A 72,089-nucleotide genomic window follows, 5' to 3' on the forward strand; every position below is an offset into this window, starting at 1 on the left:
GACCTTGGCTCAAGGTCAAGGGCCAGTGACTCCCCAAGGCTCTGGGAAGAGGCAGCAGCAGAATCGAGGAGGCACAGAGTGTCCTCTCCCCAGGAGATCAAATGCTACCTCCTGTAAGCAACAAATTAGCCAGGAGCCATGCCCTGCTGGTCACAGCTCCTCACCCCTGGCCTCTACTGTAGGCTTTGAGACTTGTGATCTTGGAAACCTGTAATTTATGGGATATCTTTGAAGAGATCTCTTTGAATAATGCATACTCTGCCCATGTCTATCAAACAATTCTGTCCTTCCATGTGGGCATGACCAGGGGGACAGGAGGCTTTGGGCTCCTACTAGACTTGAAGAAGGGCTACTGTCTCTTCATAATTACCTGATGTCATTGGCAAGAGCTCTGTCCTGGACCCACAAAAGACTGTGTCTCCCCATGTCACCTTGCCTTAACCACATGCTACTAAGTTTAAAAAAAAAATTCTGTCTTTTAACACTGAGGGCAATTATATTCATTTCCACACAAAGAGTAATAGATTCTGCTGAGCGTGCTTATATCTCCAAGTTCACTAACTATGCAGGGACTACTCTAGTCTGCAGGTGGGTGGTGCCCTCAGCCAGATGAGCTGAGTGCAAGCAAATCAGCCACCTGTCCCCCGGGACTGACCTCCCTGTGGTCCCAGAGGCCATCTCATTGTTGCAAGTAAGGATCCCTCTGCCAGAACCTTGGCCTCTCACCCTTGTCCTAATTTATGGAGGTGAAGCTTGAAAGAGGAGCTATTTTTACCATTGGGCACAATGACAGTCAGCACCACACGGAGAAGGCGTGTGCAGGGCAGCACAGACCATGAAGGATATGAGTGTTTGCCTGTCTCTGCTCTTGTCCATAGCACGAGAGGGATGAGAGTGTGCATGTCCTTCCCTGTCCCCAGCTTTGCTTCCCATGTGCCTCCTGCTAAGGTGAGGTGCTCAGGCCTCAGGGTGTGCAGCTGTGTTTCAGAACATTGTTCTGAGCTTCCTGCTGTGATGGTGCCATGGCTGCTAAGGGAAAGGGCCACACTAGGCTCACCTCGAAGGCCTCACACTGTCTGCACAGGGAGAACATCATCATTTGGGGCATCAGAAATCACTGTGAAATGATGGTTCGGTGTCTTTGTTCGAATGGCCTCCAGTTTTAATGATGGGTGTCTGAAAGGGGGTATCTATGTATGCGTACCTTTGAAGGAGGAGGAGGAGGAAGGCAACAAAGAGAGTGGGAAGTTGTGGGGAGCCCTAGGATAGCACTGGTGTTCACAGAGGCCAAGTGGAGCTGAACACAGGGATCCTCCCATGTCTCCTCCAAGCCTGGTTGTCCCTGAGGCTTTAGAACATGCTTATAGGGTATGGTCAGCCTGCAATTAAAACTCACTGGCTTCAACCCCCCTGCAGGGTGACAGAAAAAAACAGCAAGAGTAAAATCAGGTGTCTTCACTGTGTGAGTATACACAGGAATGACTCAGAAGGAGGGGTTCCCTAGCTTATTAATAGTTGTCATTTTAAGAACTTCCTCACTAACTGTGCTGAGAGAGCTAACTTTCAAATGTTCGATTGATTGTCAATCCATAGGTCACTCTTCTCTCTTCTCCATACTGCTGCGGTATGATTGGGTCAGCTGTTTCAGTAGTCTAGTGCTTTGGCAACTGCAGACCAAGACACCAATTCCCAGACAGCTGACACCAATTAATATCTTCACTGTAGAGTTGCCTGTGACATTAACCAAAATGAAACATCATTATCCTACCATGTGGAGGACTTTATTTTCTTAAGTGGCAATGTATGCTTGAGGACAATCACTGGACAGCATCTAAAGTGGCAGACATGGAAAAATAAGCAAGATGTTCAGTTGCAACAGCTGTGGCACATGGTACAGTGAAGTTGCTAGAAATGTTCCAGAGTGTTCCATACCATGGAAAATGCTCAAATGTAAAAAGCAGTGGGTCTGGGGAAATACACGGTGGGTAAACAGAGCTCGCCACACGAATGTGAGGAGCCCAGCTTCAACCCCCACCCTGAAAGATTTAGAAAATGTTGAAAAGATATACACGTGGAGGCACGTACACTCAGCCCTCCCTCAGTTTGCTCCTATGCAACCACCATGGACAGCTTCAGCATGTTTCGAACCAGAAATCTGATGCAGTGTAGGCTTATTCAGACCTTCCTGAGCATATGCACTCTAATTTGTCTAAATGTGTCTTTTTAAAAGGTCTATGCAGTTCCACTAAAGGTGTAGTCTCATGCAAAAATCACCACAGCCAAGGTCATTGTACTGAACCCTTAGAGCTACACCGATGCCTCCTCACCAGCTCCTCCCAGCCACTAGCCTATGTATAGATGTGTGAGTGTGTGTGTGTGTGTGTGTGTGTGTGTGTGTGTGTGTGTGTGTGTGTGCGTGCTAGATTAAGGTGTAGGTGCCTTTCTTTCTGTAGGACATAGTAGAGAGAATCTGAAGCAAGTGTTAATTTTTGCAGCAGGATTTTAGGTGGAATATTTTCTCAGTTCCTCTTTCTCATTACTTTAACAAAATAGTTGAAAAGAAGAAACCAACCAGGAGAGCAGGGTTCTTTACAGCTTATTATTTGATGAGACAGTCCTTCTTTCCTGGATGCCACAACAGCAAGAGTGTGAACTGGCTGGTCATGTGGCCCCTACAATTAGAAAGTGCACTTGACTACCAAACCTCAAGGATTGCCAAGTCACTCACTCTGCCAGAAGACTGTGCCTCTTAAAGGTTCCACAACATTCCCAGACAGCAGGACTAGCTGGAAGCAAAGTGTTCAAACAAGCCTGTGCTGTGCCCTTCCCTGTCCCTCACATGGATTCTATCCCACATGCTACCCTGCTTCTACTCACTGATCCTTAAATTCTGGGCTCATCTCTTTATGCTAAGATTGAGATCTTGGTATATAATGTAGCTATAAAGAGATAGGTTTTTTTTGTATGCATGTACTGTATACGTGGTGTGTGCGTGTGTATGTGTGTGTGTGCTATGTGTAGTAGGTACATGTAGCTGGGTAAGCATGTACATGTATGCCTGTTAGCCTGTGAAATAAGTGGACAATCCTCAGAAATGCTTTACTTTCTTCCCAAACAATGCCGCTCACTGGACCAGGGCTCACTGGTTTAGTTAGGTCAGTGAGGCCCAGGGTTCTGCCTCTCTGCTGCCTCAGTGCTGGAATTATGGTGAGCCACCATGCCTGGCTCTTTAAGTGGGGACTGAGGATCAAAGTCAGGGCATTGTGTTTTATCTTCCCAGGCTCTAGGAGACAGTTTTCTTTGTGTTGTGTTTGGATGACACTGTGGTGATTTATTTATTTTTCATTAGGTAAGACCTGGTCAGAAGTATGAAAACTTGTCTTGATGGAGGATGTTTGCTTTACCCTATGGCTTGGAGCAGTATAACCCCTACTTCCATTGAGAGCTAGGTGTTCTCCAGCAATGGCAGGAAATAAAGGAGGAAGGGTTAATCAGGGCTCTGAACAGCATCTTTCTGCATGCTGCAGACTAGCATAGCTTGTTGTGTTTTTCAAGGCTAATGAGTGACCCTAACAACATGGGTAGCATGAACACTAGTGTATAGGGGATCAAGCTTCCACACCGGAGTTTTGGAGGAACACTTAGTATCCAAACCATGGCTATCTTCTTTACTTACTGCCACGTTCGCCCATGTGTCTAGAGTCTTCCATGTGTCTGGAGTAGCTGGTGCTGGTGAATGTAATTCTGAAGTGAGTGAGTGACTGCTCTGTGACACCCATCCCCATCCCAGTGAGGTCAGCTCATGCTCGGAGAATGGGAGTCAAAGAGGCGGTTTGATGCAATCTGATCTCTGATGCTGAGGTTGCCTTCCCAAACCACAGTGGTAGCTCTCTTGAAAGACTGGATTTAAAATCTGCAAAGAAAACCAGTGCTCTGCCCAAGTGCCACTGTGTTGACTTCAGCTGGAGCCTTGAACTCAATCACATCCTTTGTTTTTCTTTTCAAACGTGTTTTCTGGAGGAAATGTCAAAAGATCCAGCCAGGAAGAGGGCTGTGAAGATGGACCCTGGGTAGCAGGTGAAGTCTCAGGCCTTCTGAGCCATTGTTAGTGCCACTCATCACAACAAGGAGAGGCCGAATTGCTATGGACAAGTGAGCAGGGGAGTTGTTCATGACACCAGCTCATCCTGTGCATTCAGTGTCTGCCTTTCTTCTCTCTCTTTATTTATTTATTTTTGAACATTACTCTGAGATGACATGAGACAGGACTGTGGGGTGTGGACTGTGGGGTGTGGGAAGAGAAACTAATTACCAGATTTGAGAAGGGAGCTGTTTCCTCTCTTCCATCAAACTCATAGGCCTGCTTTCTGACCGGGTGCAAATAGCCAGGAATAGAGGATAAGTGACATGCAGTTAGGGCACACTGGATATTCCTGGCCCTGCTTCAGAGATACTAACTTAATGAAGGGCTATCAGATCTTTATGTGGCTTCATAAGAATGACAGATTAAATGCCATGGGTTTCCGGAAGAATCAGCTAGGTGTGGGTTGAGGACCTTTATCATCAGAGCAGGGAGACGTAGCAATGAACCTGTCAACTGTCCCACCTAAGCAGGTGCAGAGTGTCAGCCCAAGGAAAAGAAATGAGCCTTTCGTTCATGAGAGGCTGGGTGAGACCTGTCTCTCACTACAATATCCACAGGAGAAGCCATTGAGGAGGGAGAGGCTGAGCCCTGGAAAAAGGACATTAATATTGGAAGGTAACAGAATTAACTTTCCATCTTACTGTGTGTGGTTTGAAAGAAAATGGCCCCCAAACGGAGTGGTACCATTAGAGGATGGAGCCTTGCTGGAGGAAGTGTGTCACTGTGGAGGCGGCTTTTGAAGTCTCCTATATGCTCACTTCCTGCTGTCTGCAAGTCAACATACAGGAATCTCAGCTCTGTCTCCAGAACCATCTCTGCCTGCTACCACATTATGTAGCATAATGAAAATGGACTAAACCTCTGGAAATGTAAGCCACCCCAATTAAATGTTTTTCCCTTATAAGAGTTACTGTGGTCATGGTGTCTCTTCCCAGCAATAGTAACCCTGACTAAGACACTGTGAGTGTACATGTGTTTGAGGCATAGCTTTCCATACAATGTGTCTGAAGTAATAATGAGATTATGTAAGATTCCTTAAAGTCAAGGGATTTGTTTTTTTAAAAATGTATTCTATTAAGGGCATATAATTTGAACATTGGTTCTCTGATATTTATATTTCTAATGTCTATATTCTAAAATAAGTGTTTTCCCTAATAATAGAGTCTGGGTCTATATAAAATACTTTTAATGTCAGGTGTGGTAGTCTACATATTTAATTCCAGTTTTCAAGAGGTAGAGGCAAAGGCAGGCAGACCTCTTTTGGTCTATTGGCTCAACGCTAGTCTGGTCTACATCCTGAGTGCCAGGATAGCCAGAGCTAAATAGAATGTCAGGTCTCAAAAAAAAAAAAAAAAAAATGCTATCCCGTGTGAATTTATTCTTTTTTTTTTTTTTTTACTTTGACAAAACATGAATTATTTTTGTTTTATTATAAAAGTAAGCACATTAACTGTTTTGAAAGGAAACACTTTTTTAAAGAAAATTCTAGAAGTACACTACAGTGAGTTTGGTCACATGAAATATGGTGTGAGATTCTCACAATAAACTTCTGTGTTCTTGTCATTGATGGCACTGGGCACAGAAGGCTTTTATTCTCTTTTCTTGCTATGTCAGTATTACTTATTGTTCTTCTTGCAATGACAACATACCTGACAAGAAGCAGCTTGAGGGTTTATTTCTGCTATGGTAGAAGGAGTTACAGACCACTGTGGTGAGGAAGTTATATAGTGTCAGCAGCTTGAGGCATCTGGTCCTATTGAGAGGACAGTCAGTCAGGAAACAGAGAAAGATGGATACTCATCCCAGCTTTCTTTTTCTTCTTCTTCAGCCTAGGCCCCAACCAGACCAACAGATTGCTGCTGCCTCCATTCAGAGTGGGTCTTCCCACCTCAGCTAATCTAGAGGCAATCCTTCATAAAGAGACCCAGATGATAATACCATCTGATCCTTTCTCTCGGGTGTTTCCAGGGGCTTGCCTCCTAGGTGGCTCTGGACCATGTCTTACTGAAACAAAAGCATCACAGCACTCTTTTCCAAACCTGGTTTCTCAGAATTCTCGTGTTTTCTGTGTTGTTTTTTTTGGCATTGAGTCATCCTGCCACTCCACTTCCCAATCCTAGGAGATGGAGAATCAATATCAGCAAGTGATCTATGAAGCAAACAGTTGCTTCTGTTTTCAGTTTTTCACCATGTTTCTTACTTTCTTGTGACTTTGGACATATTTTCATGTTCTCTGGATGTGCCCTTAGGCTACTCGGTTGTCATCGATTATTGCATATTCGTCTGTTTCCCTGTTTATACTATGGACTAGATTTATAGCTGTTGTAAAAATGTGATGTGTTTATTAATAATAATGACAGGTGGTATTTATTAGTTAGTTAAGGCTATCATCTATTTCCTTGTCCTTATACTATATATTAGTGTAAAAATATGGAGTGGGCTGTCAGTTGACATTTACTTGTGACCCCACCATGGTCTCTGATGTATATACCTCATTTCAAATTTGGACCAGTTCTGGGACTTACTGCTAGCAGCAAGATGCCATGCCTGGATGCACACCCAAGAAAGTAAGGGACACCCTGTTAACTTTCTGATTGACTGCACTTTTCATAAGTGGAGAACTTTAACTTCTTTATTGGAGAAAAGGCCTTAGTTGGTAAAGAGGAAGTAGTAGGGAGGAGTCAAGATGGAGAGTCTGAAGAGAGCAGATCCGCTGTTCCTCTGCTCTCAGTAAGACCACGTGGAAATACATAGAAATGGGTTAATACTTAAGACAGAGCTAGCCAATAAGAAACTAGTACCTGGCCGACAGCATTATATCAAATACAGAGTCTCTGTGTGTTAATTGGGCAGGCACGACCGGCGGCAGGACAAGACCGGCAGCAGGAGGAAAAACCTTACTCCTTTACAGGTAGACCTGAAAATCTTCTGGTCATTGATCATGTTTTTGAAGAGTGGTTACCATAGAAACAAACAACTCTCCCCTCCCCCTCCCATGCTTCCCTTTTCAAAGATAGAGAGTCTCATGTAGCCTACTCTGGCCTAGAACTTATTCTTAGCCAGGGATGACCTTGAACTGCCTCCAATGTACCTCCAAATGCTAGGATTGCTAGTGTGCCCTGAGCATGTCTAGCTTTTCTGTTGTTCTGGTGATGGGACCAGGCATAATATATGCTAGGCAAGCTTTCTACAAACTGAGGCATATCCCCAGTCCCAAACAACTGATTTTCCAGAAAAGGTTCATTTAGAGAACCCAGTTTTTGATCTGAAGACTGCTTGCATACACTTATTTTATCTGGGAAATAAATATAAATACTTGGTAATTAAACAAAAATTATTAATTCCTAGGTGTGTTGATTGCTTGTAGATGGCTATTAGAAAAAAATATGCTCAGAGGTGGCAGCACATGCCTTTGATCCTAGCGCTCAGGAGGCAGAGGCAGAGGCAGACGGGTCTCTGTGTGTTTGAGGCCAGCCTGGTCTACAAGATGAATTCCAGGACAGCCAGGGCTACACAGAAAAACTCTTTTTCATAAAACTCAAAACAACAACAACAAAAATCCATTGCCTGCTAAGTAAAAATGAAAAACAGTAAGATTAATCACTATAATTACCTTTATTATTAAAATATATGGTACATTTTTTTCTGATAATCAGATTTATGCATCCGAAATCCCTGTACTTGAAAACACATGCCTCATATATTTTATGACTTTTTATTTCCTCAGAATGATGATTGGCTGCAATGGCTCCCATACAAACTTAAGTATCACATACTTGGGTAGCTAGAAACCCTATGTCCTACAGACAAAATGACTGCTGTAATAGACAAATGAAGGCCTGCTGAATGCTGTCTAGGGATTACTGTGTTTCTCCAAATCACAAGGAGATGGCAGCTGGACCTGGGTTCTACAATAATTGAGCACATATGCAGTGTGTGTGTGTGTGTGTGTGTGTGTGTGTGTGTGTGTGTGTGTGTGTGTATGCATATGTATGTCTATATGTATTGAGAATACACTGGTGTATATTTGTGCATAAACAAATAGAAGTCTGACATTAACCTCTGTTGTTTTTTATAAGTTATTGACTTCGTGTTTTAAGACAGAGTCTTTCACTAACTAGGGGCTTGTGCATTCAGTTAATCTGGCCAGCTTCCCCCTCCCTGCCAGGATCTTCCTGTATCTACCAAGCACAGCTTTTAAAATGTGGGTTCTGGGGATCAAATTCAGGACCTTTTGCTTGCAAGGCAAGCACTTCAGTGACTGAGCTACTTTTTTGACCCAAATGAAGTATTTTTAAAAGTATTCACATAAGGAAATGCTATATTTCCCTGTGACTGAACAAGTCACTAAACCATTTCAATGTATGTTAATCTGCCACAATTTTAAAATACTTAAAATATTTATGTTATGTTTCTATACTATTTCTGTTAGCAATTATCCCAGGTGGGGTGGGCGGGTAGGAAGTGTTTATATGAAGCTTGTAACCTCTGTCTTTCAGATGGAGTGTATTAGTGTGGCCAGGAATATGCATCATGGACATTTGAACACCATATAAAGACAATTGTTCTGAACCTCTTGAAGATCTTTGACCACCATAGGAAAAGTGACTTTGCCTGTGAAAATTTCTCCAAAGATGATTACATATTATGATATAGAGGAAAACTGAATTAGCATCCCATATTCTATCAAACCACAATTAATAATGCTGCATAGCAATATCAATAAATACTAAGAGGGTGCACAAAAATCATGATGGCTAAACAACACATGGGTTAGTGAAGAAATCAATAAGGAAAGAAAATAAATAGAAAACAAATCCTAGAACTGATTGAAAATGAAACTACAAAGTATCCCAATTAGCAGATGATATAATTCTATACAAGAGACCCTTCAGAGCTGTTAGAGCTGATAAGTGGGTATGTCCTTGTATGGTTCCAAGGACTTGCTTGACTGTGTGATGAGTGAATAAAGGCTTTGCTATTTCCCATGGGTCTAAGACTTTGGAGGTCTGTCTTAGTGAGGGTTTCTATTGCTGTGAAAAGACACCATGACCATGGAAATTCTTATAAGGGAAAGCATTTAATTGGGGTGGCTCAATTACAGTTCAGAAGTTCAGTCCATTATCATCATGGCAGGCAGCATACAGACAGACATGGTGCTGGCTACATCTAGATCAAAAGGCAACAGGAAGAAGACAGACACTGGGTTGTATCTTGAGCATAGGAAACCTCAAAGCCCACCTCCACGGTGACAAACTTCCTCCAACAAGGCCATACCTACTCTAACAAAGCCATGCCTCCTATGTACTTTTGGGGGCCCATTACATTCAAACTACCACAAGGTCCTTGACATGCCCATGCCCATGTCAATAACACACATATCCTGGGGACTTCATTCACTCAGGACTTCCTCTGCACCCTGAATTATCCTCTTTCTTATTTAGTAGATTCTCAGGGTGGATCATCATGGTTAGTCTATGGTCAATTCACTGAGGTGATCAACAGCAGGCTGTAAGGATGACAAGAAGAAAGATCATGACAGTGATTTTGCCCAACATAGAGAAGTGTTTAACAGATTTAAGGGATCAAAACCTCAAAGTCAATAAAGGATAATTTTTTTTGCAATGTTATCAGGAGAGAGCAATCTGATTATAAGCCTTTTACTTTTCTAGGATTAGGATATACTGTAGTAAGTGGGGCATATCCGTGTTATTATTGTTGTGGATCCAAATACCTAGGGGGTAGTTGCAATTAATTCTTAATTATCCTGTCTAAATCCCAGGGCTGTAGACCACCATGAACAGTTGAACAGAGCTCCAGGTGCTTAGAGAAATGACCTCCCCCAAAGGAGGGTCTCCTTATTATAAATAGGTATGGTAGACGTGACCAAGTGACTCCAGAAAAAGTATAGGCCTGGTAGGTATTTCCCCCACAAGTCTTAGACACATGGGATACAATGATCAGTCATCTTGAAAATTTAGCAACTGGGTTATGTCAGGCAGGTTGTTAAAAGGTCAGGCAGTATTTAGATGCATCATTACCCCTTCCCCTTGGTCTCATACCTCTTCCAATTGCATGTTCTTGCTCTGCTGCTCAGTCTCAGTGCCCTGCAGACCCTGTGGCACTGAGATTGCACACACCATCTGAGGGTCTAAGCCCTGGCCAGATGGGCACCTCTCTCTTATCAGTCAGCTGACCAGTCGGGCAGGCCTGCCACCTATCCAGAGCTCCACCACACCATCTCTGTCACCTGCACTCTGCTTACTTGTCACCAGATATAACACGGGAGCAGTTAAACTGAAAGCCAAAACAGAACATTTTTGGTTCTTCAGCACTGTATGAACCCCTCAAATTTTAAGCCAAATTCATTGACCCCTTCTCTCAAAACCATGGGCATGCTTCTCAAACATAGCTGAAGAACTGTGTGTCTCCATCCCGCTCCTGAGGGTTCCCCAGAACTCCTGCAAACACCAACATAGAAATACCCATTTACTTGGCCCCCAAATCTCTCTTAAGGTGCTAACCTATGACTGTCTGCCCTTAGATTCTACTTGTTAACATATAGTCACCTCTCCCTTGATCCTACTTATTAACATACAGTGGCTTGTCTCTAGATTCTACTTGTCCCAGTGTTTTATACTTGACTAATTGAAATGTGTTCACTCCTGCTATTCCTTCTTCTTCTTCTTTTTTTGTCCTTTATTCTTCTTTCTTTACTTTTGGATCTTCCTTTCCATTTATTTACTCCTTTATTTGTCTATGTTCACTTCTCTCAGGAACTTTCCCTCCTCTGACTGATGTTGGTTCCCTGTAGTCAGAATCCACATTCAAGTGGCAGAGGCAGGCAGATCTCAGTGAGTTCAAGGCCAGCCTGGTTTACAAATCAAGTTCCAGTAAAGCAAAGACTGTTACATGGAGAAACCCTGGATCAAATAACAAAACAAAAGAAAAAGGAAGAAGGAGGAGGAGGAGAAGAGGGGGGAAGAGGAGGAGGTGCAGAGAAGGTAGAAAGGCTGTAAGACTGTAAGAGATGGAGGGAACAGACATTTGTAATGGAACAGTATTTGCCCAACATGACAGGGGCTTTGCACAAAGGTACCCATAGCACCTCCACTTCATGCACAAAGGCTTCCAGGCTTGTATCTTCCTGTGTCCTGAGGAGGCTTCTTCTGTCCATTCTATTATCAGTTTAGGTGACACACGGTGAGTGCCTGGCTACTTACCCCAGGTGTTTTCATGCCTGTGCCACATCTCCATTTTCCAAGCTCCACAGAGCTCACCTGATGTGCTATCTGACCACATTCTATCAAGGCCAAGATACCACCCACTGCAATCTACACCTCCAGTGTAGAAAATCAGCTCTCTGCCCTTCTTTGCTCCTCCTGCCTTGATGTTCCCATCATTACACTCTCTGCCTGTCGCTGTTGCAGTATAAAAACATGTGCACATTGTTTACTTGTTTGTTTCATATATGATTAACACATTCCGGCACAGTGCACTTTCACCTAATATCAACTCCCTTCTTTTGTAAGCACATATTCCTTATTATTATCCATAAACTGTAAAAGAATCACTGGGTCACTGGGGCATCAAAAAAGGAGAATTTTAGAGAAGCTTGCTCATAGGATTTCTTTCTTCTTCATTTCCAAGAGTCAAATTGGTACATATTGCATCTTCAATCAGCGCACGCATTCTTCTTTCTGAGTCTGTTCTCCTAAGTGTGCAACAGATGTCATGCCTCAGCGGAAGGGGGTGAGCCATGAATCAGGTAAATGTGAGCACAGAAGGAAGTCACATGCTAGGGAGGAAAATTACAATCTCTCCAGTGTTCCCACTGAAGTATTCAGAGGCTAACTTGTGGGGGTCAGTTCTTCTCTACCTTGTGGATTTCGGGAATTAGACCCAAGTCATGAGGCTTGATGGCATGGACCTCTACCTGCTGAGTCATCTGGCTGGCCCAGAATTTGCAATAGATTTAAAACACAAAAGTCAGCTTTCCCGATGGCTGAGTATGGCTCTGATTTTTCCAGTATATCTCAAGAAAGGCTCCAGTGAAATAAAGATATTTGTATAAAACCTGAAGTCAGTGAATGGGTGGGAGCAGGAGATAGGTAAGATACTCTGGGAAGTCAGAAGTGTTGTGGCAGGATCCTACTCACAGGTGGGGGGGGGTGATAGGAGCACCTTTAAGGAGCACTGTTACCAAGGGGGAGCACTAAGAAATACAGTGAGAGGCTTAATTAGAGGAGTTGCATAGAGCCCACTCTGAGGTATAGCCAGAAAGCCCCACAGGCACCACCCCCAAACCAGACAAGGAGGTACATGCATGGCAGATGCCTATTGCTTTCCTCAAAGAGGTTTGGTTAAAAGTGGGGCTATAGCAGGAGGCTTTTGCATGCAAAAGGGCAGCACTCCAAGGACTAGCTCAGCCAGCAGGTGCCCCAGCTCAGCATATAGGGCTGTTGCCCAGGCACCAGATCTGTCAAGATGCCTCACTGAGCATCATGTGTTTATTTTCTTATATCTAGCCAAACTGTCCCAGCTATATTTATGAAACAAACAATGCTCATTGCACTAGATAAATCCCATAGGGATGGTAAGAGAAATTTTTGTCTTGTAAATCAGCCTGGCTTCCCGTATGGCAGCAAAGCAGGAAGCTGTTGTTAGTGACACTCTAAACGTGATGCTATGTAAGGAAAGCCTGTGAATAGCTCTATGTTAAAATTCTGGTGGGAAATCTTTCATTTTGCATTTTATCTGTTTTTATTATAATTGCTTAAATTTAGATATCTTTAAAATAATTTATTTTTACTTTATGTGCATTGGAATTTTGCCTACATGTATGTCTGTGTGAGGATGTCGGATCCCACAGAGCTGCAGCTACAACAGCTGTGAGCCACCATGTGGGTGCGGGGAACTGAATCTGGGGCCTATGGAAGAGTGGCCAGTGCCCTAAATGACTGAGCCATCTCTCTAGCACCTATAATTTAGATATTTCAAACTATTTCAGGAGCAGAAAATGCTGGTGTACATCTATCATCCAGTGCTGGAGCATCTGAAGCGGGAGGATCACAAGTTCAAGGCCCTCCTGTGCTATAGGATGAGTGAGTGCAAAAGGCAACTTGGGCAATCTACTGAGACTCTGCCTCAAATTGAGGTAAAAAGAGAGCTAGAGATGTATGTAGCTCAGTGGCAGAGAAATTACTTAGCATGTGCAAAGCTCTGGATTCACCCCCTAGTACCTCAATAGATAATTAGTGAACAAATAAATATTATAAAAAGTATTCCTGATGAAGATGACATAGAATTTTGTATTATTGATGTTAGTAGTCAATACAATAAAAATAACATCATCCAATTTTACATGTAGAGTAAGAAGAAATCTACCTTTATTTATTTATTGCATAGAGGTGTGGTGAGGCATGTACCACAGTGAAAATATGGGTGTCAAAGGGCAACATGTGGGAGTTGACTCTCCTCTTTCATTGTGTGGGTCCTATAGATTGAATGTAGGCTCTTAGATTTGGCAGTAGATACCCTAAGTAATCTCTCTGGTCTAGTAATCATTTTATTAAATTGTAAATTTAACCAAGCAGCAAAAGTTTAGATTTATGATTTTTTTTCTGTACCAAACAGTCACATGTTTAGTGTTTTTTGGGTTTTTTGTTTGTTTTTTGCCTAATGCTGTGCTGCTAAACTGACTGATGGAAATCCTTTAGGACATTCACAGATTGTGAGCATGAAAGAACATGTTTACAAACAGTGTACTGCTTTGCTATCCAGGGATTGCTGTGACAGTTTCAGTCCATATAGGCTCCTGCAGTCATGCTATGGAGAAAGTCAAGGCTGGGCTGGCTGGGGAACCGTGGGCTCTGGTGAAGCCTTCTACTTCAACTGAGCAGCCAGCATACAGCTAACAGTCTCATCTTGGATAGAGACCCAGATTAGCTTTGAAGGCAAGCCTCTAAAAGCAATACCCTGCAAAAACCCAAACAAAAACAAATAAAAATCAGCCCCTTGTATGAGCCACAAATCCCAGCATTCTGTGTGTCAGGATGTCATTATGTGACATGCTGTATGGTGGGATGCCCCCATGTGACATGCTGGGTGGTGTGATACATCCATATGACAAGTTGGGTAGCAAGGTGTTATGTACTCTGTCTTGCTATTGTGAAGGATACAGTAAACAAAAACAGCAGCTAGCATGCCATTGATCTTCACACCCACCTCTCCTATTTCCCATTGATAAGTATTACAAAGAAGTAACTTGAATTTGTTGCTTGAACCACAATTTGTCTTCCAAGGTTTGAGTCAAGTCCTGTCTCCTGACAGGGAACACTGTTTTCCATAGTTCTGGATATAAAAATGAATTTAACTCAGGTGTCCATGGAAACCATCCACTATATTTAAATAATATCTTTACTACTACTGGAAGCTAAAGGTTTCAGTAAGATGGAAAAAAGAAGGGGTAGGCTGTAGGTTAGTTGAAACTAAAGTTATATGAAAATACCTGATTAGTTCATAATGTCATTAAAAATCTAACAACAGCCAAAGAGGAGTTTAAAAAGAGGTATTGGAATGGGTGAGCAATGTTATTATTCTCTGAAGACATGGGTTATTAAACAAACAAACAAACAAGTGCTAGGCAAAGCAACCCCCACTGGTCAGGCAGAACCAAGAGGCACCCAAAACAATATAGGTTATTGCCACAGCTCTTTATTGACCACAAGAACTAGATGGTGCCACCCTGATGTTAAGAACACCACTCACTTCTGGATGTAGCACATAGAGAAATCAACCACTACTGACCAAGAAACTCTCTTTCTAGTGGCTAATTCCCATAGTTGTCAGAAGGTGCTAAGCAGAAAGGACACCAGTGGTTTTATCTAGCAGTGGAATCTCCATGGTGCAATAAGGAACAGCCAGGCAAGATGTGCTCAGGTCTGGCCACTGGTAAAATAGTGACCAGACCATTTATGGGATAACCTACTGCTCTCTTGATTGGATTTGAGACCTGCTTCAGAGGAAGGAATTCATGCTAGGTGATGTAAACATGGCCAAAAAGAATGACCTTATGCTAGAAGGTGATAAGCTCAAAATATGGGTATAGATACCTTTTGTTTTTGTTTCACTGAATTATTTTGTCATTTTGTCAAACTGCCTTCTCAATATTTTCATTCATCAATGTATGCTGTCAGTGGTCACAGAAGATTCTTACTGGTGGGGGTGGTGGCTAATACAGAGACTCGTGGCTGAGAATGAGTGACTGCTAGCCACCCTCCATAGGTGGAAGGAACATCTGTATCAATCCCTTGTCCCCATAAGGCTTGAGAAAACTGATTATGCAGAAAGATAAGACACTTGGATTGATCTCAGGTTGTCTGTAAAGCAGCCCCTTCCTGCTATCACCTTCTCTCAACCCTGTATAGTATATAGACAAAAGGCCATCTTAGATTTTCAACATGTTTCCATAGCTAAAATTGTCACCATCTGTTTTTTTTCTCTAGGGCCCAGGCACACATTTGAGGCACACATCAACCTTTTTATTAACCATCTTCAGGAGAGTTTGGGACACATTTATTTGGATTTGGGTCTTAAATGTCACCTGAAGGCACATGTGTTAGATGCTTGAGTGACCATCCCCAGTACCTGTGGGAGGCTGTGGCAATCTTGGAGGACAGAGCCTTAATGGAGGGAGTTAAGCTCCTGTAGGTATACCCTTGAAGCAGATAGCACTGTTCTGCCATCTTCTCTCACTGGCTGGGTGGGGTGAGGGAAGTAGAGGCAATGCTTCATTATCTCACTGTGGTCTGCTGCTTTCCCAACAACAGAGTCAGCCATGCAGACTTCTGCTACTCCAAGCCCAGGCAAACTTTACCTCTCACAAACTGATGTATTTGTGTCAGCCTTGTTTTACAGAGATGGGGAGCTAACTGTCACAGTGGGCTATGAGGGCAGTGGCTGTCTTTCAAAATATAAAGTGTGTTTCTAATAACATCTATGTCAAAGATGACAACAGAGAAGGATGGTGTGCTCCAGTGGTATTTATAATTTATCCACTTCCATCAAAATTTAATGTAACTGGATCTGGGCAGGTAGGTTAGTATATGGGGTGCTTTCCTATGTATGAGGCTCTGGGTTTGGTCACTAGCAGCGAATAAACCAGGTGTAATATGATACCCATAATCTTAGCACTTGGGAGGTGGAGGCCTGAGGATCAGTTCAAGGTCATCCTCAGCATCTTAGGGAATGTGCAACCAGCTAGGATACAGGAGCTTCAGTCTCCAAGAAAAAACAAAAAATGAATGCCATAAATATATCAGCCTCCAAAAGATAAATTACAGTCAACTCCTACTTAGAGGAGATGACCTCAGAGGAGCTGCACCTCATGACATCATCGAGGGAACTATGGAATTTGCCACCTAATTCTCTTTTGCTTCTTTGTGGGAGGATACAGAGAGAGGAACTAGTTTTAATCTGAGACCGCCTCTTTCTATGAGAGCTCAAGGTCAATGCTCCCGGAGAAGCTGATATATATGAAAGTGTTGGTTATACTAGAGGAAACCTTTAAAACAATGCGGAATAGGAAACGTACACCCGACAACCTGTCCCCTGCCTGGAAAGATGTGACAAAGATCTGCTAGAGAGACAGCCTTCACTAGGTTCTGATGTTAAACTCACTTTCTAGTGGGGCGGCAACAAATGCCAAGCACAGTGGGTATTCCCTGATTGGACAAAGCTGAGCAGAGCGCACATGGTCTCTCCTAAATGCCGGTTGAGACGAGTGGTCCAGCCCCGGGAAGCACTTAACAATGGAGAGGAAGAATGGTTTGATGTTCGGTTTTTCTGCCTAAAATGATCCCTGGAGAGAAGCCCTCCAAGTTCTGCTGTGCACTCAGCTTTGCTCTCAGAAATGCACTATCAAAATGCGCCTTCCCCCTACGTAGCGGGTCAGAATCTGTGAGACAATTAGTGTGCATCACAGTGCCTGGACACCAGAGGCAGAAGTGAGTGTATCAGATGTATAGCTTGTATATACGAATATGTGGGGTTGTTTTGGTTGGCTTGTTTTTTGTTTTATTTTGTTTTGTTTTTCTTTTGAGAATGTGTTTAATGTAGCCTAGACTGGCCTCAAATTTACTATGTAGCTAAATCTGGCTTTGAATTTCTTCTCCTTCTTCCTCTTCTTACAACGCCAACAACTGGGGTTATGTGGTCCTGGGGATAGAGCCAAGGTTTGGTGCTCACTAGACAAGTATTTTACCAACTGAGTATGGATCCAGACTAAGAATTTTGTAGCAGAAAACAAAAAAACAAACAGATTTTACTACTTCTTCAACTTGAGAACAATTCTATACCAATAGCTGTACACAAACTGAGAACAGGTAATTTTAAAAATAGGTCAAATTAAATCAAGTAGAAAGAAAATTGTTGTATTATTAAAATAACACATGTGTTATGAAGTTAAGTGAATGTATTTATTTATGTTTGAGACAGTCTCACTCTGAAGCCCAGGCTGGTCTCACACTTGAGATGCCTCAGCTCCTGATACCAGGGTGTAATGTGTGTTCCACTATTTCCTACTAAATAAGATAGTGAATACAATTAATGATGTATGCTTAGTGAAGAGCTGTAATTATAGAAAAATAGTTCATGGGAAAAATATGCTCTATAAGAAAATTTCCTTTGATGTATAAATTTCACTTAATCTATTTCCCCACAATTTCCCTCACCCATGCCATTTCTACAGTGATGAGAATATATGTCATACAGCAATGTTCTAAAGGAAGAGGGTACAGCTCAGGTGGCAGAGTGCTTGTCTGGGATTGAGGAGACCCTGGTTGATGAGGAGTTCAAGGTCACCCTGACTATATAACAAGTTCCAGACTAGCCTGAACTTTATGAGTCAACCTCCCCTCTACACACATATTATGACATGATAGTTTGTCTGAATTATCTCATAAGTTCAGATTTCACTAAAACCATATAAATGGGTGGAAATAATTGGAGAATAATGTATCTGAGAAACCTTTTATTATTTGAAGAATTTCAAATATGGTGAAGCAGCCACAAAAGCAAAGTCTCAGACATTATAATTATCCATTACCCTAGGATCCCACTTTGTTATTAAAAGGCCACATGCGGGCTTCCCAGGACTGCAGGGAAGATCCTGTGGCTCTGGCTAGCCGTCAAGGGTCCTGCAGGTAAATCTGCATTTCTTTCTTCCACAGGCACACCTTCACAGATATGGCTGGTGTAGCTCATTTCCCTTTATTCAACATTAGATCTCATTTTATGGTATTCTACCAGATGAGTTACTAGCTGTGAGTCCATCTCTTAAATTTATACACATGAATATGACACTATATGTTCACTTTAAAATACAGTTGGAGTTTCATCATGCTTTATACTATGGTAATTTTGGTCCATGAGTAGTCTATTATGGTTAAATACTTTTCTTCAAGGTGAGAAAAATTCTAGTTCTCTGGGAGTTGTAAACCATGAATATAGTTTACTGAGGTAATGTCCAAATCTAACATAGTAACACATGCTAAATGGAAACATTTGGAGACACTTTCTTCCCCAGGCCTCTCAAAACAGCCTGGCGGTTTCTGAGTACTTAGCATGACCCCTGTGAAGTCCTGTGTGAGTGTGAATCTCACTGTCATCTGAGGAATGACTGATTTTTGAGGATCAGAGGTGTGCTCTACCACAGCCGATTTACTGAGGTATGGGTGCCTGACTCCAAGGCTTCAGGAATACTAGGCAATCAAGCTCCACTGAGCATCAGTCCCCGTCCCACACATTCCTGTTGTATAAGATAAATGTGTAACCTACTCTGAGCCATGCACTGCTCTAGGACTTCAGAATGGTAATTGAAAAGCAGCAGCAAGATGCCTCGGTAGCGAGTTAGCCTGGCAAGCATAAGGCCCTGAGTTTGATTCCCACATAAAAAGATGCTGTATGGTGGTGTACCTGAAATCCCAGCACTGGTGGAAATAGGCTGATCCCTGGGACTCACGAATCAAGTATCCTGACCTACTTAGATGAGCTCCAGGCCAGTGAGATCTTGTCTCAAAGAGAAAATAAAAAGAAAGGAAAGGAGAGGAGAGGAAGCATCAGCTCATAATGCCTACCTACCTCTGGGAGAATTATATAGATCATTGTAAGATAAATCAAGCATATTAAATAAATGTTAAATATTACAAGTGATAAATATTCCTGAAAACAAAAAAAAAAATTGTACTGAGAATCAGCAGTGCTGACAATGGTGTATAAGTTAAATAGTTAATAGAGGGATTGGGCAGATATCAATGGAATCATGGCTTCTGCTCTGGCTCTCAAGGCCAGGCACTGGGCTCTGTAGAACAGGAGCAGCCATCAGGAGGCAAAGGCTGAAATAGGTCTGTAATTTTCCAAGAATAGCATGAGAAAGGTGGCTGAGGGAGTGATCAACAGTACAGAACCACTTGGGTCTTTAAGACTTTGGGTTTGGTTTCCAGAGATATCAGTTTGGGGCAAAGCAAACACCTGGTCAGGTTAATTGTAAAAGGACATACTCCTACAGTCAGGAATGATAGCTCTGAGGGAGGAGAGGAACCAGAGAAGGCAATGCTAGAGATGAGGAGTGATCAGAATCTAGATGCCTTTGAAGGTGTTCAAGCTCTATCACAAAGTCAAGGAGGATCTCCAGGATTAGACCTAAATTCCATTACTGAGGCAAGGAGTAGTGGTATGATGTAGTAGGTTGAGTACACGTGATACCTAAAATATCTGATTTAAGTACACTAAAATATACCCTGGCTTCTGGACATGGGCATTTTAAAGGAGACTGTCTAGGCAAAGACATGAGTGGGGACTTACCAAACACAGAGGGCAGATGACTCTGAGTGGATTAGAAACTGCTTTTGCAAAAAACAAACAAACAAACAAACAAAAAAAAAAAACACCAACTCCGTCTCTCTATCTCTATCTCAGTCTCCCTCTCTTTCACACACACACACACACACACACACACACACACACACCAACCAAGTGAGAGAGGGGGAGGGAGAGGGAGGGAGGGAAGGAGGGAGAGAGGGAGGGGTGGAGGAAGGAAGGGAGGGAGGAAGAAGAGAGAGAAGAGTTTTCATACATAAATAGTGGGTGGCTGGACTTCTCTTCAAGTAGAAACCATTTGGCATGCTCCATTGTGTTCCCAGGCAAGAGGTGGAGAGTTCTGTCTTTGTTTTGTTTTGGTTTTGGATTTTGGCCATTTTCTCTTAAACATCCTCTCATGCAGTCCATGCTGACCTCCAACTTGCTGTGTTGCACAGGGTGACCTTGAACTCCCAATTTTTCTGCTTCTGTCTCCTGTATGCTCCAGTAACAGGAACGGACCACACCTGGGTTAAAATATGTAATTAAATTACTACTTTAAGATTTCTTTCTCTGGAGGAACAGAGGATTATTCAATCACCAGTCAAAAGATCCAAGAAAATATTTATCATGGAAGTGGGTGCTTTCTTTCAGTTCTGGATGTTACGATGCTCTGAAAACTTCAAGAAGGTAAAGTCTCCAGAGTTCTTCCAATTGCAGCTGTGTAAATAGCTTGCTATAAAATACCATTAAAGGGATAACTAATGTGATGAGTCTTGGGCCTAACAGTGAGAGAAGACCAACAGCCATGTATGTGAATGCTAACTAAGCCTGGCTCAGTGTCCCCATACATGCAGATCCTCACTCAGTCAAACCTTACTTGGGGAAATTATTTATAATGGAATATTTTTTCCTATTATACTTTGCTGATATGGTTTATGTTGAGAGGGGACAGGGTCTATAGCCAGTTTTGCTACCTATTAATAAACAAACGTGGGGAAAAACAGTTAAGATATCTATTTAAAACAATACACTTGGCCATGGATACATGTCACTCCTCCAAATATAGTTATATAACAGCCTACCTCAGAGTTTTCTTGGGGCTTCCCTTGACATATGGTGTTAGCCATGTTGTGCTGGCACACAGATATCTCTATCAGCTCTATGTTGCCTAAACACAAACCGGTCCTTACAGCCTTTAGTTCCCCAGGAACCCTTTGGGCCTTCAGTGCCAGGTTGACACTGCTGAGACCTTCAGTCTCCTAGGATGAAGAGCTGTCAGGTTCTCAGCTCTCCTGTGTGGATGCAGCTTTTGTTGGAGTGCCCAAACTAAACCCTAGAAGTCAGCTAATAAACATGCTTTGAATATAGAGTCCTATCAGAGACCCTTAATTAATTGATATGTTATAGACAGGTGTGTCCTATGGCATCATCAAGGGAGGAGAGGCTGGAAGAGAGAGGCTCACAACATACCTTTACTTCCCTATTTTCACATCTTGTGTCGGGGAGTCCTTGGGTCTTTGTAACTATGGTGTGTAAGGTGTACGTGGGGCCGCCGCTGGTCTTGTCCCACCGCCACACCGCCAGCCCCAAATAATACACAGAGACTCTGTATTTGGTACAATACTGTTGGCCCTGTTACTTGTTTCTTATCGGCTAGCTCTGCCTTAATTATTAACCCATTTCTGCTGATCTATGTATTTCTCTTACCGGGGAGCAGGCGGCATACTGCTTTCTTCAGACTCTCCATCTTGACTCCTCCTTACTACTTCCTATTTCCTCCTTGTCTCCTAGTCCCTCCTATCTTCCTTTCCTATTGGCCAACAGTGCTTTATTATTAACCAGTATGAGAAACATATACAGAATGACATCTCCCATCAATGGTGGTTTAAGGCAAGTCTTCCTATAGGCTCCAGCTCTCTGTCAGAGGTTACTATTCGCATCAACTTGATGGGCTCTAGAGTCACAGAGGATATCAGTCTCTATCTGTGGAAGATGTTCTAATCTGTGTTGAGGGGTAAAGGCCAACTCTAAATGTGGTTGGCACCACTCCTTGGGCTATGTTTGCAGACTGAATGAAAGAAAGCTTGCTGGGTTGTATTGTCTCTCTCTGCTTCCTGAGTGGAGACACAGTGTGGCCAGCTCACTCACCAACCTGCCACCGTGCCTTCCCTACTCAAGTTACTTCTTCCTGTCAGATACTTAATCACAGCAACAGGGAGAGTAACTAAGATGACCATTCACCCACCACAGTCCCTGCTGCCTTCACAGTGGTAGTAGCTCCCACCAGTGAGCATACATTCAGAACTTTCCCATGAGTCACAGGAGTCCTCAATATTGCTGACACTTATGGAACTGTCTTACTATGAACACTCTTCAATGGAGTCCTTAGGTTGGTTCCCTTCCTATGATCCTATCTGACTGTAATGGAATTCTGAGGATAACCTATCTTCCTTGTAAGGGTGATGCCTCCAGAGAGATGCAAATCTCTTTGTGGTAAGGTATATACTATTCAATAATAGAGCCTTTTCTCTTTGACAGTTGTAACGCAATGGCTGGTAACCCCCTTATTTTGGCTGGAAATCAAATGAGAATTACAGAAGCTGTTATTCCAACACAGACACAAGAACAGTTGTGCTTCTTTTTTAATTAGGATTTTCTATTGCTATGAAGAGACACCATGACCATGATAACTCTTTTTTTTATTTAAATTGGAAAAAGTCTTATTTTATATATCAATCCCAGTTCTCCCTCTCTCCCATTCTCCCATGTTCCCCATTGACCTCCATCCCATCCCTCTTCTGCTCCATAGAAAAGGTGAAGCCTTCCATAGGGGAATCATCAAAGTCTGTCACATCATTTGAGGCAAGGCCTGGGCCCTCCCCCATGTGTCTAGGCTGAGAGAGTATCCCTCTATGGGGAATGGGCCCCCAAGGTCCATTTGTACGCTAGGTATAAATGCTATTCCATTACCAGAGGCCCCATAGACTGCCCAAGCATCCTAATTGACACCCAGGTGCAGGAGGCCTGGTTCAGTCCTATGCTGGTTTCCAAGCTGTCAGTCTGGGGTCCATGAGTTCCCCCTTGTTCATGTCAGCTGTTTCTGTGGGTTTCCATAGCATGGTCTTGACCCCTTTGCTCATCACTCCTCCCTCTCTACAACTGGATTCTAGGAATTTGGCTCAGTGCTTAGATATGGATCCCTCCTGTTTCTGTCAGCTATTGGATGAAGGCTCTATGATAGCATGTAAGGTAGCTATCAGTCTCATTATAGGTGAAGGGCATTTAAAATAGTCTCTCCCCTATTGCTTAGATTCTTAACTGGAGTCATCCTAGTATATCCCTGGACATTTCCCTAGTGCCAGATTTCTCTTTAAACTTATAATGGCTCCCTCTATTAAGGTATCTCTTTTCTTGCTCTCCTCTATTCTTCCCCCGATTCAATCTTCCTGGTCCCTCATGTCTCCCCCCCCCTTCTCTTTGTCCTAACTCCTTCTCCCCCCTCCCTTGTGCTCCTAACTTGCTCAGATCTTGTCACTTTCCCTTTCTCTAGGAACCATGCATGTTTCTCTAAGGGTCCTCTGTGTTTTTCTGGAGGTGTGGATTATAGGCTGGTAATGCTTTGCTCTATGTCTAATAGCCCTATGGCAACTCTTATAAAGAAAATGTTTAATTGGGGTGGCTTGCTTACAGTTTCAGAGGTTCATCCCATTATCATCCTAATGGGGAGCATGATAGCATTCAGGCAGGTGTGGTGCTGGAGTGAAGAGTGATACATCTTGTAGATAACAGGAAGTGGACTGACTCACTGGGCAGGGTCCTGAGCATAGGAAACCTCAAAAACAGATTATCGTTGTGTCAAGTCAGGTTGTCTCTTGGTCACCTCTTCTGCTATTACAACTGGTTCTTAGAAATCAGACTTTGCAAAGAGGAGAAAATCCTTTAGAATGACCCAGAGATTTTGCTTGCGATACTTGCTTCTGCTTCCTGATCACTCTGGATTCCTCTAAGTTCCTCCATGGAACCAAGTCTGCACACTTAATCTCTTTCTCTGTCTCTCTCTTGTGAATGTGTATTGTGTATCTATGTGTGGGTGTGGGTGTGGGTGTGCATGCACAAGTATTTGTTTTTGATACAAGGTTTCTCACTAGCCTGGAACTCACCAAATGGGCTAAGCTAACTGGCTGTTGAACCTTAGGGATCTATCTGTCTCCACCTCCCCAGCATTGGGATTATAAACGCCTGACACATTGGGATTTCTATGTGGGGTCTAGTGATTAAGCTCAAGTCCTCAAGCTGACAGGGCAAACACTTTACAATCTGAGCCGTCTCCCCAGACCCCTGGCCTCTTCTCTGTTATCTGATCACAGGAAACTTTGTTCTCTGGTTCCTGGATGGCAGCAACCTTTTTACTTGGGCCAATAGGAGACACTGGCTGGAGAAGAAAGAGAGACATCCAAGACAGTTCCTTACTCCCATGCTCACCTAGGGCAGTGTTTGTGTCCCTTAGGGACATGGTGGCCTTACCCTTTGAAATACTTTTTTTTGAAGGGCTATAATGGCACATTTGCCTTCTCACTCTCACAGCCATACTGGTGTAGACATTTCTCACTATTCAGTATCAGTCTGTCCCAATATCCTTTGCTGCTACCTTAGTATTTTCCACAACTTTCTACACAATCATTACCTCTTAGGAGATATCCTTGAGTGATTCCTTTCTACTTCCCTAGTTTATTTCTTAAATGTGGATTCTTTTTGTTGTATTAGTTCTCAAATAGTGGGAAAGGGATTTGATTGTCAAAATTCAGTCAGAGAAATGCTTCTAAAATCATTGTCAATAATGTTATTGGAGGTCTAAGGATGTGTCTTGGCTTATAGAGCCCTTGCTTAGCATTCATGAAACCCTGGATTCCCTTTTCAGTGCCACAGAAAGTGGGTATTTTGATCTACACCTGTAATCTCAGCAGTTAAATTGTAGAGGCAAGAGAGTCAGAAGTTCAAGGTCATCTTGGCTACATATCAAACTGAGGGCAACCTGGCCTGCATGTAACCCTGTCTTCACAATAATATAAACAAATTACCATCACTATCATAATGCATTGGAACAGAACCAAGTTTATTTGCTTTATACGTAAGATCAGGTTAGTAAGGAGAGTGGCTGTACATTTTTAAGTTGCTAGAAACAGACCAAACCTGCCTTTTCTGTAGCTCAGACCATGCTTAAGAGTTGGAAGGTGTTTGCACATGGCCAAGGCAGGGGAAGTGGGGTAAAGTCTACTTTGCAAGCAACGAGGCTGTACACAGAGTTTACAGGCTGAATCAAAATGAGCTCCCTCCTTGTTTAGAGAAAGACAATCAATGTGGACTGCTATTTACCTATTAGCCTTCCCCTTTGATTTAGTATTACCTTTTAATCAGGGTTTCTTTCATCCTCTTTCCTTTTCCTCTCCACCCTCCATCCCACCTCTCTTGTTCAGAAATGCTCTCCTGTATCCTAGCTTCAAACTCACTGTGCAATAGAAGATGACTTTACATATCTGATCCTCCTGCCTCTACCACCCAGTGCTGGGATTATAGGTGTGGGTTACCACACCCACTTCATGCAGTCCTGAGATACTCCTACATTCTAGAAAAGCACACTACCAACTTTGATACAGATACATCTCTGGCCTCAGGACTCCATTTTCAATGCCACAGAACTTTAAAACTATGCTCGTTACTGGGTAGAGTTACAGAGCAAGTACACATACATCTGCATGTTATTATTCAATAAATGAAAAACATTAGCATCTTATCTTGAAAAATAAATGGAAATCTGCAACAGAGAACACAAAGAAGTGAGAAAATACAACCAGAGCACTCTGTGGGTATGGGTGGGAAGGCTGAATTTCAGGAAGTGAGGATGAGTCTCCAGTTGGGAAAGAAAGAAGCCAGAGACCAGAGAGAACCAGGCTTTGGGTGAGACAGTTGGCTTGCTTTGTTTCCCCATGAAAGGTTGGTGGAAGTTAATGTGGTGAACTGCAGCTTAAAAACCTGATTTAATGGCTGGAAGTAAAGGAGAAGCTATGTGTTCTTGGGAGGTGGCAACAAAGGCTGCTGGGAGATCAAACACATCAATCGGCGGCATGGACGGGGCAATTTCTCAGCCCCATGGCGTCTGACAGGCTATTTTCAAGACCATTTTGACTTGACTGTATGAAAATGACCTTAGTAAAGATTAGAGTCACATTTTAAAGCTCCCCCACCCCCACTATGCACAGTATCAGGAATGGAACCCCGGCTTCAAATGTATCAGGCAAGCTCTATACCACTGAACTGCACCCCAGTCTAGGTATAACTCAACCTCCCAGCCACACCCACCAAGGCTGTGGGGCTGTTTTATTCAGTTCTGTATTATTTGTATTCTTACAGGCAGCTATTATTTGTTTCACCTAATTTAATTACATTTTATTATTTCAGAAGTATGTAAAAATCAGTATGTTTACTATTACCACCACTACTTAATTACATAGCTTTTTGAAAATTTCATATATATATGAAATAATCTTGGTTATATTCATCATTCATCCCAGGCCTTCTCTGTTACATCACCAGCATATTTCCAATCTCTCTCTCTCTCTCTCCCAGAGTCATGTCTCTTCTGTATAACCCATTAAATCCAATTAGTGCTGCATATATGCACATGGCTGTGGAAGTCATCCACCAGGGCATGGGCAAGTGACTGTCCTTGCTCTTCAGCCATCAAGTACCATGAGCCCTCCAGTTATGGGTGGGTTTCATGAGGCCCTAATGTCTTGATGCTATAGGTTCATGTGTGTTAGATAGGTTATGTCCAGGGACTAGTATTTCACAGCACTTCTCCATGTTCTCAAGCTTTTACATTCTTTCTCCTCTTCTGTGAAGTTCCAGGACCCTTGGCGTGGGGGGGTGGTGGTGATATAGATGTTTCACCAACAGCTAATTATCCTCATTAGCATATTCCCAGCATTTTGAATAGTCACCAGTTTCTACATTAATCACGACCCACTGCAATAAGAAGATTCTTTGACCAAAGTTGATTACAGCACAAATCTATTGCTATAAACAAATATTTAGAAGGCAACATGACAGCATGACCATTAAGCAAAATGGCATAAATAGTTTCTTCCCTAGGTTTTATAACTTCCCTAGTCATGGATTTTTGATGGGATTTACTGCCCGGGGCATGAAGTCCCTCCCTGGAGCAGGCCTCAAATCCATTCAAGAGAGCAGTAGGTTACCTTATAAACAGTCTGGCCACTATAGCACCAGTGGGCACATCTTGCCTGGCTGATCCTTATCACACAATGTGTCAGAACAGGTCCATGAATGGAGCTGTATGAGGAGGTTTCTGAGAGCTTGTGAGAAAACTTCCAAGTAAACAAGACAAGCGTCTTGGACCTCTGTTCCTCCATAACACAGGTTGTTCTTGGTATTGTGTTCTCGTGCCCCTCCCAGATGTAGTGAATAGTAGTACTTTAATTCAGATTGCCCATCATCTAACCCACTGTTATCCAGAATGATATTTCCAAGCATGAGTTGATCTCTTGACTGTATACAGCCTACACTCATGTGCCCTTGTGATTGTATGCAGCTTGGACTCCAGTGGGCTTTGTTCATCTGACTTTGCCTAACCATCAGAATAACCTCATTATAAATTGTCTGATGCCATAAACAAAGATGGCTATTGCATGAGACTATAGTCTCCCTCATTTTTAATGTTATCAACCAGACCAGGAACACCATGCAGGGTCCATTGCTAGATAAAATGCTAGATAAAACCACTGGTGCTCTTTCTGCACCAGCAGCTTGTGTAGCACCTCTGAAAGTTAGGGAGAGACATTCCTGGTCAGCAAAGATTTATTTCGCTATGTGGTACATCCAAAGTGAATGGTGTCTCTAGCAACAGGATTTTACCATATATTTATGGTGGTCAACCAAATAAAAAAGTAACAATGACAATGGCTTGTATTGTTTAGGTGCCTCTTGATTATCCCTCACCAATAAAACACAGGGAGAGAACTTGTGCCTGGCACTGAGATTTTTGTTTAGTAACCATTAATACTTCTGAGAGCAGCATTGGTCACCCATGCCCATACCTCTTTTCAAACTCCTCTTTTTCTTTCTTTTTTCTTATACTTTCAATAATATTAGAAACTAACAGGGTTTCAAAAGGCTTCTTTTATGTACTATTAGTCTTCCTCCACTGCTGGGTTTTTCTACCCTTTGTCTGCATCCTGCTTAAACCTTTGGCTTCTAAGTATTTAACCCTTCTGGTCATTTAATATAGGTCCTATTATCACCCTCAGTATACTCTTTACCTGGGTTGCAGTATCATAAGTAGCTTTTTCATGTACAATTTTTTAAAAAACTAATGATTGATCTGCTCCTCGTTTTCCCAACATCATTATTCCATTCAACTACTCATTTGAACTTTATACTCACAGTATTCTCTCTATTAGTTTGCATTTCACCTATAATCTACTCTTCCCGCCCCCCCAATATGAATGCCATAGCCCACTGGTCCATGACTAGTTTCCTGACTAGTCATGTACTCCAGGTTAAATACACAAATACAAGATTTGAAACTAGCATGCACATATGAGAAAGAGCACACAACTTTTGCTTCTTAGTGCTTGAGTGACCCCATTAACTGAAAATATTTTTTTCAAGTTCCATCAATTTGCTTGCAAATTTTATGATTTGTTTTTCTCCATGATATATAATATCCCATTAGATATATGTACTGATATGCTAGTATCTGTGTAATAAGATATAAAGTCCTGAATATCCAGATTGATTTGCAGGGCTGCTGAACTAATTTACACTCTAAGCGCAGTGTGTCAGAGTTCCATTTTTACCATATCCATGCCAGCATTTGTTGTCAATCTTATTCCTGATAATGGCTAAAGTAAAATAATCCTAAAGTAGTTTTAGCTGTAGATTCCTGCTTGCTAAGGGTGCTGAATACTTTTTAAGTGTCTACTCATTGTTTTTATTTTTATTTTTTCTTCTGAGAAATTTCTGTTCAGATGTACCTTGCACATTTCAATTGAGTTATTTGTTTTCTCGATGTTTCTTTATTTTTAGTTCTTTATATGGTCTAGATACTAATCGTCTGTCAGATGTATAGCTGGCAAGTATTTCCCCCATTCTGTTGGCTGCCTCCTCACACAATTGACAGTTTCCTTTGTTGCAAAGGTTTCTAGTCTCACAAGTTCCCATTTCTCAAATGCTGGTCTTATTTCCTGAACTACTGAAATCCTATTCAGAAAGTGTCTACCCGTGTCTATAAGTTGAAGTATCCCCACTTTTTCTTCTTGTAGTTTTAGAGTAGCATGTCCTATGTTGAGGTCTTTCATCCATTCAGAGTTTAGAATTGTACAGGGTGAGGGGCAAAGATCTAGCTTCAGGTCTGTAGCACTCCCCATGCTATTGTGCAAGGATTTTTTATATATAACTCTGTTGGCCTGTTACTAGCATTTCTTATTGGCTAGCTCTGTCTTAAATATTAACCTATTTCTATTAATTTTGAAATTCATTTTGAAAATGAATTTGCCTTAAGTCCTTTTCCACAGCCACAGAATTTCTATGTGTGAAATAATTCAATGGTGGAACGTGACTGCAGACCTCCTCTGTAACCAGGAGGGGATGGTTGATTTCATGATTCTCCCAAGTTATGTACTACTGAATGAAGGTAGGAAATCTGTCCTGGCAATGGTGGTGTACAACTTTAATCCCAGCACTTGGGAGACAGAGGCAGGCAGATCTCAGTGACATTGAGGCCAGCCTGGTCTACAAAGTGAGTTCCAGGATTGCCAGGACTTTTACACAAAGAAACCCTGTCTCAAAAAACAAAAATGAACAAAAAAAAAAAAAAAAAAAAGAAATAAAGAAATCTGGAAAGTTGCAGGATGGGAAGATGGTTCAACGAGTAGAGTACCTGTTGCACAAGCAAGAAGACCTAGCCCACAGATGGCACATGCCTATAGCCTCAATTATGGGAAGATGGAGACAGGCAGATTGAGGGATTTCTGACTTGTTCTAGCTGAAAAATGCCCAGCTCCGGGTTCAGAAAGAGGATCCTGTCTCAAAAAGACAACGTAAAGAGTGATAGAGGGAAGATAACCAATGTTGACCTCTGCCCTTCACACTTGCATGGAAGAGCTCATATGTACATACGGGTGTGTGTGTGAGTGTGTGTGTGTGTGTGTATACACTTATGCACTCGCACATGTGTGTCCAAGTTTGCATGTTAGCAAAAGGCCAACCACCACTAATCACTCAGGGAATTTAGAGCTAGAATATTGTAGTACTCTTTGGTCTGAGCTCCTGAGTAACCACAGGCTGGGAATCACATATAGAAAGGTCATCTGGTGCTTTACACACTATAAACACGACAGTGAAGTCATAGGATTACAGTGTGAGAATGAGCCAAACAGGGTTGTGTCTTCAAACCACCTTTTTCCAATTAGAATACTCTAAACTGTGTGGGACTTTACAATAGTAGGATATTAGGAGCGATTTGATGATAAATTCATGGTCATCCATGAAGCCTTCTAGTCAAGGTTCCCTTAAAGGTCACTTGTGTCTCTCTTTTCATTTTAAAACAATGAGTGTGCTGCATACACCTTCTTTGGAAGCACATTCAGAGTAGTTTTACATGAGAACAAAATGAATCCAGGCATTTGTTCTGATGAGGCCAGATGTTTTCCCAGGAGTCTCACATTCCTGACCACAAGCTAGTATCTGCCACATTTGAATACTTGTTCTCAAAAACCAAACACTCTGAGCTTAATACAGATTCAATTAGAATGAGAAAAGTAATTATCCAGGACTTACTGTGGCCAGCAGGGATGAGCCTTCCTCATCCATGGAGGTGCTACAGACCTGCTAAGGAGCAGTCCTTGGAGGTGTTTGTCTTAGTTGAATCTGTGAAGTGTCCCACAGAGCTATCTCTATCTTATGCTTCCTGTCCCCTTATTCCCTAAAGGTCCACTTGAGAAAACAGCTGGATGGGCTTAAAAAAATAACTTCCGTAACAAAACTGCCTTACAGGAGATGTGCTCTGTTCATCTGCAAAAATAAGCAAGAGCTGATGAGCCCAAAATAGCTGTGCTGGCCAGGAGGGACTTTGGGGGCTATGCTGGGCTGGTAGGATTGGGGCAGTCTTGGTCAAGAAAATTATACAGTGGGTTCAAAGAATTTTCTACTTTCCCTTCCTTCTGACCTTTTTGTTTGTTTGTTTCCATAGGAATTTGGCAGGGAAGGAAGGGTGATGAGCTCAGACTTGCTGCACATTGATTCATGTATTTACCAGAGTTAAGTGCTGAGCTCACATCCTGAAGATTTGCTGTAGCATGGGCCAGGGGAACCACACTGATACTTGAATGTCAAGCCACATTGAATGTCCATGTAAATCAAGCCTGCTCTCCATGCTTTTTCTGTGCTTTAGGGATGTGGTTTTGCTTGGGTTACATTTAAACTTTACTGTATTGAAATAACAAGCCAGGATTTAGGCCTGGGGACATAGCTTCACTGTTAGAATGCCTAGCATTCATGAAGTCCTGGATTCTATCCATAGTACTTCATAAACTGGCCATGATGGCACACAACTATAGTCCCAGTACTCGGGAAGTGGAGGCAGGAGGGTCAGGAGTTCAAGGCTACCCTTGGCTAGATAGCAATCAAGGCCAGGCCAAGCTACAAATCAGAATCAAGCGTTATCTGCAGAAGTCATCAATTCTCAGATTCAGTACAGAGCATTAGAGCTTTGGAAGTTGTCTGGTTTAAGTGTCTGGTTTTATGAACAGAGACTAAAGGGCTTTACCAGGTCACACAGCCCTTAGCATCTCTCCCCAGCACTGCAGTTTCATGCTAGACTGGAGTAATGCATCCCCTGTGAATGAGAGCAGATTGCCTTGGTTTCAGCCTTGGTTTGCACCATTTCTCCAGAACCCACTTCTTAGTTCTTAGTTATCAACAAGCAGAGAAGAACAGACCACAGGCCCCCTATAGTATGTAGATTGGATTAGATTTTCTGGCTTTTGCCCTGTTGCTCATCCAGGCATACTAGCGGCTCCTTTTTTTTTTTGGTGATAAAACAGTAGTTTCACGTAACATAATTTTAAAAAGAAAAACAATTTAAGGGGAAATTGACAACAAGAGCACCCAAAATATAATGAAAAGCTTGTGTTACAGAACAGTCTGTGGGTGAGCTTCCCTACACTGAGTACCTCTCTTCTTACTTGACAAATATGTGAACAGGGAAGATGGCACAGTTGGTAAATTCTTGTCATGTAATTTTGAGTATAACTTCAGGGATCTAAGTGCAGATCCCTAGAACCTGTGTAAATACCAGGTACAATGATGGGCTTGTAACCCTAGTGTTAGGGAAGCAGACATGAAATCTTGGGGGTTTAGTTGGTCAGCTAGTGTATCAGTTACTTTTTGGTTGCTGTAATAAAACATTTTTACCAAAAGTAACTTAAAGAAGAGATTTCATTTTGTTTTACCCTCCAGAGGGATAAGAGTCCATCATGGTGGGAGGTGTGGAAGAGAGTGACAGACAGTGGCAGGAGCAAGAAGCCAAGAGATCACATTTGTAACCGAAAACAAGAAGCAGAGAGAACTGGAAACGGGATGAGGTTATGAACTCTCAAAACCTGCCCACAATGACATACTTCCTCCAACAAGGCTGCACCTCCTCATCCTCCCCAGACAGTAGCTCAAACAGGAGACCAATTGTTCAAACGTATGAGCCGCTAGGGAAACTTCTCATTCAAATCTCCACAGCCGCTCTAGCCATGCCTGTGACTTCCAGGTGCAGTGAGAGACTCCATCTCAAACACTAAGGTAGAAAGAAAGGACGAAATGAGATATGGATCTCTGCCTACCCTTGAATGCATGTGCACCTGCACACGTGTGAACATGTCCATGTATGGACATATAGACATGCGTTATACACACACAAAGATAACAAAGATGGTGGTAAGAGTATATATCTCTTGCTTATCAGGAAGATTTCCAAGGAGACTAGAAAAAGACAGGGTGATGTGTTTATTCAGCTTTGGCAATTGCCTTTGTTGAATACCCATAGGATAAGACTTGACTGTCTGCCATCTTTTCTTTGCCTTCATTTCTCAGTTGAGAACATGAAACTCCATCCATTGACCTTTGTTACTCAAGATCACACGGCCATTAGGTAACAAGGACTTTGGCTTTGTACTTCCAGTGTCTACTCAGCTGCCTAGCTAGGCACAGCATTCTGGATTACTCAAAGATGTGATCTACATCAACATGACAATGACAGACACATTTCCTTTCTCAACCCAGAGAAGTGTGGTCTTACTGTGGTACAGGAAGGCAAGTTTGAAATTGTAAATCTGTGAACACCTTATTAAAGGTCAAGGACATCTCCTGCATTCAGTCTGGCTGCCTTTATGAGGACCTTGAACTTTGAAGCAACACTAAGATTACTTAATTGTTTTTTACAATGTAGTCAGGTTCCTCCATGGAGGGTTAGTCAGTCTCAGTAGGAATTGGAACCAAACTACAATCTTTGCCTAATCTTAGGTTTCATTTAAAGTTTGTCTATGAAATATGAATTTGTGAATGGAAGCTGATGGCCGGAAGCTGGGGAGTTACAAGCTATTGAATGAGCTGTCACATTTCCATAGCCTGATTTAGGTCCCTGGAAGGCAATTGTGACTGGAATTTTCAGGGCTGAAAAGATGGGAGAGAGATGCATAAAGAAGTTGTGGCAACCTGAGTCCAGAGAATGACCGTAAGGGCAATGGACTGTGATAGGAGGTGAAGGGATGCTTAGAGGAGGAGATATTGATGGAGTGAAAGGGAGTGAAACAGAAACCCGTGAGGCACAGGGAATTTCAGGATCAGAACATCCTCCCACAGATGAACTGAATCACAGATGATGAATTAAAAAAGTACAGTCACACATCAGTCATTGCAGTCAAGAAGCCAAGATGATGAAGTGATGCCCTCTGAGAACTTCTGGAGAGCAAATGTTTAAATCTTAAATCCACAAACTTCTGTCTTGAATTCCAAGCTCAGGGGAGAATACTGATTACTCTTTATGGAGCCCCCCCTCTCTCGTGTGTGTGTGTGTGTGTGTGTGTGTGTGTGTGTGTGTGTGTGTGTGTGTTAGGTTAGCATCCTACCAACTGAGCCATATCCCCAGCCATTTTTTTTACAGCAAAGAAAAACCAAGATTTATGATGAGAGCATCCTTGTGACTCTTTATGAGTAAGCTTTCTAAAAACCCAGTATATGACTTGACCCCCTCCTGCCCCCATCCCGCTAAACTGTTCATTCATTGGTTTTAGCACAGTGGCTCTTTTCAGTCCTGGCAACAATGAAGAAGGTGGAGGAGACCAAGGAAACAGATGTAGAGGCAGCGATGGTAGACGATCTGATGTGGCTGTGCTGTGGCTGACTTTGGGACGCTCTTGGGTGTCTGGTCTCTAAGAGGATAGCTGTGAAAGAACTGACATCCCTCATGACTCCAAAGAATGAAGCTTTACTTTTTAGTAAGATGTTGCTCTGTTCACTCAGACTTTCTGGTCACACACAAGAATATCTTGTCATTTCATCACACCCAGTACGCTCTTTCTTGGGGCATGTGGGAACATGGAGTTGAGATCGATTACTGACTGCTCTTGTCACCACTGTCCTGACATCACAGTCCTCTAGATTTCTCCATTGACACTACGCTGCTAAATAGTCCACTCCCTACCATGACCACTCACCTAAAATGCAGACTTCTCTTACCCAGCTTTGCAGAGCTCTGATCAACTCAGGACTGTTGATCTTGGCTGGGAGCTGGGAGGAAAGCAACGGATTTGAAGCAAGTCACGCAGACACATGAAGGACCTGGCCATCTCTGAATTCTCCCAGAATTGGTTGCATTTTATTTAAAAGATTGCTTATTATTGGGGGGGGGGGAAAGCATGTCCCAATGGTGGCTGCAGCAGGAGCAAAGTGAAACGACAGGCACAGCAGGAGACAGATATTTTTGGGATGGTAGAGGTCACCTCATCCTGTGTCCCTGTCCCTGGCCAGCTCCATGCTGCTTCTCCTTTTCTATACTTCTGAACCTTCAGTTTCTCTAAAGCTTTTGCCTACCCAGAATGGCTTTTTGGGCAGCAGCACCAGAAATTCCAGCCAGGAAGAGAGGAAGGGAGGAGGGCATTGTCGAGGCCTGTTCATGTTTCTGTCTCATTTAGAGGTAGGGTTGGCCTTGTGAACATTTTTGACAGCCATTGCAATGTGGTGGTAATCGCTGTGTGATTATTTAGATGCAAATAAGATAGTTTATTGGCAGGGAGAACACACATTAATGATTATGAAGATTAATGAAGGCCTGAGATGTAAACTGTTTTTTTGGGGGTTGGGGTGGGGGGAGGGAAGGGGCATCATCTTGTGTCTCCAAGGCTGGCCTGAAATTCACTATGCAACTGGGGGTGATCATAAACTTTTAATTCTCCTGCCACCATCTACCAAGGGTTGTTATTACTTATAATTTATGTGGTGCTAGGGATCAAACTTGGGGCTTTTGGGCATGCTAGATGAACATCCTACCAACTAGCTACATCTCAGACCAGAAGCAAGTTTTGTGGGAATGATAAACTGACTCCCCTCCCCCGACACACACACAGTAAAAACATTCTGTATTTAAGTTACCATAGGTCTACAATACTTTTGTCTTCCCTCATTTTAAGTATAAGAAAACCAAATCCAGAAAGGTAAATGTGTCATCTCATGTAACTGCTCTTGCTGGATTTTCTTCAGGCCTGATGCACTTGAGAACAGGAAACAGGCTATGAAGTAGCCTCCTCCCTGCTAATTTGAAAATCAGTTTCTTCCCAGACACTGACTGAAATAAAATTGGTGGACAGAGTAGGGCAGAGTCACTAGGCTGAGCCAAGGAATCCTAAAAGGCAGTTTGTTCCATAGAGTGTGCTCAGCTCTGTGGAAAGAAGGGACCCTCGACATCTAGTTTAGCCCCTGCTTGCCTCCAAAGTGACGGAGGGTGTGGGAATGGCCTTGGAGAGGTTGCTTCTGAGTTCTCTGTGTTGTGTGGGGCTGTGTATACCTTCAGGTGCCTCTGCTGCCTGAAGATCACCTTCCCATTACTAATTAAAGGCAAAATATGATGACTGAGGGTGCGGCTCTGTTGTTAGAGTGCTAGAAACTCTAGGTTCCACCCTCAGTGCTGCCTAGGACTGGCTTGTAACCCCAGAACTAGGCAGGTAGCGGCAGGAAGTTCAGAAATTCAAGGTCATTATGGGGTTCATAGAAAGTTCAAGGTCATACCTAGCACCTTGGAACCCAGACTCAAAAAACCCAAACAAACAAAACAAGTAAATAAGTAAATCGATATTTATTTTTAAAAAGCTAAAAAAGAAAAGTTCAGAGGACTCCAGCAACTCCTCCTCTCTAACCAGAGATGCTGTGTAGCTGGCCACTGTATTGTGATCTCTTTGTGATAAGGAAGCATGGTCACATCCAGCACCACCATGCTGGACTGAGTGGGACAAGGAGACCAACATGCAGATTTGTGACAGTCTGTCATGGGCTCCCAAGAGAAAACACAGGCCCACCTGACACCTTGTGGTGTTGTGAAGATGGGTATTACTATGGAGAGTGGGAGAGAGAGAAAGAGGGAGACAGAGAGAGAGAGACAGAGACAGAGACAGAGATAATGGCTCCTGTGGACAGAGGCTTATCTAAAGAAGCAAAAGCAGGGAGCAGGTGGTGTTGGGTTGCTTGATTGCCACCCAGTGTCTAGGCTGCTGCTGGAGCCCATGTCTCGGTTCATGGGTCTGAGGGAGCTGTAGTCTCTGTTGATGTCTGTGGCTTCTGATACCACCAAAGGCAGAGAATATAGGGCTGTGAAGATTGCCCCTGCTCCTCAGTGACTGTAACACTAGGGAGAACTGGCCCTGCCCCTCCCTGGCTGAAGCACTCAGGAGAGAGGGTCCTACACATCACTTGGGCAACACAATAGAGCTGACCCTCAGGGCCATGGGCAAGCTGGCCCTAAGGGTGTGAGAGTGGGACAGCTGGTCACTCCCCTTTCATCTGCCGTGTGTTGGCATGGGTGAGGGACAGATGTCCTCCCTTTGCCACTCACCAGCAAGCAGGGGACCTGGCCTAACCCCTCACCAGCTGCAGCACTTAGTAGAATAGGCCCTGGACAGTACAGTAGAGCTGACCTTGTAGACAGGGCTTAGCTGGTACTGCCTCCCACATGTGAGTGTGGTGACTCTCCCCCTTACCAAGTGCAACACTCAGGAAAGTGGGCCCTGTACCTTGTCTGGGCAGCATAAAGGACTGGCCCTGTTAAGGAAGGCACAGGTAAGCTAGCCCTGATAACATGAGCATCAGAGATCTGGCTCCGCCCCTCATCTGCCATATGGAGACATGAGTGCTGAAGAGATGTCCTTTTCCCTTCTCCCTGCCTGTCTATGCTTGAGAAAGGTTGGAGAACTGCCCCCCACCCAACCCTTCATCAACTGCAGCACCGGGGAAATTGGCCTCTGTACCTCACCTGGACAACACAGTAGAGCTGTTCCTGGTGATCCAGGTGTGGATGAGCAAGCCCTGAGGGTCTAAAAGTAGGAGAACAAGTCTCACACCTTGTTCATTGATGCATAGGGTGAACTAGCCCAGGCAATGCCAGAGAGCTCACCCTGGTCACATGGACAGGGGGAGCTAGGAGAATGACCAACCCTGCAACTGCCCAGGCCCAAACCCAGGGTTATGAGTTGGCTCACCCCAACGTCAACCCATCTGTGATCTGCTGGAACACTTGAAGGAGCATGCCATGCAGACTCAAAGCTATAGGATTTCTACAATACATGGCAACAACAAGATATCCCAGAGGAATCCCAATGAGGGCCCAGCATTGAGAGAGTGTACCAGAAATCAGTGTAAACAGACATTTCCTGTGCCTACTGCCTGAACCCAAATAACTGGAAGCTGCTTTATAAATTACCACATAGAGGCTTATGATAATTATAAATACTTGGCTGATAGCTTAGGCTTGTTACTAGCTAACTCTTACACTTAAATTAACCCATATTTCTATCTATACCACATGACTTGGTACCTTTTCTCAGTACACCGTGCCCATCTTGCTCTCTGCATCTGCCAGAGACTCTTCAATCCACCCTTCTCCATCCCAGAATTCTTAGTGTGGTTCTTCAGCCTAACCTTATTCTGTCCAGCTATTGGCCAGTCAGCTTTGTTATTAAACCAATCATAGCGACAGACCCTCACAGTGTGCAAAGGGATCCTTCCACTCCAAACCAGAGGCCTTGAACCAGACCAAGGACTCTTTGCAATGAACACTTGCAAGTAAAGATATAAGAACAAAAGGGTTTACTGTGTGACTCACTATGTAACACTACAGCTTCTATAACAAGATTTGTTTTCCTTTACAATTTTTATTTTATTTGGGTTGGGTGGGTGTTGCAAGAGCAGAAGGGGAAATGAATGGGACCGAGTTGCATGATGTGAAAGACAAAAAGAATGAATAAAAATGTTAAAAAATAGTTCACTATTTAACTCACAGTGGATGTTAGTGACAAATATCAGTGTAACATGCATTATAAGTTAACTGTGTCCACAAACATGAGATCTTTTCACCCCATCACCAGGGTGTGTGTGTGTGTGTGTGTGTGTGTGTGTGTGTGTGTAATTTTTTTTCTCCCCTACTCCATCTTTCCTTAATCAGAACCAATTGAACTTTTTCCACCAGGCTGGAATAATTACTTTATGCCAATCCCACGCTCCATCATCTTCTGGCTGGGACTCGGATGCATGGCCAGGAGGAGTGTGGAGGGTCAGAAGCAAAGCCCTGCAGATTCCCAGCCCTCTGCAAAGTGCAGGTCATGGGCAAACGCTTTTGTGCCTGCTGGGAATATCCAACCCTGAAACTGGTAAAAATATTAAATTAAGATTTTTTTTATTGTGCCCCCAGCAAAAGCAGTTATGGAACCAGTTAAGTGTTGGAGTGGCTGAAGCCTGAAGTTCTAATTCTGATTCTAGGCAAGTACTCAGGACATTTGCCTTCCTCTTATTAAAGTGTTCTAATTACACCACATGATTCTTGATTCTTCATGGGAAATACCATCTTCATTTGGGGGAAGCAGGTGATCCTTGAATTTCACTTCTTTGTAGATACTTGTATTGAATTTGATCAAACGTTATTGTAAAGAAATTCATAAAGAGCAACCTACTTTCATTTTTTTTTTTTTTTGGTTCATCATGCTGGTATTGGCTGGTATTAAGACTCCATAATAACTAATGATAACTTAAAAATTATGCAGATATCTGGCCCCTTGGTCATGGAAACTCTCTCTTTCAATATTTGCATTTCACACTACTAGTATTGCTAGTTTTGTATTTATATTTGCCAGATGTAACTTCCTAAGTATTTGTTTTAAAATTATTCAATTAAATAACAGTACTAATTTAATTTTTCCATTATTTGTGCATTTAGAGATTTAAAAATAAACTTTAACTGTTTGGGTGATATTTCAATTAAATACATTTTGAGGTTTTTGCTTTTTGCATGTGTAAAATACAGCCTCTCTATGGACTTACTTCTAATCCTAAGTTTAGATGGGAGGAGAGAGACCACCAACCCAAATTGTCATGGCTAAATTAATTAAAGCTAGCTTTTTTATTCATGTACACAGGCTGCCACCCCCTAAGGCAGGGTTGGAGAGGTCAGCATTGGATGTGAGAAAGACAAGGTTTTTATAGCTTGGGGGTAGGGGTTTCCAAATGGGAGATTTGATAGGCAAAATAGGCAGGATTGAAGGAGCAGAACATTAACAAGTTAGTCCATCTTGAAATAAAGACATGATTGCAAGGTGGGCAAAACGAGATAGTCATAGGTGGTCATAGAACCTTTTAAAACTAAAAGTAGGGTTTCAAGATGGTTATAAATAACTTTTTAAAACAATGACATGATCACCCCTCCTGGAACAGGCAGTACAGAACCATTTGTAGTTAAGGTTACAGAAGGAGCATAGTCCAATCTTTTTTCTTAAAGTTATTTATTTGAATTTCTGAATAGTTATACATTCAAGGTTTCAAGGTATTCTTCTTCTTCTTCTTTTTTTTTTTTTTGGAGCCATCAAGACATTTAACATCCAAATCATGATAGAGTAACAAAGACCCATCTTCTTTCTTTAAAAATTACTTTTTTAAAATTTAATTTATTATTTTACATGTTGATCCCAGTTTCCTCTCCCTCCCTCCCTTTTACCCTTTCTGCCCCCTCACATGCACCCTGACCACCCTCCCCTCCCGTCCTCCCACCCCAAATCTACAGCATAGCCCAATCTTTAAGAAGCAGATTTAATCATACACAGGAATGAGTATAGTTTGTCTTTGCTATAAGATGGCTTTTAAGCCCAAGATGGAGGCAGGCTGATTTTTCACTACCTGATGTGTGCCATGAAAAACTGTCATCTCTGAGCAAACAACACAGACCAGGGACTTTTCTGTGGTGGAGTAAGGTCCTGCAGGCTCATGCCAGGCAGAGAATCCCGTATGTGATCATCGGCAGAGGTTCCACTGTCAGGACCTGGAACCCAGGCAAGCACTAGGCTAGGATGAGGTACACAAGACAGCTGGGACTCAGCACCTGCAGGGCTCAGAGAGGCATAGAGCCTTGTCATTCCAAGAGAAAATAAATTGCCCCAATGGAAGCTGAGAAATGAGCCAGATCCTTTCGATCACTGTGGACCACTTCAGCACATACAAACTCAGCTTAAGCAAATATAACAAACACAGAGGCTTTTATGCACAACTATCTTGCCATGTGTGGACATTCATGGCTTTTGATGGTGATCTGCAAACTATTACATTTCCACAGCTCCAGCATAAACCTTGTTCTCATTTGAGTTCAGAGAGCAGCCTCTTCCCAGAGGGCCATGATGGAAAGTTAATCATCACCTACTGGATCTTCCCTGGTCTTCAGGCAAATTGGGAAAATTCTTGGTTTCTGGTTATCCCTCTGTGGGGATCTTTACATCCATCTGGCACTGCAGAAATGCAGGTGCATTTGTGTGTGTTGTGTGTTGTGCATGCTTCTCTACATTTGGACACCAAAGCCACTTGCCTTATGTCTTATAGAAGTTGAACTCCGTGTGCAGGGCTGGGTTAGCATCCTGGATTACCTCTTACTTGAAAGTGATAGGGCCGACTATTTCAATTCACACCTTGGTCAAAGGAAGGTTGGGATTTTTGTATGCTTTTGAGTTTGACATTTAGTGATGTGTATACATATGCATGTGTACATGGCACAGCTCACATTTAGACACCTGTAGGAGACTGTTCTGTCTTTGTTCTAGTTTGGGTCTTGAGGGTCAAACTCAGGTCTTCAGCCTTGGTAGCAAGCACCATTGATTACTGAGTTATCTGACAGTTAAAAGCTAGTTTTTTTATGCTCTGTATTAACTTAAATGAAGCAACACAATTAGAAATTTATGGAAAATAATAATTTTGAACAAAAGCGATAATTCATGACAGGTAGTTAAAACAATTTGGGCAAATTGCTTAATTTTTAAAACATTTTATTTTTCTTGTATTTTTGTGTATATGTGCACATGAGTGCATGGCCTGGGAGTCTAGAAGTGTGTCCCCTATCCCTTGGAGTTGAATTTGTAGGTGCCTGGGAGCTGCCTGATGTGGGTGCTCAGAACTGAAGTCAGGTTTCCATGAGAGCAACATGAGATCTTAATCTCAGAACCATCTCCCCAGCACCGATTAATTTCTTTTCTTTCAGACATTTCCCACCATCTCAAAAAAAAGAGCTTAAAGAAATTGTTGTCTATAGCTCATTGTGAGAAATACAGTTAAAACCTCAATTGTGTTTTCTCTCCTTCTAAAATAAGAGGGTGTCCATTTCAATTTTGTCACTTTAAAAACTTGAAAGGAAACTGACAATTAAGCTATGCACCTGAAAAGAGCATCTCCCATGTCCAGGAGAATCTTACATCCCTGAATCTCACCTCACTACTTGTGTTCTCAGTCCGGACCCATGCCTCAGTGTACATTTCATCCCGTGTGTGTGGGTGTACACTTGCTGTAAACTTCTTCCAAGGTTTTTCATGGGAAGAAACCGGGGACAGCAAGCTCCTGAGATATTTTACTGGGAAAAAAATTCACTTTTCACCATTTTGTACCTAATATGAAGTTATGTAGAATAATTGTTTGAGGGCTTCTGATTGACCTAGAACTTTGAACTTCTTTGACGACGCAAGGGAGATAGCTCGGTGGTTAAGAGAGTATACCACTCTTACAGAGGACCTGCTTTTGGTTTCAAGCTGACTTGGTGAAAAACATTTTATTGTCATTTGCATTATGTAATAATACGATAGAGGATTTTCTTGGATGCTTTGAGTACATTCATTTGTTGTACTTTATTAGATTCCAGTGACTGATTCCTAGAGAATTTAGCTGAATAGCTCCACCAAACATTCCTCCTCAAATTACTTAAGTTAATGGCATTTTTAAGTTAATTATATTTTTAAATGAAAGTGTATAATCTCTGAATGTAAAGCTTTAATGGGACAAGAACAGTTTCCATGGAACACTGGTAATAATGCATTCTTTCTTAAAACTGTCCATACAAACATTTGGGAAATCATTAAAATCCAAGCTATTTAATTGCTGCTAGGCATGGTGAAGAACATACTAAAGCCCTAAAAGAGGACTGATTGTACATGCAATATGCATTCTAGCTAGAGAGACGGCTCAGTAGGCAAAGCCCCTGCCTTGCAAGCATGAGGACTCGAACCCCCAGAATCCACATACAAAGCTGGTATGGTGGTGCCACATGCCTGCAATGCCAGCAGTGTCAGTAATGGTGAGAAGAGAAGTGTAGGCAAGGCAAACTCCTGGATGCCTGCTGACCACCTAGTCTAGCCCACTTGGCTAAATTACAGGCCAATGAGAGATCCTGTCTCAAACAAGTCAGTAGAAGGCAATCAAGAACCAACACTTGTGGCTATCCTCTGGCTGTCACATGCATAGACATCCAGGCACATGAACACCCACATATATGTGTGAACCACATACATGCACACCACAAAACATATACCAACAAAAAAACACAAGCAAAGAACAAACATCATCAACAATACCTAACTGATGTGAGAGGTCCTTCTGTATACTGCAAATATGTGTTGCTTTTATTGGTTGATGCATAAAGATGTTTTGGCCAATGGACAGGCAGGATTTAGCTGGGTGGGAAAAGAAAGACAAGAGACAGACACCATGTAGCTACCTGGCAGGTAGGGCGCCCAGGCATTCTCTGGTAAGCTAAAGCCATGTGGTGATACACAGATAAATAGTTATGGGTTAATAATTAAGAGAGAGCTAGCCAGTGAGAAGCCTGAGCCAATGGCTAAACAATTATAAATAGATACTAAGTCTCAGAGGGATTATTTCATAGCAGCTGTGGGGACCCAATTGGGTGGAGAGAAACCAGTCTAGTGGGACCGAGACTAGACAGAGAAAATCTCAACACCTAACCTCACAGTTCACGATTCTGTAGACAGAATCGATTGATGTGGCTCTATTTGTGCCACCAAATCTCTTCATTTACTACCTTTTGGAGGACTAGCCTGTCACCATGGCTGACTTATTATTTCTCTTTCCATATTGCCAAAAACAAAAGAAACTCTTACTATTTAAGACATTTTGAAATGGTATCTATTAAACCCTCCTATGGAACACAGACAGTAGAGTTCATGGAATCAAAGGCATGGCTGTGATTTTATACAGTGTTTTCTTTCACGATGTGGAGTCCATCCAGCCTATATTGGATTGAACTGGTGTTTGGGCTGCAATTGCTATTCCAGGATATTTCACAGGGAGGAGGGCAGTGTCCACTATAGCTGCCTCCTGGCAAAGAAAGGGGGGCACATTGAGAGTAAACAGAGAGTCTTTGGAACCTGCGGGAGACAAGTGGAATAGTCCTTGAGTTCTCCCTCTTCCTCATGTCCAAAAGAGCAGTCTGTTTCCAAGTCAGGTGGGTTCTGGTCCCACAGTTGGAATGCTTCTGTTCTCTATGCTGCCAAGTTCAAGCCACCACCCGCCTCTCTACAAATGCCAAAGCAATGTTCTGAGTGGTAGAGAACTCAGGCCTTCTAAAGCAGAGAGGGCTGTGAGGAAAGCAGGAATGTACCCGGACTCCTGCCACTCCACTGCCCAGGATGGAAAGTGTCTTGGTTGCTTTTGTTTCACCGTGATAAAATGCTGGACAAACAGAGTAACTTCTGAGGAGGAAGATTACATCCTGTTCATGATTTCAAAGGACCTGGCTCTTAATAGTGTGGATCATTGGCAGGGCTGGGTGGCCAGGAGGCAGAGAGGTAGAACGAAGAACATGGCTCGCTAACACACACACACACACACACACACACACACACACACACACACACACGCACGCACGCACGCACGCACACACGCACGCGCACACACACACAGTTTCCTATGGAATTATAGCTGTTGGTCCTGACAGGAAACTTCCTTACAAACATACCTGCAGGTGTGCCTCACCCTCCCACAAGCAACTCTCAATCAGTAAGTGGACAAGGAAATCCACCCTCACAGAAAGCCTCAGTGTTCTGTCAATTACCTTGGTTGCAACAATCACTCCAGACAGAACTTCAATAATAATGTGTTTCTTAATCTCCCCCTTTTAGACATCTAACTTTAGGCTGTGGCTTTATCACAGGTTGTGGGGTGAGTCTCAAGTGATGTTACCAATTGCTGCCTGGACAGGAGGTAGCAGCTTTTGAATCCAGGGTCTGGGTAAGGCCTCCAGCTGACACTTTAGATTTCCTGAAAAAGTAGCATTTACTGTGAAAAGAGTCCATGTAGAGACAGCAGTCCTTGTATATGTGGAATCCATAGAAGCTGTTAATGCCTGGACAGTCATGGCCTTCTAAAACAGCCTTACTCTTTTCCTGGGAATAAATGTACAATTTCCCAGAAATTCCACAACTAAGATTCTAAACTTGATTAGCAGTAGAAACATGTTCAAACTGCCTGTGCAAACCATGGTTTTACCTTCTTGTTTGTAGTCACCTCAGGAACCTGACTTACTGAAAACGAGAGAGATGAAGTTCCCTAAAAATGTCTGAGTGGTGTTATCAGAAGCCACCCAGCTCACAGGAGTGTCCACTACAAAGCCACTTCAGCACAGCTCAAGGAAGACTCCATACCTTAGCACTTGAGAATGCATTTTCTTTTTTCCAAGTGTCTCTCTTCCTATTAACCCCAGGCTTAAATCTATGTTTAAATTTCCTTCCAACTGTGCTTCATACTGGCTCATCCTGAAATTCTTTCCGCAGTGGTGTTAAGATTCTTGAGGTCTCTGAAGAGAGCACTAGGCCAAAGGAGGATGTATCATGGAGCTGTGTCTCTGGCCCCACCCCCATGGCCACTGACTGAGGGATCCTGACTAATCCCACATGGAGCCTGAGAAAATGATTCAGGCTCCTGGCTTCCAAGCTTTCAATGTCTTAGACAGGGGTGAAAACCCAACTCTTGGTGTCTTCATTTTGGCACTGTTTTCAGCCTATGGATCTTCGAATTTTAATCCAACCCACAGTTATGGATAGTTCACAGGAGATTGCTAACAATGTCATTTCAGCTTGAATTACATTTTAACAGTGTATTAATTAAATTCCAAGATTCAAAAAACGTCCCCAGAGTCATAGAGACTATTATTACCGGTGTGTGAATTCAGAGCACAGGCTATCCTTCACTCTGATAGGCTAAGCAAAAGGCCTCTGGGGTGCTCTGCCTCTAGACTGCCAGGAATATGGAGAGGAAGTATGTCTGTAGGGAAATGCCGGAGCTTTCAAACTGAGTCACTTTATTATCCACAGCAGGACGAACGCTTCATTTTCAATGTACTTGGCACTGCAGCTAGGAGATACCTCTCTTGTAGTTATTTGTAACCTAACCCTTTCACTGTGGAGCCCCTACCTGAAACCTCAGACCTCAACTTAGCCTTCTCAGGTAACCAACAACAAACTCCTATTGTCCCCAGTGCTGGAAAGATAGAGAAAAGAGGATCTCTGGGATGCTCTGGCTAGCTAGTTTTGCCAAAAAGGCAAACTCCAGCCAGGTTCAGGAAGAAAAAGCATGTTTAGTAAAATAAGGTGGAGAGTGAGAAAGGAAGTCACATTGACCTCTAGCCTCTGCATGCCTGTGCACACACATGCGTATGCGCACACCACACACACACACACACACACACACACACACACACACACACACACTAGGTGTGTGTGTGTGGGGGGGTGGGACGGGGTCACATAGAATGCCTGTTCTGTAAAATGTGTCTTTCTTGTATAGGTAAATGGTTTTGTTTGAGCTCATTTTATTGGGACTCATTCTTCCCTCCTTATTTTGTACATCAGATGTTATGGCTGCTATGGTAGTGATGTGTCAGCGTGATTTAGTACTTGATGCTACAATTCACTTTAAAAAATCCTCTGCATGTGTGACTTTGACTGCTCTCCTTTCACTAGCATATAGTAATTATACATACTAAGGTTTTAGTGTGACATTTTCATACATGTAGAGTGTATTTTGGCCATATTAACCTTCAATACCTCTCTTGTCCTCCTCCTCTTTGTACCAATATCTTTCTTCTTCCCACCAAGTTCTTCTGCTTTCATGGCATGTGTGTGTGTGTGTGTGTGTGTGTGTGTGTGTGTGTGTGTACATGGGTGTGTGTGCATGCATGTGTATTTTGATGATTTTTGCTCATGCTCCTTTCAAGAGTATGGGTGAAATATTGTTTACAGCAGTCAGTACACCATTAGTGAAAATGTCTTCCCTCACCCAGTAACTATCAACAGCCCATAAATCCTTAGATGTACTTGACTTTTTCTAAATTCCCTTTGTTTTTAGACTGGTATTAACTGGACAAGCTTCCTATCTGGTTTTGTTACTCCATCAAAATGCTCAGTTTTAACTCCTGGAAGGGGATCTGCTAACTTGCTCTCTGGGACAGGTATGGGAAAGCTTAGGTACCAGGCTTCCTTTATTTTGGAGGATTAGTGATTTTTTTTCCCTCTTTCTGGATTTGTTTAATGCTAGGTAAAATTTCCATTATTATTCCAAAAGAAAGATGTTTTTTAAATTGATAAAAGCCTAATTACTCAACAAAATGAATTTTTCTAATTACAAAGCTGTGTTTTCTACCTACCATTAACACCTGCCGAATACCAAACAAACATCTTAATATTAACCCAGGCAGTGGTGTCTTGGTTGACTGCAGAAATATTTCTTGAGCCATAAACAAGAAAGAAAAAGTTAATTATTACTTATTGGGTTTGAATTAATAGTTATTCTCATTTTCATCAACTTCAGATGAGATTTATTTTCAAAGTTAAACTATCCAGAGGAGATAGATTCTCAGTGGTCTGGGGGCATCGATTTTCTGAGAGGCTCTGGGAGGATGTTTAATTTCAACTCTTGTTATTTCTACTAATATTTAAAACTGTGAATGTTAATTGCTTCTAGCACTTACCCTCGTCTTTTCCAAGACGTGGTATGCAGAGGAATATTTCCAATATCAAGCTGACCCTGCAGACAGTTCCAAGCTAGCCTCAGATGTCAATGTTCACTTCTTATGGCCATAGTTCATGCTTAATTATTATCTGAAGCTCTTGCTTCACACTGAAGTAGTTTAATCACATAATAAAGGTTGAAAATTTATGCTGGATATTTTGTAAGATGAAACACTTTTCTATTTTTTCCCCCAATGCTGGTGGAGAAACCAGGACCTCACTCTTGGTAAGAATGGGTCCTCTACCCCTTCTGTCCCAATTCATAAAAATTCTGTAAAGGAAGACACGGGTACATCTTCCATCATGTTAGATAAAACCTACGCGGTGCTTGTGAGAATGAAAAGTTACTAGACAAAACTTTAAATTATGCCTGTAGGTTCTTCGTATACCTTTACTCAAAATTTGGAGTCATTTTTTTCTCTCCTGCTGTAGATTGAACTTAGTGTTTCACTTCTAATAATGGGAAAAGGTTGTGGTGTCTCTAGCTGATCTCTAGGTTAAGAAAAAGACAGAGGCTCAACTTCTGACATGGTTCTTGAGACCTCAGAATGCATGTTTTGGGAGAATGTTCCTGAAGTCAGAGGGTCTGCCCTGAACATATCTGACTGGAGACAGGTCCCACAAAGATGCAGGGACAGACAAGGCTGTGCTTGGGGACTCCAGCTGATCAACTCCATAACTTAGTACATCTACCCTGGCACCAGACCAAGGAGAAAAGCCTGGCTGTGTCCCCTGTCCCAGCTGTCACTGGCTACATCCTCCTGAATGTCTCTGAGCAGAGCTGCTCTGGAAGTCCCACCTTGCAGAACTTGAGATGGTGCACATTGTACCTTTGGTTAACTTCACTAAAATTCAGATGGGTTATTCAGTAGTTTAGACACCTAGAGAAACTACTCCGACCAGCATGAGTAACCGTGGAGAGGAATAAATGCCAAATTAAGAAGTGCTCTAATTTGCAATGGGCAAGTGATTACAGACAGGGTTTCATGTAGCCCCAGCTGGCCTTGAGCTCACTATGTGGCCAAGGATGATTTTGATCTTAGAATGCTTTGGCGTCTGCCATCTGCCTGGGATTGCAGTTGTATACCACTAAGCTTGATTAATAGGAAATGTTTATATTTTTTCTTGCTGTTACTGGGTTCCTTGTTGTTGCTGCCTCTTTTCTGGGGCTACCAGGCAAGGTGATACAGACATGGAAGGCTGGCTGGCTAGGTCATTCAGCAACAACAACTTATCATCAGCACAGGTCCCAACCAACACAACCCTTTCATCAAGAATGTGTGTGTGTTTATCAGGCGTTTGCTGTCCCTTTTTTTTTTTTTTTTTTTTTTTTTTTTTTTTGAGGGCTAAAAAACGGTAATGTTTTTATTGTAAATACTGGTTATCATGCTTTAAGACAGACATGAAGAACCCCAAGAATATGTAAGCAAGAGATATGGGGGAAGGAGCAATTGAAAACCACAATTTTCCCAACCATCCATGTGAATTTTAAACTAAGTTAAAACTGACACTTAGGAGTTCACAGACCTAAATGGGGCTTGAGAATAAACTTCTGGGAATTGTCACAATCATTCAGGCAGCAGTGGTGTAAACTAAGATTATGATCATTTTAGAAAACCAAATCTAATTGACAATTGCCACAGAATCTTCCTCTCTCAGGCAGGCTTGTCTGTGAGTGCTGCTTGGCTCACTCATATTGAAAACAAAATCATATTCCCCAAAGAGAAAATTATTTATAGTGCAGGTAGAGATTGTTCTGTTCCTGGGCTGTGTGGGATTTCACTTACACAGCTTTGAAACCTTCTAGGGAAAGATACACAGAACACCAGGGGAGGAAACATCTCCTGGTCCCTGCCTCCCTCCCCAGGGAAGACACTTGTTCAGACAGCAAGAAGAAAAAGGCAATGGTTCCTCTGCTGCCCTGGTGGGTTCCTGAGAGCAAGACAATGCAAAGCTAGGAGCTGCAACATGGTTTGATTGGCAAGGTGCTTTCTCTCCAATGTGAGGGCCTGTGTTCAGATCCTCAGAACCCATGTCAAAAGCTCCAGTAATCTCAGTGCTGGGAAAGCAGAGGCAGGAGGTTGCCTGGGACATCCTGGCAAAATTGGTGAGATCCAGGTTCAGTGAGAGACCCTGCTCCAAAAAAGCAAAAACAAAATCAATCAAACAAAAAACAAAACACAAACAAATCATGGAAAGTGATTGAGAACGATCCCAGATCTCACCCCATGGGTATGTGTGTTGTGTGTGTTATGCATAACACACAAGCATAGCACACATACTCACAAGAAAATGTGTCTAACTATGTCCTAAAATATGTCTAAAATACAACTAAATAAGTTGATTAGTGCTCTCAGCTTTATCATTTCACAGTGTTTCCACTTTTAAGTTTAAAGGCAAGTGCATTTAACTGCAAACTCTGATCACATAAGCAGTGTGGATTCTGCAGAGAGCTGTGGTGTTCAGTGGGTATCTACCACACACTGTCTTGACATGAGGGTTGTCCCAGGAAAACACAGCTGAGAGCCACCTCCATCCAAGGCATGGCCTTATTTCCTTGGACGGCACCTCCTGTGGCTTTTCAGTCCCAGGTTCTCCACACTCAAACTGCTGACCCAGATGAGGTAGAAACCACAGTCCCGCTTTTGATTACTTTTGGACAGACGTGTTACACATTGTCCTATAACCTCCTTTACAATCATTTGAAAATCAAATACTGGTCATTTCAATATAGAGTGATAGGTGGTCTCTAAGCAAGTAGGAGGAATATTGTCCTCGTTGAACAAAAGGGAAATGTTTCCAGAGAGTATTGAATCATCTTGCTCTGTGAGCTCTCCACTGCAGGGCATAATCTCATTTGTTTCACAAAAAGAACCTTCTATCTAAGGCAGTGTGGGTGCTGAGCTGAATAAGGACAGAGACAGTTCAAGACACAATCTCTCCAGTGTGTGAGGTATTAAGAAATGTATAGTAGAAAGACAGTGTTGTTATTTAATGGAGATTCAAAGATAATGGTTTAGTCATCTGTACTACTAATTGCCAGGGATAAGAATGTAGCTCAGTGGTAAAGGTGTGCATAGATTTCATCCCAGCAATAGGTGCATGTACACACTTATATGTGCATGGTAACATTTGTTGATCTGCACATTGGGTGTACATCCAGGGACTTTATCATTCTTTTAGACTATTAAAAGTATCCCAGGTCTTTATTGTATCCATTTTACAGATAATGATTTGGAGGAACGGAGAAATTCTAAGTTCTGCAGAACTATATATAAGAACCAAGATTCAGTACCAAAGATAGGCTGCAGAAATGTATCAATAGCAAACACTAGATGCGGTGTCTTATGAATAGCATCAAGGATAAAACCCTGAGCTTCAGGTATATCAGGATCTCTCACTAGAACCATGGAATTTGCCACATAGACTAAGCTGGCTGGACACTAAGTCCCAGGGATCTGACTGCCTCTACCTCCCCATGGCAGCCTTAGAAGTATGCTTTACCATACCTACCTATTTTAAAATGTGGGTTTGGGGAATCGAATGCAGGTCTTCATGCTTGCTTGGCAAGCCCTTTACCACTGAAGCTATAGCCCTAGCTCCTGAGAAGCATTCTTAAGGACTAAGCTGCAGCTCAATGCATGTGTTTGCTTCAAAATGTTGGACCTATCTCCAGGATTGGGGGCAGGGAACAGGGTTCTTGCAAGTCAAATAACGTACATGCAGGAGGCTCTCCTCCATGTAATTTTCAGTCTGTCTTTCATACAGAGCCGGAGCAGGGGGAATTCACCCTGCCTCTTCCTTGGAAACACAGACTTCAAGTAACAAGGTAGCTTTTCTAATATAAATTTAGCACCAGCCTCCAGGTGTTCTGAACTGGGGAACACTTCAGGAACGACTCCCGGTGACAGTGATGAACACATTTCAGATGACACTTTCCTGGAGTTTGGGTTTATTTATCTCATTAATATTTTTCTTTAGGCAAAATACATTTGCTATGTTCTCTCTATTTATAAGGTGGAGCTGTTTTCTTTCCTCAGTGTGATGACCTTCCACCAGAGGCCATGGGATAACACAGGGACAGCTGTTCAGACCCCCCGGGGGCCTGGTTTAAAATGGGAATTCTTTGTGGTTGTCCTCAGTTCTGGTTGAGAAGCATTATTGCTCCACCAATTTGGGACTTGAATGTTTGTACTTTGTCCATGTTGCCTGTGTTTCTAACCTGGGGTCTCATAGTGCCACCATAGTCCTGGCTCAGCTCTGACAGAGAGGACAGCTTGCTACCCTCTTTTCTGACAGAGCTTCTTCTCATGGAACCTGATAAAAACTGCAACTCGCCCTGGACCTGAAACTTGGATTTCCCATGCTGTAGCTGTATTATTATTTATAAGTTCCCTTATGTGCTGCCTTGTTTAAAATATTGTAAATGAGCCAAGGCTGGTGATCTAGCTTTCCTATTAAGAAGATATAAATATCCTCAACATCCAAAGACAGCCATAGTTTCATCTGTCAAGTCCTTTTTAACCTTGGAGTAGAAGTGTTCCTTAGTAACAGGTGTCTGCTCCTGCATCTCAGTTTGAACATTTTCAAGCAGAAGGCAGAAGGTAGGGAAATGAGGTCAAGGAAAACAAAAGCAGCTACATACCTACTCTGGAAAGGGGAAATCTCCTATGAGGGAATTACTGTGAGTCCTTAGTGAATGTTGAGCCACCAGGAGCCAGGGAGAAGGCTCACTGGAACAAAGTGCTTGCTGTGTGTGAAAGCATGAGGATCTGAGTTCAAACCCCAGCATCTGTGTGAAAAGCTGGGCATGGTGGCATGTCAGTACTCAAGAGGTGGAGGTGAACAGATTCCTGGGGCTCACTGGCCAGCCAGCCTAGCTTGATCAGTAAGCTCAGGGTTCAGACACAGATTGTCTCTACAAAAATAAGGTGGAGAGAAATACACCTAGCTCAACCTCTGACCTTCACACATGGGTAGCATACACACAAACACACACACAGTCTAACAGACATACACAGTCATACACACGCATGCAGGTGTGCGTGCGCACGTATGCGTGCATACACACACACACACACACAATACACAACTTATTCCACAAAACATCTGAGTATCTGGGAAAGCATTTGTGTACCTAGAATTGTGAATGGATAAAAGCAAGCACACCTAGGGTATTGTTTCTCCTGAGAACGTCAAGGTGTATGTGCGCGGCGCACACTGAGGATGTTTTTCAGTCTCGTCTTGCACTAAGCTAGATGCCCCCTGAGAGACAAGAGTTGTATCTCTGGAACTCTGTGAACTCATTCTATCCTCCACCATAAAGTGTAATGGCATATCATCAGTAACGATGTAGTTGCCAAGGCTATGCTAGGGGAGGAGACATTAAACAATGCTGTGGAGGGGGATAGGGAAGAAGTTCTCATGTGGCAGAAAAATCTGCAAATTAACACATGGAAACAGCTCACCTTTCCCAGAAACCTCAGTGGCCAGCCTGTTGTGGGTATGCTCCATGCATTTTGTTGTGTGTCATACATAGAACCATGCAGCAGTGAAAGGAGTAAGCTGACCATATTTAGACCCAGTGCCATGTCACACGGAAGCAAGGCTTCTATGGAGACTGGAACAAAAGGTAGCGATGTCTCTTCAGACCCACAACAGGCACAGAATACTTTGCTCCAAAAGAGCTGTGCCAGCAGACACTGTAGCAAGGCAGCTGTTCTCCAGTGCTAGGAGTCATGCTGCCTGAAATGAGAGTATCACAGCTGGCACAGTGACAAATATCTTTTCCTACAGTGTCAGTGCTGGGTAAGCAATGCCACTGGATCCATCTCACCCTGGTGTCCCAGCAAGAGCCTGTGTTCTCACAATGGCCTGGAATGCATGCTTTCAAGGGCCATGCTTAGTCAGATTGCACATTCCCTTTTGCTTACAGTGGCCTAAGAGGAATGTGGAAGTGCTAACTGCGCATGCTCTCTGTTAAAAGTCATTCTCAGAGATAAAATTAGGTAGCTGATCCTGGATCTTTTCATACGCTATCATTTCTCTAAGATCACAAGGGAATTTTGAACTACATTGTGCTGAATGTCAGGTTTCATTCTTTGGGGCTGGACTAAACACAACACTGTATCAATTAGGAAAATGTTCAGATAATGACCCAGAAGAGGACAGAAGAGTTGGCCTTGAGCTTACAAGATGAAAGGGGCTCTGTTCACTCTACCTAGTGGAGAGCTAATGAATGGAGATCTGTGTTCACCTGTTTGCTCCTTGAGGGCTAGGGTTAGGATTTATGTTGTTGTCTTCCACTGGCAAGGTTAAAAAACAAGGAGATGTACACTGAGGAGATGGCACAGTAGAGGAAGTGCTTGCTTGCAAGCTGGAGTACCAGCGTTGCATCCCTGGCACCCACGTGAAAAGCAGGTAGAGACGGAAGATCTATGGGGCTCTCTAGCCAGCCAGTATAGCCTAATAGAAGAGTTCCAGCTCTCAATGAGAGATCCTGTCTCAAAGAAATAAATAAATAGACTTAAAGGACCAACAGTGCCTGGAGAATGGTACCTGACTTTTTCCTCTGTCTTCCGCATGCATGTGCATATACTTCAACCTACACACATCCACACATGCATACACACACATACTCATACGTGCATATGTTAAAATATAAATGAAGAAACAGAGTTTGGCAGCAATATGACAACTTAAGTCTACATTAAGAAAGAACTGTGATGGGAGTATTATATAGGAAGGAAAAGAGAAAAGTCTTACCTAGAATCTTAACAAAAGTGGCATTTGTTTATTCTTCAGATGTCTATCTTATCTTGCTTGTCATTTTTATGTGCTAAATATAACATGGAAAAACATGAAGGTGCAGAAAATAACTTGTAAATTACAATGACAAAGTTAATTCCTATGGTAAATGACCTCTTTTTTTTTTTTTTTTTTTTTTTGGAGGTCTGGTAACCTTGAAAACCAGGCATGTGTGCGATTCTCAACTATTTATTTGAAATAATTTAAAACAATGGTTCTGGCAGGCAGTAATGGTGACACATTTAATCCCAGCACTTGGGAGGCAAAGGCAAGAGGATCTCTGTGAGTTCGAGGCCAGCCTGGTTTACAGAGTGAGTTCCAGGACAGGCTTCAAAGCTACAGGAAACCGTGTCTCGAAAAAACAAACAAACAAGAGTTCTTTAAGAATGCTGGGTCTGATGCCACAAGCCCGGAGTTCATCCTCTTGGGAAGCTGAGACACAAAGATAAATGTCTGAGGCCCCTTTGAGCTACAGAGTGAGTTCCAGGTCTTAGGTCTTCATCAACCATAGATGGGATTTGAACCCTTGGCCCTGCTGGGTCTCCAACTTGGCCAACTTACCCTTACTTTGTACTTTAGGCAGCCTCCAGTCCTATGGGACAATTGGCGGCTATACGAGAGCACATTTGCTTTTTTACTTACCTGATTGCCTCTTGAGTCTGAGTGTTGTTTCCCAGGCCTGGCCTGGACTCACGATGTAGCTGAAGATAACATTAAACTTTCGGTCCTCCTGCCTCCATTCCCCTCACATTATACATGATATGTGTGGTGCTGGGACTCAAACCCAGGGCTTTGTCATGCTAGGCAAGCACTCCACCAACTGAAGAACATCCCCAGCCCAATCCAATTCATTTTCTCTAGAGCAGTGTCTAGTACAGCAGTTCTCCATCTGTGGATTTGTGACCCCTTTGGGGGTCAAATGACCCTTTCACAGGGGGTCACCTAAGACCATCAGGAAACACAGATATTTGCATTATGACTCATGTCAGCAGCAAAGTTACACTTATGAAGTAGCAGTTAAAATAATGTTATGGCGGGGGTCACCACAACATGAAGAACTGTATTAAAAAGTTAAAGCATCAGGAAGATTGAAGACCACTGTGCTGGCACCTCTTATTTTCTCTTAGGTTCCTGTTCATTGAACATACATTTCTATTTTGTTGAAGACACATGTCCACAGAGCAGAAGAGGGCTGACTCTTCAAGCCAGCTGGCTAACCCTCTAAGAAGACAGTTTCTCTCCAGCTTGCTCTACTGTGCATTCCCGGGGTGCAGAGCTATGCCAGCCTGGGGTCCCTGAATCTGTTTTGTCTTGCTGTCATTGAGTTGTCCGGGTGCCATTAACTTTCAGAATTAACTAATCCAGCAAGGTTTTTCTGAATGAGTGACTACCACTACCCGCTAGATGGGGAGATAATGTGCCTTCAAGACAGGACTGTCCGTTACCTCCTTTTTCTTCTGGGCTGATCTCAGAGCCCTTCCAGAAGCATCTCACCTCTGCGGGGTCCCAGAATTTGAGCCTTGGATGTGGAATTTGCTCAAGGCAAAGATCCAACTTTTCATTCTGCTTGAACGGAAGAGAGAGATTAAAAGAGAAAAACGGCTGCATTGAGCACAGAAGACAGAGCTGTGCTTCACCTCAGTCTGGTTTAGCAGTTAATTTCTCCTCAAGAGGGACATTAAGCCTTTCTACCTGGCAGACAGGCTCTGGCTGTCTAAGCCCGGTGCGGGCTGTGGGGCAGGATGAATGATTAGACTCTGCATTAGTCATAGGGAGACAAGGTTCGTATTCTTCCCCCCACCCCCCGTGTTTCGTCAGGAAATATAGGCTATCCTTCCACTGAGTATTTGCTTAACCAGGTCATAGGAATTCTTAATTCAGAAAGAGGAAAAAACAATGTCTGCTAATGAGGTCTAGTGCATTTGAGAACATTCACAGGTGTTCCCCAGCCACAGGAACACCGCTGTTCGCTCACCCTGTGCTTGGCCTAGCTTTCTGTTCACGTTAATCAGCCATCCTGGTCAGTATTCACTTAAAGCACAGAAACAAGCTGTGTGATAGCTGGTTGTTGTAGATTTTTGAGTTAGAAGGAAACTGTGATGTCTGTGGCCAGGAGTTTGGCCGGAGTCTACTGAAATAAGCTTCAAACCTGCAATAATTGTGATGATAGTCTGTGAGCCTAATTGGAAATAAGTACTTTTTATAAAACATCCAATCAAAGGTGTTGAATGGATCTAATTTAGCCCACGAACTGTGTAGACTTTCTTGAAACATAGTGTCAGTTGACAAATCAATAACCAATGCAGCCCTTTGTATTGGTGGATGCATCTGAGAGTCCTACACAAAGTCCAGGCACACCCAGCAGCCTTCTGGGTGTAGAAGCATGGATAAATAAAGGAGATAATCAACAGCAAGTTCTAAATGTTCTTAGAGAGACAGAATGTTGGTTAAAAGAAAAAAAAAAAAAAAGGCAAGGGTGCCACATAGCACTCCTGTGCTTATGTGAGAGTCGGCAGTAATGTCTACATCTGGTCATAAGGTCCTCACAAAAAGTCTAGAAAGTAGGTGCCATTAAAATCATCTCCAGGGCTGGGGCTATGCTTCCGTAAAGTGTTTGATGTGTAAGGACATGAGTTAGATTTTAGAAGTCATAAAAAGTTGGACTCTCGGCACTAGGCAGGTGGAGACAGGAAGATCCCTGAGGCTCCTTGACTGAATTGGTAAACTCCAGGTAAAAGTGAGAAACCTCGTCTCAGAAGCCAAGCTTCTGAGTAACTGAGTAACCGAGCAAACTGAGTAGTCCACCTCTGACTTGCACATGCATGTACACACACATACATGTAACTGTCTTCAGTTTTACAGATGAAGAACATAGGGCACTAAGAATAATTTTCTCAGTTACACAGATGGCTAGGGATTTGGACCAGTCATTGTGGACCTGTCATTTGCTAGCTCTGCTGTTTGGAAAGTTGGGTTTCTTGTTTCTTGGGTGGTAGGGTACAGGATGTTACTTGTTATGCTAATTTTAACCTGACTATCAGACAATCATATGAAGGTGAAATTGGACAACTGGGCATTTCATTGTGAACTTCAACAAGATCAGGGCTGGATTCAGTTCTCTGGATATCATAGACATATCAGTGATATTTAAAAGACCAAGACTGAACTGTGTTACTTGTAATCATTGTGTTAACACTTAAGTAAAAAGTTAATGTAAAAAGTTAACACACTCTCTCTCTCTGTGTGTGTGTATGTGTGTGTGTGTGTGTGTGTGTGTGTGTGTGTGTGTGTGTGTGGTACATGACTGACAGTTTTGTGGCACTGACTTATTTATCTAGAGGGAGTGTTGACTTTTAAATTTATCAACATCATCATCATTTTGGGGGTATATTAGTTTACTTTCTATTGCTGTGATGAAAACCATGAAGACCAAAGACCAAAAGCATCTCGGAGAAGAAAAGATTTGTTTCAATTTATAGTTCTAGTCCATTATGAACAGAAAAGAGGACAGGAACTCAAATAGAGAACATGGAGGAACACTGCCTACTGGCTTGCCACTATTCACGGACCATGCAACTTATTTCTTATTTAAAAAACAAAAACAAACAAACAAACGCCTTTTCACCATTGGCACTGCCCACAGTGGTCCGCACCCTAGGACATCATTAATTATTATTAACCAAGAAAGTGCCCTATAGACTTGCTTACAGGCTGTTTAGAGGAAGGACTTTTCAAAGGTGAGATTCCCTCTTCCAAAATGTGTCATGCTGACCAAAAGCTAATCAGGACAGAGGGTTTGATTTCAAGGTCAAGTTTGTTTGCTTCATGTGACTTTTCTGGACCTCAGGGGTGTTATTATTAGAACCTGCCAGAAAATGCAGAGGTGTACAACTCCCATGTGGGATATTCTATTAATGCCAGTGTTAATGGTTGTTCCAATTCGGGCTATAGCTCTGAGTGGTACATATTTTAATTTAGTTAACTATGTTCTTTAATTTAAAAATTTCCTTTCTATATAGTATAAGACTCAGCAAATACAGTTAAGACTAGATGCCACTCAAGGCTGACATGTGTTCACACTAATGACCCGTGACTTTCCCTCATGAATTTATCATTTCCTCTTAGAAATGATATCATTTTTTAAAAAAAACTTGGTAAACATGGTTTCTTTTAAAAATTCCTTCATATAAATTTTCAGGGCTTGGGGATATGATTCAATGGGTAGAGCACTTACCTAGTGTTCAGGCAGGGGTTTGTTACCTCCCACTACATAAGCCAGATGCAGTGGTATACAACTTTAATCCCAACACTGCCAAGGTAGAGGCAGGACAAAGATCAGAGGTTCAGGGTTATCCTCAGGCTACATAGCAGGTTTGAGGCCAGCCAGGACTACTTAAGTCTCAAAAGTGAAAACAAAACAAAAGAACAATATAACAAATTTCCAGCTATCCATCAAGTCATTTGAGAAATAAAAAATTATAAATACCAATTAAACTACTGACAACGTTTAAGACTACAATTTCCTTGCTGCCCAGTAGAGACAGAAACCAGACAGTCTTTGTTATTGTCCATGTCATGAAGTGTCCATAGTTTCCCTCTGTTTGTTTAGCTCCCCAGGGAGTGAGCTGAAGGCTTTCAACATTACGTAACTGAATCCTATTGCTTATATGCTTGTAAACCATACTTTTACATGTCAATGGATTTTTTTTTTTTTTGAGGTTTCCTTGCTCACAGCTCTAATTAGTTTTGTTGTTATAAGCATCTCACTACTTTTCTACAAACACAATGGATTTGTTCTCATCTATTGATGGATGTTGAATTCATACTTAGAATCCATCTACAAAACCACACAAAACTACTACAAAACCACATTAGTGATTTTTCACCTGCCTTCCTGTTGCAAAGATGTTAGGGTTAGGGTTAGGGTTAGGGTTAGGGTTAGGGTTAGGGTTAGGGTTAGGGTTTTCTCTTTACTAGAAGTTGTCAGGAATGGTAGACTCACTTCTGCCAGTTTAACAGATAATGCTAAATCCCTATCAGCCTATTAGTGCCAAAGCAAGTTCCAGTTCTTACCTTATATAATATTTTTTGAAACAATGCATTTTTATATTTAAAATATCTCTATATTCCTGTAAGGAATATGTTTTTTAACAACACTATAAGCCAGAAGAAATAAATCAAAGAAGACTGAATAGGTGAGATCATCTGAACATTTCAAAGCAATTGTGTATAGTGATATGCTAAATTACTCCAGTCAGCATTCTTACAGATAAATAGAGGTTTATATAGTATTTTAGGTAATAGATGCCCTGTTTGGAAGTTCTGCTAAGTCTTCTTCCAACCTTCCTCCCCCCCATACACCCTACCTTGCTCTCTTTCAAGTTTCTTCCCTTATATTTGATACAAATGTAAGCTTTTGATTTAATTTTCATTAGTATAAAGTAATATTCATTGTTTGATTTTGCTTTTACCCAAATATTTCTGAGAACTTCTCTTTGAGATTCCTGGCCACTACAGTTTCCCAAACCTACTTATTAATCTTGTTTGTCTTTACTTATTAATTTCAGGAAATTCTTCATGTACTTGGATTCTCATTATTTCTCACTTTTACAGATTCTAAATGAGGTTCACCCTCTTGTAACTTACCGTTTAATTTGCTTTGTGATGTGTTTTTAATATTTGGACGGTGAAACACTTGAGCTTATCATTTTCTTTTCTTTCTTACTTTTTTTTTCCTTTTTTTTTTTTTTTTTTTTTTTTTCTAATTTTTTCTTCATTTGGAGACTGAGTGTCATATAATTCAGGCTGACCTGGAATTTACTCTGTAGCTGGGGATGATCTTAAACTCTTAAACTCTTGCCTCTACCTCCCCTGCTGGGGTGACAGTTGTGTGCAACCATTTACTGTCTATTTGGTGATTGGGATCCCACTTGGCCACCATGCTGTCCTTGTCAAGTGGTCGCTGGCCAATTTCCAATGTGACCTGCAAGCAGCCTGTGTCAGAGCTGACACCTTCCTCCTTGGCTATGGTTTCCTGAGTGTTCTGTCTGACCAGTGTCCAGTAGAGTGTCCATGTGTCTGTCTTCAACCTCTTGTCTGTTTTTTTTTTTTTTTTTTTTTTTTTTTTGCTGTTGTTGTTGCCTCTGTTTTGTTTAATTTTGTTTTATATTTTGATAAAAGGTTTCATTTGGACCATTCTGACCTCAGACTTAAAGAGTAGCTGAAGATGACCTTGAACTCTTGATCCTTCTTCCTCTCATCCTGAGCACTGTCTTTATAGGTGTGTAGATGTGGCAAGCAGTTTATGAAGCTACTAACTGAGCTGTGGCCTCTCTCACTGACAAATTCAATTTACCATTTGTGATTTCTCTGTGCACCAAGATTTTAAGTGGAAAATTTCTTCGCTAAATGTTTTTACATTGCTGTAGCAATTTGTAGCATCCATTGTTAAGACTAACAGGTCTGACATCATTTTGGTGTTGGAGATGTTAATGTGACTTTCTTATTTGATTTTTCTCTTGGTTTTGGGGATTTGCTATACTGTATTGAGATTCTATAATGTGCTTTCAAAATTAATTCTACTGAAAAGCCATTTTTTAAAAAAATCTGAATAATATTTCCTTCATGACTTTTCCTGACAATTTCTTTCCTTTTTATTTTTAAGTTCTGGAAATGATGGAACCCAGAAACTTGTATATGTGATATGAACAATCTACCAATGTTTTTGCTTTCCCTCTGCTATTCGTGACTCTGTGTGTGTGTGTGTGTGTGTGTGTGTGTGTCTGTGTGTCTCTGTGAGTGTCTGTGTGTGTCTGTGTGTGTGTGTATGAATGTCACTGCAGTTGTGCCACAGTTTGGTCAGAGGACAATCTTGGGTGTTGGTTTCACTTAGTCTGAGGTACAGACACTGCTGTTTTTCTCTGTGTAAACCAGGGCTACTAGTTGTTGAGCTTCTTGGGGACCCCTATGTCTCTGCTTCCTATCTCATTGTGCAAGCATTAGGATTGCAGGTGCTCACACTATGTGTCCAACTTTTGTAGGTTCTGGGCATTCAAGCTCATGTCCTTTGGCTCTCATGGAAAGAACTTTACCCATTTTGGAATGTTTCTTTGCCTCTGAAATCTGATGGCCTGTGTGTGATGGGAGATGCCATTATGTATATATGTTTCTCATACTGGTTAATAATAAAGCACTGTTGGCCAATAGGAAAGGAAGATAGGAGGGACTAGGAGACAAGGAGGAAAGAGGAAGTAGTAAGGAGGAGCCAAGATGGAGAGTCTGGAGAGAGCAGTATGCAGCAGCCGGCTCCCGGTAAGAAGACCACGTGGAAATGCATAGATTAACACAAATGGGTTAATACTTAAGACAGAGCTAGCCGATAAGAAAGTAGTAACTGGCCAACAGTATAATATCAAATACAGAGTCTCTGTGCATTACTTGGGGCTGGTGCGGCTGCGGGACAAGACCAGGCGGTGGGCGGAAAAACCGTACTCCTTACAAATGGCGCCCAACGTGGCTAAGAACTTACACTTAAAATTTAACAAAAGCTTAAAAAAGGGTTTTAGAAACAAAAGAACAGAGACAAGCAAGGTTTCTTGGTAGCAGCATTTTTCTTGGTTGAACTCTGCTTTGCAAGAGACAAGCAGATATTCGTGCGGCTCCTTTAAGGGAAAGTTCCTGACTCAGCATAAGCGGGGGGGGGGGGGGGGGCACCGCAAGGCTTTAAAAAAGCTCTGCTAACAATTTATTGGTGTGTATGAGAGATGGCAATGGCAGTGACCACATCTCCAAGCCGGCAGCATCCTTGCTGGATGGCAGCAAGCAGACCAAGGTGGTGACTAGAACTCTCAGTGCTGGAGGTAATATAGCCACCGCCATGTTTGATAAACCTGCCACAAAAACAGCTATGAATTTCATTTTAGCAATGTTGTTTACCAGGTAAAAGACTCGTGACTACAAAAAGATAACAATTTGCAGTAAAGACAGATTCACATGAAAAAAAACCTCTAAAGGTTTACAGTGTGTTTTTAAAAAAAAATACATAGGCTTGGGAAAAAATGGTTTTAAAAAGACAGAGGGGAGCTGGGTGTGGTGGCACAAGCCTTTAATCCCAGCACCCAGGAGAGAGAGGCAAGCAGATCTCTGTGATTTCAAAGTAAACCTGGTATGCAGAGTGAATTCCAGGACAGATAAGATTTACACAGAGAAACCCTGCCTCAAAAAATGAAAAAAGAAACAGAGTAATAATAAAGCCATGTAAAGATGAAAAGCTCAGAGAGAATCTGGTTACTGTATGCTATTGTGTTGTCTCTGCATTGTTTGACTGCTGAGAAAATAACAACTGATAAAGGAAATGTTGCTGGATTAATTCAATTTATATATTTTAAAAATGCTTTGACTCCAAAATTTAAGTTCAAGGACAAGTTACTGGGGAAAAGGATTTCTATTTTTATTTCAACAGGAAATAAAAAGCTGTGGATTCCTTCCAGACTAATGTGGTTTGATCAAGCCAGGCCCCCTGAAACAGAGTCGCTGGTGATCCAACATTCAAAACAGCCTCACAGACTACAACCAGGATTTCTGCATCTTCTTAGGATTCCCCCATGACAGCGCCCTCTATCAGCAGGAAGTAGTTTGGAAAGAACGACGCCCAAATTCCCAAATATTGTTTATAAATGTTTGTTTTCATTTAAATGGACTTGGTTATAAATGGTTAATGATCACAACCAATATTCTTTTTAAAGGTAAAAAGGGGATTATGGTATAGATATGAATACTTTGTTTTGGAATGGATTTTCATTTATTGATACAATTAAGGTCAACTTTGTGATGTGTATATTCTCCTTTTGTTTAGGTATGTGTTTTTATAGCTCATTTAGAAATGTAATGTATAATTTAGTACAGATTATAGGTAGTTAGCTATAATAGTCAGAACTTATAGTTAAGTTAGTTAGGTTTTTCAAGATACACAGAGATGTACTTAAACCTTTCAAAGACCTACAGAATATGGCATTTAAAATAGTTTAGGGTTTTCTTGACGGGGAGACATAAATGCTCCTGGCAACACAACCTGAGTCAGAAAGGAAGGTGAAGATGGACATTGAAGAAATGTGTTATGAAGTTAGCTTTCAATATGGCAAGACTAGCCATTTGGACAAGATACTGCTCTTGTCTGGACTGTTTGACTTTATGCTGTATAAACTGAACATGCAGGATCCACAGAAAAGTGATTGCTGATTCAAGATGGACATTGCTACAGAGTTCCTGCTTCATGGAAGTCTGCCAGACAGTCTGCAGGACACAGAGGAAAGTGACTGACAAACTGCCAATACAAGAAGACAGTTTAAAGTTTCCTGCTTTACTGAAGAGTCTGCCAGGCACACTATGGCCTATGGGCTGAAGATGGAAGATTACAAAAGAACTTCCAGTGACCAGGCAGTGAGTTGTCTCTGTCATTTCTAGAGCTTATATATTATCCTTCTGTGGTTTTGATGGAGTTGAAGACAGATAGTTATGGTTATAGTTTTCCTTAGTTAGGATTCAATGATAAGGTACATATAGGACTTCAGACTCACAAGATAAAATAGATGATGGAATATTTTCTTAAATCTTGCTAAATGTTAATGGACTAAATATTGTTAACTGTGATTCTTATTTGATAACTGTTGTGTTATATATTTTGCTATGTTAAGCTTAAAACCCTTCTTTTTATTTAGACAGAAAAGAGGAGATGATGGGAGATGCCATTATGTATGCATGTTTCTTTTTGTAGTTATGTGGCACTTCTAATTCCCACACTTAAAGTGTGCATTGCAGCCTACATTGTTTCTTTGTTGAATATCTCTGTGAAGACATGTGGGTTTCCATTTGCTTCTCTTGTAGTGACCTATCATCAGTGGTTGGTCTCTATTGTCATGTTTGTCCTATAATTCTGTTTTCTTCTCTCTTCCATCATTTAATGAAGTTTGAGGTAGTTAATCATCCATGTTCACACCTTCAGGTTTAACTGCACGTCTATGCTGAGTAATGTGACAGAACATCTTTGTGCATAAGCATCTGAAGAGGTTATCTAGAACAACTCCATGCACACTAAGGGCAACAAAGGGACAGTGTTCTAGTTTTGTTTCTATCCCTGAGGTAAAACACTGACCAAAAGCAACTTGGAGAGAGAGGGAAGGGTTTATTTAATCTTACTTTCAGGTGATAGTCAATGGCTGAAGGATGTCAGCAAGAAATCAGTGTGAAAACAAGAAAGGAGGGTCTGAAGCAGGAATTGAGGAGGAATGCTGTTTCCAGCTTGCTCCCCAAGGCTTGAGAAGACTGCTTACTTATACCATCTTGGACCATGTGACCAAGAGTGGCAGCCATCACAGTGGGCTGAGCCTTCTTGTATCTATTATTAATCAAGAAAACACCCTAAAGATAAGTCCACAGGCCAATACAATGGAGGCAATTCCTCAACTAAGGTACCTTCTCCCCAGATAACTCTATTTTGCATCAAGTTGACAAAAACTAAACCGCACAGATAGGAAGATATGTAATAATAATAATAAATCTATTATCAAGTTGGCATCTTCTTATCTCAAAATTCTAATAATGACAAGTCAAGGAGGTATAAAAACAATTTGTAATAAAAAAGAAAAGATTAATTCAATATTTAGAATTATATTTTATTACAATGAATTAGATGAAGTAGAAATATATTCATTCATTGTGTTATCATGTTATTCAATCTTAATATAATTAATAAATTCTAATAATATTGAAAATTATTATACATATTAAAATATATATGATTTTTACTTGACTTTGTCTCCTTCCTGTCTTTTCCTTTTGAAAACTGCAACAAATACCTCGCATACACACATTTAAAACATAATGATTAAGAAAATACGTATATGAATTTACCATAACATGGAAATTTTATTATTTTACATTTTCTTATGGTACTATGATTACATAATGATGTGATTTTGTTATAAAATTCACTTCTACGTTATAATCTTAGTATTTATGCTGTGTGACTATATGGCAAATCTGTGTGTATACATATATTTTCGGGGCACACATGTGTATCTCTCTGTGTGTATATGTGTTTGAGGGGGCACATGTGTTTTTGCATGTGCTTGAAGAGACATATGTATATGCATAAATGTGTATGCACTGCTGCCCATGGGTATGGAACCAAGACTGTGACACTGGGTGTTATTTCCCAGATTCTGCCCAACTTTGGTCCACCTCTTTCTTTCCCTTTGAGACAAGGTTTCTCTGTATTGTCTTGGAACCTGTCCTGTAACTTGCTCTGTAGACCAGGCTGGCCTTGAACTCACAGAGATCTGCCTGCCTCTGCCTGCCTCTGCCTCCCGAGTGCTGGGATAAAGGCGTGTGCCACCAACGCCCAGTGTGAGACAAGGTTTCTAACTGCCTTGTAATTTGCTAAGTAGGCCAGGTTGACTGGCCACCAAGCTCCAGAGAACCACTTAACTCCCCATGGGGGGATTGCCAGTGCATCACTATGCCTGGCTTTTATGTGGTTTCTGGGGATCAAACTCAGATCTCTTGCTTCATACACTTTCCTGACTGAGTTATCTCTAACTCTCAGCTCCTGAATAAAGGAATTTTAAATGCAAAATTGGTTAAATGCCAATCTAGCTACATATAGCAGTTCTGTGAGCACTTAGGGTTCTGTGTCACAGAAATCTGGTTTCAGAATTATTCTTGTATCTTCAGAATCAAGGCTGCAATACAAGCAAAATCTAAGCTAAAAATCAACGGCAATAACAACGAGCAGGAAACAAAGACTCACAATGGCTTCTCGTTTCAGTCCCAGTATGCTAAGAGCTTTGAAATCTTCATTCCATCATCAAGGCAAAACACAAGTCAAACAGAAGAGGCCTTTGTCATATATGTCAGAGAAATGAGGTCACAGAGCAGACCACTGCCCCAAATGGGAGAAATGAGGTGCCAAACACAGAAAGCTACCTGCCGCTGGATCACAGCTCCCACAGTTCTGGGTGCTGTGGAGCTGTGTTCTCTAGGCCTGCCATAAATGTCCCCATCATAAAGCATAGATTCTGTGGTCACCAAAGAGGCCTTGGAAGAGATTGAAAGCCATGGGAAAGAAATAAGAAGAGTATCACAGTTCATGGCCAGATCCATAACAAAGACGCTGGTAACCTGAGGAAGTGGTGAGGTCTACCAGCTCCCTCCTGCTGCAGCTGCTGTGGTCTTGGCCATGCTTACATGTATAGGAAGTAAGAGGTTCCCTGGCAGGTTGAGGCTCTTCAGGAGTGCAGTTTTTCGAGAGTCCTCCATCCCTACTGGTAAGTGCTCTCAAAGGCTCTGACCTGGGCCGCTGTGTCAGTGCCCGCTCTGCTGTTTATGTCTCTCCAGGACAATCACACATTAGGTAGGGTGACCTGAACCGTAAAGAGGGTCTGTTTCATTCTGTGTGAATCAAGCTGAGAGTCACTTAGCCACAGTAGGAGCGGGCCCTCACAAACTTTTGGAGTACCTCCCAGAACCTCACAGTGAAGATTGGAGAAAAACCTCAACCTCTGAATGGGAGATGGCAAATGAGTTAGAAATAAGCAACATTCTGCCCCCTCCCAACCAAAAACTACGTTTAAAATTAATTTTCAATTAGTATCCAAAATGATCTACTTCATTATGAATGACAAATTCTTATGTGTGTGTCATTGTACTTGGTTCCCATTCATCCACCATTACCATCTCCTCTCACCCCCTCCCATGGCCATTTTCTTCTAAAAAAAAATCACATTGCTGCTTTGATATCACATACTATTTATAATAGATATATGATGTAGATTCTACATGGGAGAGAAAGCATGCCGTTACCCCACTCCCCATGATGGGCTCTCATTTCTCTTCATTCCCTTCAGGCTTCTCCTCACACTTTCCTTCTGCTGTCATGGTTGTTTTTTCATGCAGGTTTAACGTTTACACTCCAAATATGAGGGGGAAAGAAGCAACATGGTGTTTGCATCTGGAGTCTGACTTTGCTTAGGATGATGGTTTCCAGTTCCCATCCGTTTCCCCTGTCAATGACATCATTTCAAAATTTCTTGTGGCTGAATAGAACCACTGCTGTGATGACGAATCTCAGTAGCTTGATGGGATGGAGACTCAACTGAGAGATGGGATTCTGGCTATTTCTGTGGGGGATTATCTTGATGAGGGTAATTAATGTGGGAAGAACTGCCCACAGTGGGTGGTACCAGCCCCTGCCCTAGAATCCTGGACTGCATGAAAAGGAGAAAGTGAGCTAAGCACAAATATCCGTTATGCTTTGCTTCTTGACTGGGGTAAGAGTGGGACCAACTGCTTCAAGCTACTGCTGTTATGGTTTCTATATGATGGCAGAAGGTAGCCTTAACTTGTGAACTGAAATAAAGCATTTCTTCCTTAAGCTCCTTTTTGTCAGGATATTTTGCCACCACAACAGACAAGTAATTAAGACAAGTGTGTGTGTGTGTGTGTGTGTGTGTGTGTGTGTGTGTGTGTGAGAGAGAGAGAGAGAGAGAGAGAGAGAGAGAGAGAGAGAGAGAACTTTTCTTTATCCACTCACCTCTTGCTAGGCACCGAAGCTAGATCCATGTCTTGGATGTTATGAATAGTACTAAACTAGTTTGAAGATGCATCTGTGACATCTGCCTTAGATTAGTATACAGCTGTGTAACAAGATGCTTCTTAGCTCTATTTTTAGTTCCCTAAGAACCTAACTTCCAGTTCTGGTGTTAATGAGGCATGTTTAAGAGAAAATATTTTATCGGGGACTTTCCTGGACACCTACCTCTAGGGTCTTCTAGAAAAATAAAGTAAAATAAAATAAAGGGAATTTCTTGTTAGTGGACCAGCTTTGCAAGGAGTGTTAAAATAAGTTCTTCAGTGAAAAGAAAATTAATGTAGATCTGAAAGTCTCTCTCTCTCTCTCTCTCTCTCTCTCTCTCTCTCTCTCTCTCTCTTATATAAAACACTCCATTAAAGTAGCAAAGGCAGAAAAGGAGAGGAAACTGGAAGCAAAGAACAGGAACCAGGAACAGTCAGTGAAGAATGCACAACACCATGCCCAGGTTCTATAATTAGCTACCTTTCTGTTCATGGTCCCAGCACATAAGAGGCAGAAGGAAGGGGATCATGAGTTCAAAGCCAGCCTGTTCTACATATGAGAACCTGCCTATAAACAAACAAATGAATAAGTGCCTGGGTTTGAAACTTAGAGGTAGAATGTACGCCCAATGCACGAGAAGCTCTGTGTTTGATCCCTCACACTACAAAAACAAAACTAAATAAATCATATGGATGGTCAGAATGTATAAAAAGACTGAAATGTGTGGTGTCTAGAGGGAATACATTTAAATATAATAATAAATGTCCATTATAAATAAAGAAACAGAGAAAAAAATGGCCATGCTAACATTAATTAAAGAAAGCCACAAATGCTTTATTGATTTCAGAGACCATAGTCCTCAGAGGAAGTAAAATATCTGGTATTAATTAAAAACAATTATTCAATGACAAAAGGATTGGTATTCCAAGAAGAAATGGCAATTCTTACTGTGTGTGAACCAATTTTGTCGTTAAAGGGGCATCTGGTCAGGGGAGACCATTTTACTAATGTCTGCAATGGTGGGGTTGTACCAGAGGCAAACCTGCATGGAGAAATTGCTACCTATCTCCAGACAAGAAAATGTCAGAATATGTGACATAAAGTCAGATAGAGCTGCAGGGAGAAACAGAAAAACTCAGTGCTTGTCACAGCTGGGCCTTTCTATGGGTACAAACTGGAGCCCCCTCCGCCCCTTCCTCCATCTTCCTGGGTGCATCTTTACGTGTCATAGAGGACTTTGGAGTAACTCCATGTGAAAGTTCAAATCTTGGAGGAAAGGTACTGCCTCTCTCTGCCTCTCCCCTCTGTGAAAACAGGGTCACACTGAGGTGCATGCGTGGATTTGAGTGTCATCTTTGTCACAACAGTTCATCCAGACAAGTGCTTCTTTCTTCCATGATCATCAGATGTGACTATTAGGCCACCATCCCAATGACTGAAAGCAACATGATGAGCCAGTCCCTAAGACTTGAAGAAGAGCATCTCTCTCTGAGTAAGAGAAAAAAAAAAAAACTCACAGGGAAAGTGGGGAAGATAAATGAGGACAAGGGTAAATAAATGTTATGAAACTTGTTGAGAAGAAAACAAAGCTGGTTATTTTTTAATAAAGGCAAGCTGGGTAAATAATGTTAGCCAAAAGGGTTAATGGGAGGTGGGTGGATTTTTATAAATATAAAAGGAAAACTATGTACTCTGAAGGAATGCTAGCACTGCCTAGCAATTTAGAGAGCTTTCATCTTCAAAGAACCTTACATGTTGACTAATTAATCCTTCCAACACCCTTGTGACGTAGACGTGACAAACAAGGACAGAAGCCAGTCTGAAATGACTAGTCTCCCAAGCTCTCTGGTTGAGGGAAGAATTGTGAAAGAGAGCCCATCACTAATGAGGAAGGACCTATGTAAAAATGACAGGAATTTTAAAGATGTCCCTTCTGTGCATCGGCATTTCCTGCTCTTTTATAGCAGAGATGTGTGTGCATGCTTTCAAAATACATTTGCAGAACTGTGGAACCAATCACAGAACTGTGAGGAGAGAATCTGTCTCTGTTTGAGCTCAGTTAATGCTACACTAATGTGAAATACTCAAACAACCCATGCTTGAACTCTGGCTGTTAGCAAAGGCACAGTGTCGCTTTTCATGATGTGTAATTGCTGTCCTTCCACGGAAAGCACAGACTGTGAAACTCCAGTGGGGTAAAAGGAATAACACTTATTAGGAGCTTATGCTAATTTTGCATCACGTAACTTGTATATTCTTTTAGTCATTCAATCACCCAGGCAAGTATGCAAGGCCCAATTAAGTGAGAGCCCTAAGCATTCCACACTCCTAATCAGCAGGCACTAATTTTGGAAACTTCACACCAAGGCTACAAATGCCATCAACATGGCAGTGAAGCGCTTCAATCCCATCCCACATTGTGGACTTAAGGCATTGCTGAGACAGAGAGCTGAGCTCCTGTTTGCCTGGCACAGTGCCGAGGTGTAAAACTATAGTTATCTGGAAGGCACCTAAAGAGAATCAGCAGGCCTGGAGCCATGGCTTCATTCCTTAAACTGTCCACAGAAACTGTTTCCACATTATCATTTCTGGCAGATAAAGAAAGGACTAAACCCATGCATGAGCTCCCAGGGTGGTGGCTCTCACCGCCTTCTACCAACTCTAACCGAAACAGCCTGCTTTAATCCACCAAAATAATTGACTGCTAATTAGCAGAGGTTTAGGGTTTTCTTGTAGTAAATGGGAACTAACACTCTCTGTTCTAAACAATTTCTGTAGCTAAAAACATGGATAATGTTATATGGCAGCATTGATCAATGTATTTCTAATAAAGCTGTTGAAAGATTAAAAATAGATAGTTAGGGGACTGGAGATAGACTCAGCAGTTAAGAATGCTCAATGCTCTTTCAGATGATCTGAGTTCAGTTCCCAGCATCCATGTTGGGGATGGGGAGGGGGCGCTCAAAGCCACCTGTAACTGCAGCTCCAACACCTCTGACCTCCACGAGGACCTGTTTTCATGGTAACAGGACCCATGTTTAGACACACATACTTTCATGTATTTAAAAATAATAAAAATAAAGTATTTTAAAAATAGATGGCTACTAAACAATTATGAAACTTGCTTACTTTTAAAAGGCTTTTCAAGATGAGGAAGTATTAATCTATAAGTTTTATTGGGCACCAACATTTTAATTAAAAGAAGACACGAAGAGCAGATTCTGTTCTGGCTTCATTTGCTCCATCTACAAACCTTCCCCTCCCCACCCTCAGTGCATCCACTCCTTCCAAACTCTGCTTTCACCCTTGGAGGTGTATGTGTGTAGTTGATGGTTAAATACTGCAGTTTCTTTCCTATGGTTCTGCCTGTGAGAGACTGTGATACTTATCCACCATGATCCAACGACATGTCTTCTCTGAAACTTGTAGAAGACACAGCGAAGATCTCATAACCATCTTGCAACAATAACAGTAAGGCTCTGCTGTTGGCACCCTGAGGTTACAGAAGCCCGGAACCCCCTGAATGTGGCCATGGGAGCAGCCGTTCCTTACTGCTGGAATGAACAGCTGGTGACAGTGGTGAGCCTCTGGGATTACAGAGCTGCTATCACAGGCACCAGCCTCCCTCTCTTTCCTCTCGTGATAGCTCTCAGTGAGCACATTTAGCCTCACCATCGTGCTTCTAAAACAATTGCATATACTGTTGGAACAGGACTGTGACACACGTGGTAAAAGATTAGATGTTTTCTTAAACTGCTGGTACAGGGTTCTTTCCAAAATGACAGTCCCAGAAGGTGCTGAGGGTAGAATTCCCACCTGGCCCAGCTCTGCACTGGCCCCATCGTATTAATACTGTGAGGGTTTGTATCTTTTCATTCTTTTTGTTAACTTCTTTCCTTTCCTTTCCCTCAAAATAACATCTATTCACTCATTAGTTGACAAATGTTGTTGAATATGTATGTTCCAGCTGGTACCACAGTGCTGGGCACTATGA

The sequence above is a fragment of the Phodopus roborovskii genome, unplaced genomic scaffold (assembly GCF_943737965.1).
Source record: "Phodopus roborovskii unplaced genomic scaffold, PHOROB, whole genome shotgun sequence".
NCBI lineage: Eukaryota > Metazoa > Chordata > Mammalia > Rodentia > Cricetidae > Phodopus > Phodopus roborovskii.